This window comes from Meriones unguiculatus (genome assembly GCF_030254825.1).
Source record: "Meriones unguiculatus strain TT.TT164.6M chromosome 13 unlocalized genomic scaffold, Bangor_MerUng_6.1 Chr13_unordered_Scaffold_28, whole genome shotgun sequence".
Taxonomy (NCBI): domain Eukaryota; kingdom Metazoa; phylum Chordata; class Mammalia; order Rodentia; family Muridae; genus Meriones; species Meriones unguiculatus.
In genome coordinates, this window is record NW_026843644.1 from 4,334,127 (window position 1) to 4,406,215 (window position 72,089).

Consider the following 72,089-nt stretch of genomic DNA (forward strand, 5'->3'; position numbering starts at 1 on the left):
TGGGAGAGGTCCTCCACAAGGAGGCCAATTGAGTCAAAAAATATGGGCCCTGGGGGTCCTGTTCCAACCAAGGACCATGCATGAAGAACACCTAGAACCCCTGCTCAGATGTAGCTCATAAGTATCTCAATTTCCATATGAGTTTCCTATTAAGGGTAACAGCATCTGTCTCTGACATGAACTCAGTGGCAGGCTACTTGATCACCTACTCCTGGAAGGTGCAGCCTTGCCAGGCCACAGAGGAAGAAGGTGCAGCCATTCTTGGTAAGACTTGAGAAGATAGTAGGAAAGGAAGACTTCTCCTATCATTGGACTAGGAGAGGGGCATAGTGGGAGAAGAGGGAGGTAGTTTGTAACTGGAGGAAGATGAAGGAGGGGCTTATAGCCAGAAAACAAAGTGAATAAATTGTAATAATAAAAAAATGAGTTTTTTTTTCCTGAGATGGCTGGACTCAGGCAACTGTCTCTTAAAAACAACTAGAAAGAATAGTATTTCATCTCTACTCATTTTTCTTTTTCCTGTAATACTATATATAATAAATACCCTTGATAAAATTCAGTGGTTTGTCATATATTCCTAGTATTATAATATTGTAAAATATTGCACAAATCAAATTTTGGTATGTTAAGTGTGTAAAAATAGTTTATGAAAAAAAGTAGCTTGAAAAAGAGCAAAACATGATTATTTAAAATTCAGGAGGATGAAAATAGAAGGAAATTAATGGAAGAATAAATAATATAAAATAAATTGATATCTCTTACAAAGTAATTCTAACATTTTGGTTATTGAGATTTAAAAAATATACACAGAATTTTTCTCAAGTAAACAATGTAAGCTATTAGTAATAGCTCTTATCCATGCACCCTGAAGTATTTCTTTATATTATTCCTCTTGTCACTGAAATGTGTTCTTTGACAAGTCATGCCACTCCACCCTGATGTTCAGGCTCTAATACTGACTATTCAACTCTTATTTCAGGGTACTGACTGCTTTTAGCCCAATTAGGACTGAAGTCAGACAATGTTTTATTTCTGTGTCTAGCTCAGGTCAAAATTTTGATGATACATTTGGAGTTCATCCACAATTTCAAAGTAAAATGATTGCCTTTCTTGAAATGTTAAATGTTTTCAGGAATGGCTGCATTGTCATCTGTGGCCTGGTAGGGCTGCTCTCCCCTCAGGGGGAGGTGATCAAAGAATAGGCCTATCAGATTATGTCAGAGGCAGTCCCTCTTCCCATTACTATGGAACCCACTTGGATACTATACTGTCATGGACTACATCTGTGCAGGGGTTCTAGGTTATCTCCATGCATGTTCCTTGGTTGGAATATGAGTCCATGGGGAGACCCCTGTGTTCAAATTTTCTGGTTCTGTTGCTCTCCTTGTGGGGTTCCTGTCCTTTCCAGATCTTACTATTTCCCACTCCTTAAGATTCCCTGCACTTTGCCCATCAGTTGGCCTTAAGTCTCAGCATCTACTTTGATAGTCTGCAGGGCAGAGCCTTTCAGAGGCCCTATGTGGCAGGTTCCTAGGTTGTTTCCTGTTTTCTTCTTCTTCTGATGTCTATCCTCTTTGCCTTTTGGGATGGGGATTGAGAATTTTAGCCAGTGTCTGCTCCCTTGATTAGTTCCTTTAGATGTTCAGGGTTCTAGTAGATTTATCCTATGTTATATGTCTATATGAGTATATACCATGTATGTCTTTCTGCTTCTGGGACAGCTCACTCAGGATGATCCTTTCCAAGTCCCACCATTTACCTGCAAATTTCATGATTTCCTTATTTTTCATTGCAGTGTAATACTCCATCTTGCACACATGCACACACACACACACACATGCATGATACATGTAATAACATTTATTGGTAACAAAAGACTTGAAATTGAAAGAGCCAAAGGAGGGTTGTATAAGAGAATTTGTAGGGAAGACAAATAAACAAGAAATAATGTGATTATATTAAAAATCTCATAAAAATGAAAGTACATGTTTCCATGAATAAAAAAAATTGAATAATATTATATTTTGCACTCATGTGATTCAGGACAATCAAGTCCATTCTATCTTAGCACATGGTAAGCTTTGCTTCAGTAAACATGAGTGTAGATGTGTGCTGGACCAGCCCAAGTCATCTGTTTCATATGGATAATGGTGGAACTCCTCATTCAGTGTGTACAGTAATACTCTCTTTTAAATTGACTCAAGAATTTTAGTATTTGTTTGTGTGAACTGTATAAAATAAAGTTCCTCTAAACTTCTTTTTGGTCGACTTTCTTCTACTGTCTCCTTTCATCCTTTTACACAGAGATGCTGTCCAACCTGGATGATAAAGAGTGTCAGTAGATACAGCAGAAGAATGGACTTGTTGTCTAGTCCATTCTGTTAGTTCCTGTCTTTCTATTGGAGAATTGAACATCCAAGTTGAGAGATTTCAATGAGCAATGTTTATTATTTCCCTTTATTTTGTAGTTATGGTGGGGGTTTTTGCCTTCTGATTTGATGCTTGGGATGATTCATTATTTGTGTTGTCTTGGGTGTGGTTAACACTTTAGAGTGGAGTATTTCATTGATTGGCTTCTGTAGTGAAGTTTTACAGAGATACTGCTCATATTTGGTTTTATTATGCAATATATCTTTATTCCTCATTTATTATTGAAAGTTTACTGGATATAGGAATAAGGGTCCCTCAAAGATTATATATAATCTGACTCAGCCATTCTAGGTTTAGAATCTCTCTTGAGACATCAGGAGTTACTCTAAAGAGCCTGAATTGATATGCAACTTAGGATTTTCAACTTGTAGCTTTTCATATCCCTTCTTTGTTTAATATACTCTTCTTTACATTTAATGTTTTGATTTTATGTGCTGAGCACAATTTCTTTTCGGTACACTTTAATTGTTGCTCTATATATGTTTTGTACTTTTATAGGCTACCCCTTCTTCATTAGGTTAAGGATACATTCTTCTATTATTTTGCTGAAAATATTTTCTAGGATTTTGATGTGAGGTTTTTCTTCTTTTTCTATTTCTATTATTCATAAATTACTTTTTTTTTACTTTTTAGATTTTCTGGATCTTTTGTGCATGGCTCTTTAACATTTCTTCTGACACAATTTTTGTTTTCTTCTTCTTCTTCTTCTTCATTTTCTTCTTCCTCCAACTCTTCCTTCTTCTTTTTCTTTCTTTTCATCCTCCTCCTTTATTTCTTTTAAAAATAGTCACTTTATATATATATTCATCTGGATTAAAGTTTTTCCTTTCTCTAATCTCCTCCTGCTTTTCTTCTTTCTCCAATTCTTCCTTCTTCTTTTTTTTCTCTTCATCCTCCTCCTTCTCCTTTTTTTTCTTTTAAAAATAGTCACTTTACTTATATATTCATCCGGATTAAAGTTTTCCCTTCCTCTAATCCTGGCAACTCTTTCCCATCTCCCCTTCTATCCTGTCTAAATTTACCTTCATATTAAACAAGGAGGGCCATAATGTTGAATAAGAAAATAAAATAACAAAAAGAAAAAAGCAAACACATCTGAGTAGGAAAAAAAAAAGTAAATGAGCCCAAATTGGGAAATGATGCAGACTTGTTCATACATGCAGGAATCTCATAAAATATTAAACTTGAAACAATGGTATACACACAGAGGATATGTAGCTTTAAAAATAGAAAACAATCTTCAGCAAATTAAAATGAGAACTATGATAAAAAAATTTTTAAATGAATGCCAGAATTCTAGGACATGAGAATCCAAACTTGCCAGTGAGGGAAATTTTTGGCCATCTATCTTTTGGAATGTACTCTTAAAAATAAAATTAAGAGTAGTCCCTTGGATAAAATGAGTGTCCCTTGGAGAAAAGTACATTTTCATTTGGAAGCACTGATCAATTAGAGATAGGGCTAGGGACAGAACACTAAAGGCCTTGTGCATGCTGCCTCAGTCTCTCACAGTTTATCTATTCTTCAGTCCTCTTAATTTGTAGTGCTTTGTTCTTTGATATCCTCTATCTTTTCTAGCTCTTACCCTCTTCTGGCTGAATTACTGAAGAGCCTGAAGAGCATATTCTGAGGTCTCTCACTGACTGTCTATTTTCTCTATGGGCCTCTGAATTTGTCTCCAGCAGATGCAGGATGACACTTTTTTGATGATGGCTGAACAAGATACTGGTCTATGAGTATAGCAGAATGGTGGCAAGGGTCATTTAATTACTTTTAGTAGAGCATAGTATTTGGTTTTTCCCTAGAACCATGGGCTATGTAATTTCTTTTTCTTGATCAATAAACCAGTGTCAGGTGTGGATTGCATCATGTGAAGTGTGCCTTAAGTCAAACTATAGATTGGTTATTTACTCCTACAACTGTTGCACTAATATTGTCTTACAGGTAGGACTTTATTATAGTTCAAAAGTTTGGTAGCTGGGTTAGTGTTTATATTTCTTTTCTTGTAGTTACAGAATACTTCCCATATCAAAGTTGCTAGAATGTAGGTGTGGAGGTTCTATGTAGGCACAAGCTCTATTTATCTATGTTCAATGATCTGTGTAAGTGTTGTCTCAAGCAATAGGATATTCCAGTCATTTTGTGGAGAGCAACCTATAGTCTTGACAAAAGCATGTATTGTTTTGGCATTACAATCACACTACTTTGGCCAATACCTCAGTTAAATATAAACCATTACCAGTACTGGATGCTTAATTTAGTGACAAGAGATTTCCAGTTGGGACTTTCTTCTTGTGTGGTGATTTCATTTATATTGGCTTCTTATATGTATATATTTTAGAAAGTATCTATTGCATTAGGTTTTCACTGCACCAAACAAATGACCCTTAATTTTACCTGTCTTTCCTCATGTTACCTTTTCATTGCCCTCTTCCTTTCCCAATCCCCTTCAATTCTATCTTTTTAGCCCACCTTCCATTTGTTCCAAGTATTTATTTCCCTTTCCTATGGAGAAATTTCTGCCTCCCCTAACCTCCAGTTCTTAATCTGTATGTATCCCCTGCAATATTATGTTCAGTTGCTTGCATATCATACATCTTGCAACTAATATATACGTAAAAAAAATACATACCCTATTTCTCTTTTGAGGTCTAGGTTCTCTCACTCTCAGTTACCTGCAAATGTACATTTACCTTCATGTTTCATGATTTGATTTTTTAAATGTCTGAGTAATATTTGATTATGTAAATGCACTAGTACTATAACAAAACATAGAAATACACACTGGAAAGCTAGAAATACACTGGAAAAACAGATAAAATCTTCATAAATGGTGCTGACCAAACTAGATGTATATATGTAGAAACATAGAAATAGGAGCTTATTTTCACTGAAAGTCACCTCCAAATGGATTAAAACCTCGCCAAAGTTCATATACAGTTAAAGCCATGAAGTCAGCACAGCTATTTGACAAAGATCCAGCATAGCTGAGTTGCATGTTACAATAGCCTTCATGCTATCTTTCAGGCTTGGTCTTGATCTCCACTTGCTACATGCTTCGAGGGTTTTCAATACATGTACAACCTGAAGACATTGGAGCAATGGAAATTTTTTTAATGAATCATTTATGCCTTCACCCTGGAGTACTGCTTCTAAGCTTCCCTAGAAAAATCCTGAGCATACTGCTACTCTAATTTTTAGGGGGAATATCAATTATCTGGCCCTACATGAATGTCTTCCTCATGGAAGTTGTAACTCACATAAAAATGGCAGAAAACTCCTTATGAGACTTCAGCTCCAAGATAGTCTTGCAAAATCTACCCTTGTGCTTTCTCAAGAAGAAAATAATCAGAACAACATACTCTTAAAATGGCAAAAAAAGTTTCTAGAGCTAGGAGAATTGATAGTATTTGAGATTAAATACATTGTACTTCTGTGTTCACAGATGATTACTTGGCATATAAGAGTTATATATGTTAGGAGTTATATATGGTATGTTCTCAATGACTAGATAAAGATGTAAATGAATGGCTGGAGATATTTTCACATTACACTAGGGTCTTTAATGATGGACAAAGAATATTTTATAAAAATCATTTTTAAAGTGAGGTATTAGGGCCTCCTTTTCCCAGAAATATCAGCTTTCACAGTATCACTGTGGTGTTGTATGACCAAAATAATGAAAGAATACCTAGATTTAGCACATAAGTAAATTCTACAAAGATATGAGGTATAGACAATGCATTATGCCAGGAATTGAATAATAACTGTTGCTGCTTTGGCGTAAATTGTTTTTCTTGAGGCTGTCCATTAAAATATGATAATATACTTCTTGGGACAAAGCAATATGCCAAAGCTGGCTTGAAGATATTCTATCTACTGCCATTGAATCTGATAATGCTTCCAACCTGAGAATGGGCTTTCAGGCTATGGCAAATATGCCTTCAGATTCTCAAAAATATCAGGTTATGGGACTGATGAAGAAAAATGATAGTAAAAGATAAAGTTTATCAATGATGACTAAATTTATGACCAAGAGACAGTTAAATCACCTGTCTGGGGACAAAAAGAATATAATCTATGTTTTAGAACATTGTGAATCTATCTTTTATTATTAAAGCTATATAAATAAAGAAGTACTCTGACTACCAGTGAGTCGAGAGTCTAAGTTTCTTTGGACAACCATGTCTGACTCATTTCTGCCCCACCTTATCCTTCCCTCCTCTATGGAAACTATCTACTGCTGGGGTTGGCCCCCAATCTTTCACAACAATCTTTCTTTTCTTTCACAGTAGGGTGAATACTCACAACTGAAGATCTAGAGCTACATGCTTCATAGTAGATAGGACATGTGATATCTGTTTTCTGGATCTGAGTTACCTAAATCAATATCATCATTTATATTTCTATATACTTATGTGCATACCATTTCACTTATCTATATCAGCTGAAGGATATTTAGGCGTTCCCATTTTGTACCTATTGTGAACAGAACAGCAATGAGCAGCATGGTTGAGAAAATATTTTTGAAGGAATATGTTGAGTCCATTGTGCATATGTCAAGGAGAGTTATAAGTTGTTCATATGGCAGATTTATTTTTATCATTTTGATAATTCTACACACTGATTTCTGCTGTGGATGTACAATTTTGCAAGCTCCCTTTGCCAGAGATCCAGGTTTTTGCCTGTCCAACAGAAGATGTCAACTGTCAACCTAATTCCTGTTTCCTCCAGAAAAATAAAATACTAAGGGAAAATATATATAGTACCTGTATTATTCATCACAATTACTATTATGTAATTAAAATTTGAATATTTATATTGCCCACAAATTAAAAAGTAACATGTATAACCTACTAAAATGTGTATTCTTTTATTTTTTAATTTTTTATTTAAATTTTATTAATTATACTTTATTCATTTTGTATCCCCCCGTAAGCCCCTCCCTCCTCCCCTCCTGATCCCACCCTCCCTCCCCTTTCTGCATGCATGCCCCTCCCCAAGTCCACTGATAGGGGAGGTCCTCCTCTCCTTTCTGATCTTAGTCTATTAGTTCTCATCAAAAGTGGCTGCATTGTCCTCTTCTGTGGCCTGGTAAGGCTGCTCCACCCTCAGGGGGAGGTGATCAAAGAGCAGGCCAAACAGATTATGTCAGAGGCAGCCCCTCTTCCCATTACTATGTAACCCACTTGGACACCATGGGCTACATCTGTGCAGGAGTTCTAGGTTATCTCCATGAATAGTCCTTGGTTGGAGTATGAGTCTCTGGGAGGTTCCATGTGTTCAAATGTTCTTGTTCTGTTGCTCTCTTTGTGGAGACCCTGTCCTCTCCAGCTCTTACTATTTCACACTGCTTACATAATATTCCCTGCACTATGCCCGACAGTTGGCCATCAGGCTCAGCATCTGCTTTGATAGTCTGCAGGGCAGAGGCTTTCAGAGGCCCTCAGTGGTAGGTTCCTAGTTTGTTTCCTGTTTTCTTCTTCTGGCTTTCAGAGGCCCTCTGTAGCAGGATCCTAGGTTGTTTCCTGATTTATTCTTTTTCTGATGTCCATCCTCTTTGCCTTTCAGGATGGGGATTGAGTGTATTAGTTAGGGTCCTCTCTCTTGCTTAGTTTCTTTAGATGTACAGATTTTAGTGGGTTTCTCCTATGTTGTATGTCTATATGAGTGACTATATACCGTGTGTGTCTTTTTGCTTCTGGGACAACTCATTCAGGATGATCCAACCATTTACCTGCAAATTTCATGATTTCCTTATTTTTCATTGCTGAGTAATATTCCATTGTATAGATGTACCACCATTTCTGCATCCATTCTTCAGTTAAGGGGCATCTGGGCTGTTTCCAGCTTCTGACTATTACAAATAAAGCTGCTACAAACATGGTTGAGCAAATGTCCTTTTTGTGTACTTGAGCCTCTTTTGGATATATGCCAAGGAGCAGTATGGCTGGATCTTAAGAAAGCACTATTCCTAGTTGTCTGAGAAAGTGCCAGATTGATTTCCAGAGTGGTTGTACAAGTTTACATTCCCACCAGCAGTGGAGAAGGGTTCCCCTTTCTCCACAACCTCTCCAGCATGTGTTGTCATTTGAGTTTTTGATCTTGGCCATTCTGATGGGTGTAAGGTGAAATCTCAGGGTTGTTTTGATTTGCATTTCCCTAATGGCTAATGAGGTTGAACATTTCTTTAAATGCTTCTCTGCCATTCGATATTCCTCTACAGAGAGTTCTCTATTTAGCTCTGTTCCCCATATTTTAAGTGGGTTACTTGGTTTGCTGCTTTTCAGCTTCTTTAGTTCTTTATATATACTGGATATGAGTCCTCTGTCAGATAAAGGGTTGGTGAAGATTCTTTCCCAATCTGTAGGAGGTCGCTTTGTTATGATGATGGTGTCCTTTGCTTTGCAGAAGCTTTTCAGTTTCATGAGGTCCCATTTATTGATTGTTGCTCTTAGACCCTATGCTGTTGGTGTTTTGTTCAGGAAATTGTCTCCTGTGCCAATGAGTTCTAGGGTATTCCCCACTTTTTTTTTCTAGCCGATTTAATATCTCTGGTTTTATGTTGAGGTCTTTGATCCACTTGGACTTCAGTTTTGTGCAGGGTGATAAGTTTGGATCTATTTTCATTTTTCTACATGTAGACATCCAGTTGGACCAGCACCATTTGTTGAAGATGCTATCTTTTTTCCATTGTATGGTTTTGGCATCTTTGTCAAATATCAGTTGTCCATAAGGGTGTGGGTTTATTTCTGGGTCTTCTGTTCAGCTCCATTGATCCACCATTCTGTTTCTATGCCAGTACCATGCAGGTTTTATAACTGTTGCTCTATAGTACAGCTTGAGATCAGGGATGGAGATACCTCCAGAAGATCTTTTATTGTAGAGGATTGTTTTAGCAATTCTGGGTTTATTGTTATTCCATACGAAGTTGAAAATTTTTCTTTCCAGGTCTGTAAAGAATTGTGTTGGCAATTTGATGGGAATTGCATTAAATCTATAGATTCCTTTTGGTAAGATAGCCATTTTTACAATGTTAATCCTGCCAAGCCATGAGCATGGGAGATCTTTCCATCTTCTCATATCTTCTTCTAGTTCTTTCTTCAGAGATTTGAAATTTTTTTCATACAAGTCTTTGACTTCCTTGGTTAGAGTTACTCCAAGGTACCTTATGTCATTTGTGGCTATTGTGAAGGGTGTTGTTTCCCTAATTTCTTTCTCAGCCCTTTTGTCTTTTGTATACAGGAGGGCTACTGATTTTTTTAGTTAATTTTGTATCCGGCCACTTTGCTGAAGGTGTTTATCAGCTGTAGGAGTTCCCTGGTAGAGTTTTTGGGGTCACTCACGTATACTATCATATCATCTGCAAATAGTGATAATTTGACTTCTTCCTTTCCAATTTGTATCCCCTTGATCTCCTTCAACTGTCTTATTGCTCTAGCAAGGACTTCCAGAACTATGTTGAAGAGATATGGAGAGAGTGGGCAGCCTTGCCTTGTCCCTGAATTCAGTGGGAGTGCTTTATGTTTCTCTCCATTTAGCTTGATGTTGGCTATAGGTTTGCTGTATATTGCCTTAACTATGTTTAGATATGTGCCTTGTATCCCTGATCTCTCCAATACCTTAAACATGAATGGATGTTGGATTTTGTCAAAGGCTTTTTCAGCATCTAGGGAGATTATCATGTGGTTTTTTTCTTTCAGTTTGTTAATATGGTGGATCACATTGATGGATTTCCGTATATTGATCCACCCCTGCATACCTGGGATGAAGCCTACTTGGTCATGGTGGATGATATCTTTGATGTGTTCTTGGATTCGGTTTGCGAGTATTTTGTTGAGTATTTTTGCATCAATGTTCATAAGGGAGATTGGCCTGAAGTTCACTTTTTTGGTTAGGTTTTTGTGAGGTTTAGGTACCAAGGTGACTGTGGCTTCATAGAATGAGTTTGGTAATGTTGCTTCTGTTTCGATTTTGTGGAATAGTTTGAAGAGAACTGGAGTTAGCTCTTTTTTGAATGTCTGGTAGAATTCTGGGCTGAAACCATCAGGTCCTGGGCTTTTTTTGGATGGGAGACTTTCGATGACTGCTTCTATTTCCTTGGGGGATATAGGACTATTTAATTGATTTACCTGGTCCTCATTTAGCTTTGGTAAGTGGAATCGATCAAGAAAATTGTCCATTTCATTTAAATTTTCAAGTTTTGTTCCATATAGACTTTTGAAGTAAGTCCTAATGATTGCTTTCATTTCCTCAGTGTCTGTAGTTATGTCCCCCTTTTCATTTCTGCTTTTGTTGATTTGGGTGTTGTCTCTCTTCCTTTTAGTTAGCCTGGCTAAGGGTTTGTCGATCTTGTTGATTTTCTCAAAGAACCAGCTCTTGGTTTCATTGATTCTTTAGTTGTTCTATTTGTTTCCAATTGATTGATTTCAGCCCTGAGTTTGATTATTTCCAGCCGTCTGCTCCTTCTTGGTGTGTCTGCTTCTTTTTTTTCTAGGGTTTTTAAGTGAGCCATTAAGTTGCTTGAATGAGCTGTCTCGAATTTCTTCTTGAAGGCAATTAGTGCTCTGAACTTTCCTCTTAGCACTGCCTTCATTGTGTCTCACAAGTTTGGGTATGTTGTGTCTTCATTTTCATTGATTTTTAGAAAGACTTTAATTTCTTTCTTTATTTCTTCCCTGACCCAGCTGTCATGTAGTAACAAGTTTTTCAGTTTCCATGTGTGTGTAGGGTTTTTGCTATTTCTGTTATTGTTGAGGTCCAGCTTTATTCCATGGTGATCAGACAAGATACAATGGATTATTTCAATCTTCTTGTATCTGTTGAGGCTTGCTTTGTGACCCACTATATGGTCTATTTTGGAGAAGGCTCCATGAGGTGCTGAGAAGAAGGTAAATTCTTTTGTGTTTGGGTGTAAAGTTCTGTGAATGTCTGTTTGGTCCATTTGATTCATGACCTCTGTCAGAGACATTGTTTCTTTGTTTAATTTCTGTTTTGTTGACCTGTCCTTTGTTGACAGTGGGGTGTTGAAGTCTCCCACTATTAATGTGTGGGGATCTATATGTGCTTTAAATTTTATCAATGTTTCTTTAACAAATGTGGGTGCTCTTGTATTTGGGGCATAGATGTTCAGGATTGTGATGTCTTCCTGGTGGAATTTTTTCTTGATGAGTATGAAGTGTCCTTCCCCATTGTTTTTATTAATTTTGGTTGAAAGTCTATTTTATCAGATATTAGAGTGGCTACTCTTGCTTGCTTCTTGGGTCCATTTGCTTGGAAAGTGGTCTTCCAACCCTTTACCCTCAGGTAATGTCTATCTTTGTGCCTTAGGTGTGTTTCTTGTATGCAACAGATTGCTGAGTTTTGTTTACGTATCCAACCTGCCACAGAGGGCCTCTGAAAGCCTCTGCCCTGCAGACTATCAAAGCTGATGCTGAGCCTGATAGCCAACTGTCAGGCTGAGTGAATGGAATTTTATATAAGAAGTGGGAAATAGCAAGAGCTGGAGAGGACAGGAAGGAGAGCAACAGAACAAGAAAATCTGAACACAGGGAACTTCCCAGAGACTCATACTCCAACCAAGGACTATTCATGGAGATAACCTAGAACCCCTGTACAGATGTAGCCTATGGAAGTTAAGTGTCCAAGTGTGTTACATAGTAATGGGAAGAGGGACTGCCTCTGACACAATCTGATTGGCCTGCCCTTTGATCACCTCCCCCTGAGCGGGGAGCAGCCATACCAGGCCACAGAAGAAGACAATGCAGCCGTTCCTGATGTGATCTGATAGACTAAGATCAGAAGGAAGGAGAGGAGGACCTCCCCTATCAGTGGACTTGGGGAGGAGCATGCATGCAGATAGGGGAGGAAGGGTAGGATCGGGAGGGGAGGAGGGAGGGGCTCATGGGGGATCCAAAATGAATAAAGTGTAATTAATAATAATAATAAAAAAGAAAGAAAAGTGTTCTGTCTATATTTTTAAGATCTCAATAAACAAAATGTTGTAATTTATGTAAGAGATATTAATTTATTTATATATTATTATTTATTCTTCCATCATTTTTTCTTCCAGTTTTTACCCTCTAGAGTTTTAAATAAATACTCTTTGCTCTTTTGAAAATTCAAGCCATTTTTTCATAAACTTTTTATATGCTTAACATGTCAAATTTTGATTTGTAATATGTTATGCTATATTATGATACCAGGAATATAAAACATACCACTGAATTTTATCAGGGGTATTTATTATAAATAGTATTACAGGAAAAGGAAAATGTGTAGAAATGAAATAGTATTCTTTTCAGTTGTTGTTAGGAGACAGTTGCCTAAGTCCACTCATCCCAGGAAAAAAAACACATTTTTATTGATTATTACAATTAATTCACTTTGTATACTGAATGCAGGCCCACCCCTCACCTTCTGCATGTCACAACCTACCTCCTACTTCTCTCCCTATATCCCTTTCCTAGTCCACTTATAGGGGAAGTCCTCCTCCCCTATTATATTATACTAGCCTATGTTATCTAAACTGACTAGGAATGGCTGCACCCGCTTCTTCTATGGCCTGGCAAGGCTGCACCTCTCAGGAGTAGGTGATCAAAGAGCCAGCCCCTGAGTTCATGTCAGAGAAAGCCCTTCCTACCCTTACTAGGAAATCCACATGGAGACTGAGATACTTATGGGCTACATCTGAACAGGGGCTCTAGTTGTTCTCCATGCATGGTCCTTGGTTGGAGCAGGAACCCCAGGGCCCATATTTATTTTTGCTCTTTTGGTCTCCTTGTGGAGTGCCTGGCCTATCCAGATCTTTATCTCCTGAATCTTCCAAATGATTCTGTGCTCTCTACCCAAAGTTTTGCTATCAGTCTAAGCATCTGCTTCAATACCCTCCTAGGTAGATTCTTTTAGAGGGCCTCTGTGCTAGGTTCCTGCCCTGTTCCCTGTCTTCTCACATTAACAATGTCTATCCCATTTGCCTTTCTGAATGAGGATTAAACATCTTCCCTGTGGTCCTCCCTGTTGGTTAGCTTCCTTAGGACTATAGATTTTCATATGCTTCATTCTATATTACATGACTAATATCCACTTAGAAGTGAGTATATACCATGTGTGTCTTTCTGAGTCTGATACCTCACTGAAGATGATCTTTCCTAGTTTTATCCATTTGCCTGCTGATTTCCTTGTTATTAAATACCGAGTAGTACTGCCCTGTGTAAATGTGCCACAATTTCTGTATCCACTCCTCAGTTGTGGGACATCATCTAGGTTGTTTCCAGATTCTGGCTATTATGAACAAAGCTGCTATGAGAATAGTTGAGCAAATGTCCTTGTTGTATGGTTCAGAATCTTCTGAATGTATGCCCAGGGGTTGTATAGCTGAATCTTGAAGTAGCATTATTCATAATTTTCTGAGAAAGCACCAGTCTGATTTCCAAAGTGGTTGTACAAGTTTACATTTCCATCAGCAATGGAGGAGGGTTCCCTTTTCTCCATATCCAATCCAGCATGTGTTGCAGATGATGTGATAGTAGAAATGAATAACCCTAAAAATTCAACCAGGGAACTCCTACAACTGATAAACACCTTCAGTACGGTGGCTGGATACAAAATTAAATAAAAATATATCTGAAGCCTTCCTGTATACAAAAGACAAAATTTTAAGGAAGATATCAGAAGATGGAAAGATCTCCCATGCTCCAAGATTGGTGGGATTAACATAGTAAAACATGGCCACTCTACCAAAAGAAATCTCCAGACTCAATGGAATTACAATCAAAATACCAACACAACTCTTTACAGACCTTGAAAGAACAATTCTCAGTTTCATATGGAAAACAAAAAACCCAGAATTGATAAAAAAACATGCCTGTACAATAAGAGATTTCCTGGTGGTAATTTCATCATGGATCTCAAGTAGTACTATAGAGCAACAGTAATAAAAAGTGGCATGGCACTGGCACCTGTACTTTAAATCTTAAAGGGGTGTACATCTACTCATTAATTGTTTTTATTAAATCATCAAGAATCTGAGGGGAAAAAACAAATATAGGGGAATCTCAGTTTTAGAGATTCTCAGTTTTAGACCCAGTTTGAGAGTGCCCAGGCTGCCAATGCTACGTTGGACTATTGTTTCAGCTCATCAACCTTAAAACATCCCTGGCTTTACTATTAATAGTGTAGTTTTATTAACTGAAAATTGTTCTCTAAGATTTTTACACCAGAGACATCAGCAAAAACATCTTCCCTGACCTTGTTAAACAATCTATTTTTCCAAAATCTTTCTAAGTATAATGGTGATTGCTAACAATCTATATCCATGGTTCCTTTCAAAGGCAGTGGTTAATTCACTAATCTGCTCTAGTAAACATGTGAAAAGAGATCAAGCATTGTTAATTTTAAATGCCAGTGATATTGCCCAGTGAAGGGCGAGAAGCCTCCTTATAGTTTTCATACACCTCATGTTTTGAGGAATATGGGCATCATAAGGACAACAAGCAGAGATATGCTACATAAGAACTCAAAGTCCTCAGGAAAGGCAGTTCTTGGGATTATGCTTCTCTAAGACAAACTCATCATGACTATGCTAACAGGAGAGCCATATTCCATGAATTCTACAGCTGTTCTGCTGTTGCTCCTGCATGACTCTTGACAGGACCACGTAGCCAAAATAGTTTGCCTATATATGGGTGAGGGGGGAGTAAGGTTAGCTCAGGCCCTGGGAAGGAGAATTCAGGGTATTGCATGGGCTGTACTAGCCTGGATAACCAGATAACATGGAAGAAGTGAAGGATTGCTGGGAGAAAATGGCAGGTAGATGTGATTTGATGTGTTAACTAGGAACCTCTGCCATTAGTTCCAGGTTTGAATCTTACTTCTATGGTAACATAAACTTCATAGAGAAAAGCATAGTCTCCATTGGATAGTGATCTTCAAGTGAGCCCACAGAGAAGAAAAGTGACAAAGACAAAGATTCTGTTTTTCTTTTCTTTCTATATATCTTCTTTATTCTCTTTGAGGGAGGGCGGCTACCCAAACTAGACTCAAATTTTTGCTTTTTTGTTTTGTTTTACTTGCTATATTTTATTTTATTAATTGTTTTTATTTTTCACAATTTATTCATTATATATGCTGACTGAGGGTCATTCCCTCTACTTCTACTGGTCCCATCCTCCCTCCATATTCCCCCATTCCCTTTCTCTAGACCACTCAAAAGGGGAGTTTCTCTCCTCTGCCATCCACCCATACATTATCAGAACAGTATTCAGCTATTAAAAACAGAGAAATTAAATTTTCTGCTCTTATTTCTTTTCCATGGGCCACTGTACTCACCTCAGAAGATTTCATACCATGAAGCTTGCCTGCAACCTTACCTTGAACTAAACACTAAGTATAACTCATTTTAATGAGTCCCATCCCAAGATACTGTTTGATTGACCATCTCAAATCCAGAAACATGTGAAATTTGAAATGCTATGCAGTCTTAAATATTTTATCACAGGCATTTCAGAGAATGTGATTCTCTTGCTGCCTGGAGGGCTGTTTCCCACCAGCCCAGGAAGGCATGAGGGGCAGAAGATGAGTAGTATAAAGCTTGGGAAGCTCACGAGCATAACAGTGGTCAGCCACTCTGGGAGCCACCTCAGAAAGTAAGTTCTTCTTTAATTCCAGAAAACAGAACACAGTGGCTTATATTCCTTGGGGAGTACCTGGGATGCTCCAAGCATAGGTGTAGATAATTGTTTAATACTAGGAAATTCAAGAATGCTAGATTTGCATTAAACAGCACATTCCTATTATATGAATAAGAAGAACAAGAACACAGAACCAAATTATCCTATATTTGAAGGGAGGGGAGAGTTATCAGGGATCTGTGTCAAAGGCCATCTATCAAATTTGATTGGTGGTTTCTGTGTCTAAAGATACTCTCCAGATGAAGTCAGGCAGAGAAAACGCACCATTGACATGGTTACCCATCTAGGCCAGAAGCAGAGTCATACATGGAAAAGAAAGCCTCCTCCCTCATATCTCAAAATTCAGTGTGGGTTGTGATGATTTTCAATAGAACCCCTGGAACAATAGGTATGTGTACACAAAGAACATCTACAGGCTACCACTGTTGTGTTACTCTCAGAGAACTTCCTGGCTGGTGTTAGTTCACCATTCCCTACATATTCATCCACTGGACTAAAAGTTTTTTGTGTAAAGTGAGGCAATTGAAAACAGTAAATGTTGAGAATCAGGATTATCAATAAGTCTTCCATAAACACTTTATTATATAATACTGTTGCATTTAATTGATATTTACCATTCATTGTATTCTTTTTAAAAATAAGTTTATTTACTTTAAATTCCAATCATAGTCCCCCTCCCTTCTCTCCCCCAGAACTACCCTCCTTTCCTATCGCCCTTATTCCCTTTCCCGTCCAGAAATGGGAGGTCATTTCCATTGAGCTAGTTTTTCAGTTCTGTTGGATCTCATTGTACCAAAGAACACAAAGGTCTTTCTACATTGCTTATAGTCACAGAATTCCTCTCCAGTAAGGTAATTTTGATGATGATGATGACTCTAGATTTGTGCAAGGCCTCACCATTTTAACACATTCATAAGTTCTCCCCAGTATGAATCCTTTCATGAAGATGAAAATTATACAAATGTGGAATAGTTTCGCCTTGTTAAAAGCACTCATAGGCTTTTTGTCCATTAGGATTTCTTTCATGAGTTTGAAATTGATTATGAAGTGCAAAAGTTTATTCACATTGATTGCAGTCAGACAGCTTCTTTCCAGTATGTGTTCTTTTATTTATTAGGAGAAGTTATGTTCAAAGGCTTTGCCACATAGTTATATTCATATGGTTTCCCTCCACAATGTGTTGTTGTCTTAGGAGATGAATATTACATGCAAAGGCTTTATCACACTAATTACCCTCACCAGGCTTCTCTCCACTGTGTGTCTTTTCTTGTTTGTGGATACCACTCTGCTGTTCAAAGGCTTTATCATACTGGGTATATTCATAAGGTTTCTTTATAATATCTGTTCTTTTATGGCTTATGACATGACTTTTTTGTGGAAAGGCTTTACTGCACTGGTTACATTCATAAGGTTTCTCTCCAGTGTGTGTTCTTTTATGTCTTAAGAAAGTACTGTTTTCTGCAAAGGCTTTACCACACTGGTTACATTCATAAGGTTTCTCTCCAGTGTGTGTTTTTTTATGTCTTAAGAGAGTACTGTTTTCTGCAAAGGCTTTACCACACTGGTTACATTCATAAGGTTTCTCTCCAGTATGTGTTCTTTTATGGCTTATGAGATGACTTTTTTGTGCAAAGGCTTTACCACACTTGTCACATTCATAAGGTTTCTCTCCAGTGTGTGTTCTTTTATGTCTTATGAGATGACTGCTTTTTGCAAAGGCTTTACCACACTGGTTACATTCATAAGGTTTCTCTCCAGTGTGTGTTCTTTTATGGCTTAAGAGAGTACTGTTTTCTGCAAAGGCTTTACCACACTGGTTACATTTATAAGGTTTCTCTCCAGTGTGTGTTCTTTTATGGCTTAAGAGAGTACTGTTTTCTGCAAAGGCTTTACCACACTGGTTACATTCATAAGGTTTCTCTCCAGTATGTGTTCTTCTATGGCTTATGAGATGACTCTTTTGTGCAAACACTTTACCACATTGATTACATTTGAAAGGCTTCTCTCCAGTGTGTGCTCTTTTATGCCTTATGAGATCACTGGTATAGGAGAAGACTTTACCACATACAGTGCATTTAGAAGGTTTCTCTCCAGTACGACTGCATGCATGCCTGCACAGATAATTACCAAATGTGAAAGATTTACCACAATCAGTGCTTTACACTAATAAATATATTTATCTATATTAATTAATTTCATAATTTGATCTAATCGTAAAGGAGAATCAAATTTTAAAGTTTTATCATGTTATTTACATTAATGGTTTTTCCCTTTATTATGGGTATTTTTGAAGATCTCTGTGATGGTAAGAGCATTTGTTACGTGGTTCACTTTTATAGCTTCATTTTTCTATAAGAGTTTTATATATATATATATATATATATATATATATATATATATATACATACATATATATATTATTGAAAGAATACAGACCTTTACCACAGCAATCCCATTTGCATTGTTTTTACTGTATGAATGACACTTCCTTTGCAAAGTGAGCCATGAGAAGCAGAAGAAGTTCCAAATTCTTAGTATTCATAGGTATTTTCAGCAGTATTAGTTGCTGATGAATTCTCAGTGAAGTTGCAAAACCAATTAATAGTAACCGTTTATCACATTCAGAAAATCTACTCAAAGTGGGGACTACTACAAAATTAATTGTTCTTGGAGAAAGACAGGTACACTGCTTCTTTCAATATTCCTCTGCTCATGTGCCTTACAAACATTGTGACATATGATATACCTATTTAAATTACAAGAATAATAAAGGATTCCCTCACTGAATTAACACAGTTTGTTTTTTGTTCATCATAGACATGTCATATAGGGATTAAGGTTTCTCCACAACAATATTCTTGACTCTCATAAGCTGCTCCTTTCACTAAACTTTACAATATGACTGCATGAATATGAGTAACAGTGGTTGTTATTAGAAAGTTTTGGACACATACTGATCACCTATTCAATATGTATACCTCTTACAATATCTGAGTAGATAAAATGAGACTAAACAGATTCGCAGTTCAACTCAGTAGCTGTAATGTCTATATGATTTAAATGGTATTTTCTGTTACAACATTATTTTATTTTCTTCTATCTTAAGGAATGCCTTGCAAACACAAATCAGATACCTGACATTGAGGTAAATGGAATTGTGAGATCATAATGATGATCAGTATACTTAAAGCAGTGCTGTTTTTACACTGTTGCTTTTCTTTAAAACCTACAGGACACAGCCAGGTGTGCTGCTACGTGCCTTTAATCCATGCATTAGTGGAGGCAGGAACAGGCAGATATGTGTGATTTCGAGGTCAGGCTGGTCGAACAAGCAAGTCTAAGAAAGTCACAGATACCCAGAAAAAAAATTCTATTTCAAAAACAGAAAATAAAAAGCAGCCAATAAACAAACAAACAAACAAAAAAACACCAAACTTCCAGGACACATTAAAATTTAAGATTTATATCTGTATCAACATGCACATAAAGTTACCTTTTATTACTTGTAGAACTTTGAAAATGTTCTTCAATATTATGGTCATCCCAATTGTAGCCTAAAATATAGTACCAGAAAATATATATTATTGGAAATATCATGTTATTATTAAGGCAAAACTTAAATCACTATCTTCTGTGACCCTTAGAACCATGCCTGTTTTATTTACCTCATTCCTCCTCATTCTCAATTGGAATTAAAGAAGAGGATCAATAACAAAGTAAGAGTTGTCTCCTTATTTTAAAAGTGAAAGAAAAATTGCAGTCTTACCTATAGCAGTGAGGTTTTCACAGGTCTCTAGCATCACAACTTTGTAGAGTTGCTTCTGGGAAGGTTCCAGCAAGGCCCACTCTTCTTGGCTGAATTTCACATGGACATCATTAAAGGTCACTGAATTCTAAAATATACCATACATTTGTAAAAAAGAAAGACTGGCAACAATATAAATTTATATTTCATTGGCAATATAATCATATAATTCTAATGCTTCTTCCATTTATTTTCTGACACAGAAGTGCTAGTGTTAGACAGTTGGGTGCTGTGCATCAGGTGAAGGATGGGAGAAGAAAAAGCCTAAAGGTTAGATTGTAAAGGAAAAAAAGGCTTGCTTTGAAAACCTGTGTTAAAGGTTTTGTATTGGTTTGTAAGACATTAATATGAAGTAGCCATTAGTTGGGTTCTTGAGTGATCTATGAATCATTTTCAGTTACTTGGGTGAGTAGGTCAGGACACTTTCATGATACAGGTGGAAGGAAAAAACAGGCATATTTTATCTAGCAACAAATGATATGTGGCTATCAGGTGACAGTGAACAGGTGGGTGGTGTCAGTCAAAAGACAACATGGCACTGGATATCATGTTTTGACCAGGGATCAGAGATGTGGCATACCAGTATATGAAAATGGGGGCTCATATATTTGTGGAAGGGAAATTGTACTACAGTGAACAGATGGATAAAAATAATGTGAGTGGCAAGCAACAATAATCATAGCTGATAACATCATATTTCTGAGTTCCCAGACAAAAGAAAAGGCATAGAACACATGATTATTCTTTGATCATTGTTTTGTTTATTCTCCTTACTAAATCATGTATAGTCTATAGTTTAAAAATAAAGATTAAAACTTTTCTATTAAAACATAAGTGTTAATGTTATTACTAAGTCATTTTAGAAGAAAACTGAATAATGAAGTTTAACTATGTCATATCTGAACTCTTTTGAATAGGACATAGCTTTTGAATAGTCATGGTAATTAATGTGGACAAAGACAGAGAGAAGAGAGAGAAATAGAAAGAGAGAGACAGAGACACACAGAGAAATTAAGAGATGAGCAGTACTAAGTACACATCAGAGAAATTTATGAACAGTTACTAACTACAAAAATTATGGACAAGCTGGGTGTATTCTATTATGCCTTAATTCCATCACTCAGGAGGCAGACGCAAGTGTATCTTATTGAATTGGATGCCAGCATTATCTATGCAAAAAGTTCCAGGACAGCTAGACCTATATAGTAAGACAGAGCCTCCCCTAAAATTCAATCAAACAAACATAAAAGATTGAAAGAACTCAGAAGTCTTAACTGAAGCTTGTACAAGAAATTACACATCCACTCCAGTTGTGCATTCCTTTTCCAGAAATCTGCACTGCCCCAGCTTAAACTTTAACTCTAATAACATCTTACTAAAAGGGAATGCATGTTTAAACAGCTAAAAATAGAAAAATGAAAATATTAGCAATGTCAATGCTGATCATAAATAAGCAACATAAGGTAGAAGAGATGGCTCAGCAGTGAGGAGCTCTTGCTACTCCTCCAAATAAGTGGGCTCAATTGTCATTGTTTACCTGGAACCCACTACTATCAGTTCATGAGTTCTGAACACATCTTCAAACTATAGTGAAGATCAGGCACACAAGAGATGCATATTCCTGCATACATTCAAAATACTCATATTCAGTAAAAATTAAAAACAGATCCCAGCTGGAAGGGCTGAACTCACACTGTGTCTGATCAGCAGGGTAGCAGAGACTGCACAGTGACCAATAGTTGGAACTGTGGGCCTCCAAACACCACTGACTGTATTTACCAGGTGAAATGAGAAAAGCAATTGGGTTCAACCTCAGAGCACTCAGCTAATCCCTTGAAAATTTCTTGGGATGTTTTAGCAGGAATAAGGTTTTCCAGCAAATAGACCCAAGAAGCAAGCAGGAGTAACCATTCTAATATCTAATAAAACAGACTTTCACCAAAAATTAATTGAAAGAGATGAGAAAGGGGTAATCCAAGATGGCGGTGCTGGGATGACACTGTCTGAGGAGCAGGGCAGCAATATTGGTACAGTGACTAAGAGGCTGAACTCTAGACCCTAAAACAAAAGCAATTGTGTTTCCCAGGTGAGAGGAAACTCCACAGAGTGGGAATAAGTCGGGTCTACTCTCAGGTCACCCAGCAAGAACCCAGAAGAAACCCCAGGTCACACAGTCACTGGGTCACTTGACCAGAAGCACACTCTTGCATATCCTGATCACCTTCCCAGGCTGAACTGTGCACCCCAGGGCACAAGAGACTGGGAGTCCCAGTCTTGAGAAAACCCCAGAGAAGGAAGCAAGTAGGGCTGACCTCAGGTCAACCAGTCTATCCCTGGAAAAGTTCCTGCAGACCTGCAGGCACAAAGCAGCCAGCCCTGAGTGGGGCTCCAGCTGCCCACCCTACAACTAACTCTCCATCACAGACAGAACTGTGTACCCCAGGGCACTAGAGGCTGGGTTTTCCTGTTGGGAGAAAACCCCACAGGGAGGGAAACAGCAGGTCCCAGCTTAGAGTACTCAGCTGACCCCCCACCACCACTAACACCACACATACGGGAATGTTCTCAGAAAAAGTTCTCAGGTTCCTGTCCAGTCACCAGCTTGGAGCCACCACTCGCAAGCAAGTGCCTACTCACTCCACACGCCCCCTCCCTAACAGTACAGACTGGCTTTTTCTGTTGAGAAAAAAACCCAAAGGTGGCAGAAATATCTGGCCCTACCTCAGGACACCTAGCTCTAGAAAAGTTTCTGTTTATCCACAGGCTCCAGGCTCTAGCCTCCTGCTGCACACATGAGAGTAGTGCTCACATACCACTGATTACCACTTGGGTACTGGGGCAGAGAGCCCCAAACTCAGACCTCCAGAAGCCTGGGTTCCCTAAGATCAACCCCCAAATACTGCTCCAAGGGAAAATGAGTTTTCCCTAATTAAACTGACCAAACCACAAGGCACCCAGGTTACAGCAGCAGCTCACTAAATTTACAGCAAGAGGGAAGCTCTCTCCAGGACTTCTCTGGATGAGAGGGTAGTTCCCTTTACTAATGAATACCACAATTACTACTCAGGTCTGCATGCCTGAGATGAGCTGTGGCAATTCCTGAAAAACACCTGCCATTCAGTGACCATACCTAAAAAATGGAGGAGAGCTCCTTTGGGAAAAAATCATCTTCCTGCCAAGGTGATTCCACCCACCACAGGATCCCAGGAAGTACCAGAAACTAACCCCCAACACCTAAGATAGCCTAATGGGTAGAGGCTAGCATAAAAGCTCAACCAACAAAAGACAGAGCAATATTGCATCCCTAGAACAAGTTATCCAGGAGCAAGCATCCCTGGAGCAAGCAGCCCTGGATAACCCAGCGTAAATGAAATTCAAGAAGATGACCTTACATCTGTGCTTATGAACAGGATAATAGAGGAAACAAATAAACTTCGTAAAGACCTAGATGCAGATAAAGTCAAACAGAATATTGCCATTTGCAAAGAAATAGAAGATGATAAAGACAAAGTGATTGTGGCTATCCTTAAAGAAATACAGGAAGTTGCAGCCAAACAATTTGTGGCCTTTAGAGAGGAAATACTTAAATCCCTGAAAGAAATTAAAGAAACAGAGGATTGTTCAAACAAACAGCTGAAGGAATTGAAGGAAAATAGTCAGAGAGGTGAAGGAAATCAATAAAATGGCTCAAGATCTGATGATAGAATTGGAAAAATTAAAGAAAACACAAATGGAGGAGATTGTGGAGAGAAAGAACTTAGGGAAGAAAACAGGAACTACAGAGTTAAGCATAATGAATAGACTATGAGAGGGAAGAAAGAAACTCAGGTGTGGAAGACACAAATGGAAGAAATAGATGTAGCTATCAAAGAAAATGTTAAATCTAAAAAATTCCTGACATAGACCATCCAAGACAACATGAAAAGCAAAACCTAAAAATAATAGGAATAGAGGAAAAAGAAGATTCCCTCCTCCAAGGCCCAGAAAATATTTTCAACAAAATCATAGAAGAAAATTTCCCCAACTTAAAAGAGAGGTCTATAAGAATATAAGAGGCCTACAGAACACCCAATAAATTAGACCAGAATAGAAAATCCTCCCACCACATAATAAACGGTAAGTATACAGAACAAAGAAAAAATACTAAAAGCTGCAAAGGAAAAAGGCCAAGTAACATATAATGGCAAACCCATTAGAATCACACCTGATTTCTCAACAGAGACTATGAAAGCCAGAAGGGCCTGAACAGATATCATGCAGACCCCAAGAGAACACAGTTGACCGCCCAGGCTACTATACCCAGCAAAAGTCTCAGTCATCATAGATGGAGCAAACAAGATATTTAATGACAAAAACAAATTTAAACAATACCTACGCACAAATCCAGAGGTACAGAAGCTCCTAGAAGGAAACCTACAACCCAGGAAAGCTAACTACATTCAGGAAAACACAGGAAATAAATAATGTCACTACAGCAAAACTAAAAGTAACCAAGCACACAAACACACTACCACAAGCAACATCAAAATAAATGGATCTAACAGCCTCAACATCAATGGACTTAACACTCCAATAAAGACACAGACTAACAGAATGGATATGTAAACAAGACCCAACAATCTGTTGCATACAAGAAACACATCTAAGTCACAAAGATAGACATTGCCTGAGAGTAAAGAGCTGGAAGGAGGGTCCAAGCAAATGGACCCAAGAAACATGCAGGAGTTGCCATTCTAATGTCTAATAAAATAGACTTTAAGTATATGGAATCCATCAATGTAATCCACCATATAAACAAATTGAAAAAAAAAATCAACCACAGAGGATCATTTTCTTAAATGGTGAAAAAACATTTGACAATATCCAACAGTTATTCTTGTTTAAAGTCTTGGAGAGACTGGGGACAAAGGCACATATCTAAAAATAGTAAAGACAGTGTAAAGAAACCCCATAGCTAACATCAAACTAAATGAAAAGAAAGTTAAATCAATTCCACTGAACTCAGGGACAAGACACGGCTACACACTCTCTCTCAATCTCTTCAATACAGTACTCAAAGTCCTATCTAGGACAATAAGACAACTAAAGGAGATCAAGGGGACACAAATTGTTAAGGAAGAAATCAAATATCACTATTCACAGATGATATGACAGTATACAAAAATGACCCCAAAAATTCTACTGTAGTGAACTCCTACAGTTGAAAAACACTTCAGCAAAGTGGCTGGATATAAAGTTAACTCAGAAAAAAATCAGTAGCACTCCTGTATCCAAATGACAAATGGATTGATAAAGAATTAGGAAAATAACACCCTTCACAATAGCCAGGAAAAAAATATATTTTGATGTTATCCTCAACAAGCCAGTGAAAAACCTCTATGAAAAACAAAACAAAACAAAACAAAACAAAACAAAACAACTTCAAGTCTGTGAAGAAAGAAACTGAAAAAGATACCAGAAGATAGAAATATCTCTCATGCTCATGGATTAGTAGGATCAACATAGTAAAAATTGCCATCCTATCAAAAACAATCTACAGATTCAATGATATTCCCATCAAAATATCAACACAATTCCTTAAGGAACTTGAAAAAACAATTCTCAGCTTCATATGGAAAAATAAACAAGCCAGAATAGCTAAAACAATCCTGTACAATAGGAGATCTTCAGTAGGTATAACCATCCCTGATCTCAAGCTCTACTATAAATTAATAGTAATAAAAACTGCACGGTACTGGAAAAAAAATAGAATGGTGGGTCAATGGAATTGAAGTGAAAACCCAGAAATAAACCCATACACCTATGGACACTTGATATTTGACAAAGAAGTCAAAACCATGCAATGGAAAAAGGACAGCATCTTCAACAAATGGTGCTGTTCTAACTGGATGTCTACATCTGGAAAAATGAAACTAGATCCATATTTATCACCCTGCACTAAACTGCAGTCCAAGTTGTTCGAAGACCTCAACATAAAACCAGATACACTAAATCTCTTAGAAGAAAAAGTGGGAAAGATCCTCGATGTCATTGGCATAGAAGGTAATTTCCTCAACAGAACACCAAGAACACTTGCTCTAAGATCAAGAATTAATGAATAGGATCTCGTGAAACAAAAAGCTTCTATGAAGCAAAGAACTCTGTCAATAGAACAAATGACAGCCTACAGCCTGACAAAAGATCTTCACCAACCTTACATACAACAGAGAGGGCTAATAAACAGGATATATAAAAAGATCAAGAAATTTAACTCCAGCAATCCAAATAATCCACTTTAAATCTGGGGTACAGAACTAAACAGAGAATTCTCCACAGAGGAATATCAAATGGTGGAGATTAAATGCTCAATATCTGTAGTCATCATAGAAATGCAAATGACATTCCATCTTAATCCCATCATGGATAATGTCAAAAGCTGAAGTGAGAGCAAGCTAGTGAGAATGTGGAGAAAGAGGAACACTCCTGCATTGCTAGTAGGAGTGCAAACTTATACAACCACTTTAGAAATCAATCTGATGCTTTCTCAGACAATTGAAAATAGTGTTACTTCAAGACCCAGCTCTACCATTCCTGGGAGTATATCAAAAAGATGCTCCACCATTCAACAAAGATATTTGCTCAACTATGTTCATAGCATCTATATTTATAATAGCCAGAATAGTGAAACAAACTATATGTCTCTCAACTGAACCACTGTTTTACAGAAATTGTGGTGCTTTTACACAATGGAATGCTATTTGGGTATTTTAAAAAAAGGAAACCATGAAATTTTCAGGCAAATGTATGGAACTACAAATGATCATCTTAAGTGAGTTATTCCAAAACCAGAAAGACATGCATGGTATGTACTCATTCATAAGTGGATAATGGCCATAATATAGGATAAACATACTACAATCCACAGACCTAAAGGAGCTAAATAAAAAGGAAGACCCTATGGAGGATGGTCGATTCATATTCAAAAGGGCAAATAGTACCTACACCAGAAGTGACTGAGGAGAGGGAACAGGATGAGAGCCTAACATACATATCCTTCAAAAGACTACCCAGCAGGGGATCAAAGCAGAGGCTAATACTCACAGCCAAACTTTGGGTAAAACACAAAGAATCATAGAAAAGACTAGGGGGTAGAAAGTAGAAAGAGCCAGATATGGCAGGACTGCCATAAGAAGACCAACAAGGACAACAAATCTGGGCTCATGGGGACTTGCAGAGATTGATGGACCCACCAAAGACCATTCATGAAGAGGAACCAGACCCCTGCTCAGTTATAGCTGATAGGCAGCTCAGTCTCATGTGGGATCCATAGTAAGAAGAGTAGGGGCTGGCTCTGACATGGACTCTGTTACCTGCTCTTTGATCACTCCCCCCTGGTAGAGGGGGCATTGCTACACCACAAAGGAAGAGAATGCAGGCAGTCTTAGTGAGCCTTGATAGGCTGGGGTCAGATGGTAGGAGAGGAGGGCTCCCCCTATCTGAGAATTGGAAATGGGATCAGGGTGAAAGAGGAACAGAGGGGTGAAACCAAGAAGAGACTAGGGAGGGGGCTAAAATTGGGATGTTAAGTGGATAAATTATTTTTAAATTTTATTTATTTATTTATTTATTACAGTTTATTCACTTTGTATACCCACTGTAGCCCCCTCCACCATCTCCTCCCTGTCCCAGCCATTCTCTTTCTCACCCTATGCCCCGTACATATTCTCCTGATAGCGGAGGAACTCGTCCTCTTCTGTCTGAACCTAGCTTATCAGGTCTCATCAAGGATGGCTGTAGTATATTCCTCTGTGGCCACACAAGAGTGCACCCCCCAGCAGGAGGTGTTCAAAGAGCTGAGTTCATGTCAGAGAATAAATTATAGAAAAACAAATTTAAATTAAAATGAGTTAAGTTTGAATAAAATAAATAAATAAATAAATAAAGTCTTAAAACACGAACACAACAGGTAGAAATAATGTCATACACATGAAATTCAATAACTCAGAAAGCTCAGACACTGTTAGTGTCATGAATACATGCCATCCTAAGAAATTAAATACTGTCTGCCAAATTTCAAATGCAAGATGTGGATGAAGATCAGCACAGCAACCTATGCTTACATATACAAAACAAAAGAAACAAACAAAAAACCCAAAATGCTACATCCCAGGCTCAGCAGCCAATGTTGATGTTGATGTTGATGCCAGGCATGTTGTTCTAAATTTAAGCCCAACACTAAACTGGAGTTAGATCTGTAAGTTCAAAACCTTTTTGGTCTACATACCAACTTTCAGGACAGCCAAGGCTACAAAGAAACTCTCTTCAGTGTTAAAAACAGAAACATGATCTTCTCTGGGAGATTTTTTGATTCAATCAAATAAGTTCTGACCAAGTTTATTATAGGCTTATTGTCATCCCATGATGAAAATGTAGTCTAACTTCAATGATCTTAAAATTCTGCAATAGCTCATACACTGTTCAAATAAAAGTTCACAGTCTCTTCTAACACACAAGATAATCTCTTGGGTACCACATCTTGTAACATCAGAAGCAAGTTACATAATTCCAACATAGATGCACAGAATACCCCTTTCCCATTCTTGTAGAGAGGAATGTGTACATATTTTAGGAAGACTGGACCAAGGAAAGAAGATCAGCAAGGAAAACAATAAATCCTGATGCTGTTTGAAAGGCTTAGATGGTCCTATCCCTGAAACCTCTCATACATCCCCAAGATTGCTTAATTCCACTCCCTATAGGCAGCACTATATGGTAGGTGTCTCCTAACTTAAGTTTCTCAACATCTTGTAGTGTTAAGGTGCAACTCAGTCTTCACCCTCACTGTTTCATGCAATGAAACTTTACAGTATCTTCACTGGTAATCTGACTCTGCTAAACACTGATGGCTGGCACCGGGCTGAACTGAAGCTACAAAGAAAGAATCTATTACCTTAAATTTTGCATCTTTCTTGTTTCTAGAACCAGCACAACATGGGTGAGCCTGTCAAGTTGGATTCTACATTGGGGTGGACAAATTGGGATGGACGGTGCCACATTTGGACCACTTTTGGAGCAGGTTTTATATGAAGTTCCTTCCTGGCACTAGGAAACACTTTGCCTACCCCTTCCATTAATAGAAGAATTAGCAGTGGGGAGTATTACTGTATGGACACCATCTTAGGCTTCAAATCCAGAACTAGGACCTTCTCTTTGATGATGATAACCTCCTTGAAATTTACTGTCTGTTTCAGCACGTGACTGCCATCTGAAACTACCTAATGATGCTTTTCTCAACAAACCAAAAACTATGTTTATTTCTGCTCCACTTGTCTCTTTCTTTCACTGTGGTCCTGAATGTCTCGCTAACAATAACCATTTAACAGATTTAGTATTCCAAGTAAGAAATGAAGCCTGATATTTTTTTAATTCTAACTTACTCAATTGCTCAGGGCTTGGGCAGCATAAGTATGATTTTAAGGCAAAATATCACACAAATGTCCTCTAGCTTAATTTTTCATGGAGTCTATTGTCCACTGAAATCCTCCAACCTGAAATTACTCTTTCTGCATTACTCTCAACACTCTGTTCTACTAGGTCCTACCAGAACAGTTGATGAAGCTCTGTATACAGCTTTCTAAAGCTTTTGCCATCTTAAATCCTGATGTTTTCCACATTCCTTAAAAAGAGAACACTCCTGATGCTCTTTAGGTGGATGACACCTAAATGAACATCAGTGCAAAGTCCCAATTTATTTCTAATATCAGAGATTAGACCTCTACTCTTGCCTGATGCGTCTAAAACAAAAAGGGGGAACTGTAGAGAGCTGTGTAATGCTGCGCCTTAAAGATGGAGCTGGTTTCCACCTTCCACCTTCCCGGTCAGTGCTCTCTGTCACGAACAATTCCACATTTGGCTAAGGCTGAGGATCTGGCTTGCTTCCATGTATGTGGACCTATCGGCATTGCCCACGTGGCATGCTGGAGTTGGCTACCCAGAGGCTATTTAAGCTGTGGGCTGGCTTTCCCCAGGGTCAGATGATTGTTCAAGGTTCCTGACTAAACTGCATTGAAAAAAAAAAGAGAGAGAACATTCCAAGGTTTTGTCCAGCAGTGAAATCACTCTTCCCATATATATTTGTTCTAATTTCCTACTTTGTTCTGTGACTACATCCCCTAACCAAAAGACTGTCAGGTCATGAATGTGTTTATTCATTGAGTCTGGTACTGTCAGATCACAGTCCATCATTTTGGGAGCTTAGCATGGAAAGTCAAGCTTGAAGAAAATTAAGGCAAAAGCCATGGGCAAATGTTTTCTGGGTTGGTCTCTTGTTTAATCATTGTCTCATGCTCAGGTAGTTATCTTATGTAGGCCAGGCCTACTTGCTTAGAAATATTGCATCTCTCAGTAGAAGAGCCTTCCCACATCAACCATCTGTCAACACAACCTCTCAAAGATATAGCACCCAGCTTCTCTGATGAGGGCATGCTGTTAATTGAGGCTCCCTAAGATGACTGTAGGCTTTGAAATCTTGACTATTGAAGCTAATAAGGATAAAGAGACAATATATGAGGAAGTTTTAAAAACTCAAAAGCAATGTGTTAATACTATCAGTCACTTACGTAGCAAAAATTGAGACATTGATGAGTGCAACTTGAAAACACAGATACACCAAGAAATGAGGAGAGGCAAGTCTTTAAGATCAATAAGAGTGAAGTAAAACTGTTTCTCTAAATTAAGTCTCCAAATCAACAAAAATTCAAGGAATTAAAACATAATATAAATTTTCAGAAGGCAAAAATATGTGAAAGTCTATGACTTTTGAGAGAAACATTATAGTTAGATTATAACTAATAAAATCACACAATATACATAGCATCCCTGCCAAAAGGAAACACAAAGATAGGCCTATAAATATAACACAGTCCTATAAGCAAATACAATAGGATTATAGTCAAAACCAAAATCAAAGAACTCACTGGCCATCACTCAACTTCTGCATTCCGGTTCTTTCCTTTGCCAACTATAAAAATGCATTGGAGGTTTAGGGATGTTCCAATTGAAGAGATTCCATTAAAGCATACAAATGTTTCAACATTAGAAAAACTAATTTTGACTACTAAAATTAACTCATATTTTTATGATAAAGAAAATGATGTCTGCTAGGATCACTCAGAAACCATATTGTATTCTATGACTCATGATTGGGTATATGTCTGCATCAGTGTGAGAATATATAACCTTTTAAAAGCCAAGTAGAAGAAAGCAGATTTTTAAAGAAACAGTGTGTTTGTATTATACACTTAAACACCACCTTTTGCACCAGTTGCTGTAATGACCAATATCATCTTCATGTACTTTGTTTCGAGATCTTTTTCTTGTGTTTTCAGCTATGTTTGTATATTCAGGATGTGCTGTGGTATATGGTATGAATAAATTCCATAAAAAATCCAGGCAAATAATAATCAAACAATTGGAGGAAACCAATAAATTCCTTAAATAAAGCCATGAAACAACAAACATTTGAGGGATATGAGGCTTTGCTGGATTAGGGTGAAGTCTGACATCTCTGGATAGCCACTTATTTCCATTCAGTCTGTGATGGTGAACTCTGTTTTCTCAGTGAAGGGCCTAAAAATCTGCCTCCAGATCTATATGACCATGGGTCATATAAAGAGCCTCACAGAGCCCTCAGGGTAGATTATTAGGCAAACCCTTTTCTGTGAAGAAAACTGCTCGAACAAACATCTGGGAATTCCTAGAAATGGATCATCCTGCTAAGGATCTTTGTCTTCAGCAGTGACTTTCAACTGTACTCAGAGATTTTTTTCCCACATATAGGATAATTGAGTACTGTGTTCTCCTTCTTGTGACAGGACCTTGCTACTTCATGGAAAATGAGGCATGGTAGCACTATATGTAAGTCAAGTATCCTTGACCCCTAAACCCCAGCAAATCATATATTTATCCTCAAAATCCTTCCCTTTGCACAAAGTTTATAAGTCCCTGACTTCAAATAAACAAGTTGCAGGTGCATGCATGCTGACTGGTTGTATGCCACCTGATACCATCAGCCTTCCATCATTGCCCCTGATATTCATCATTTATTCCCCTCTGGGCCTGCTCTCTGACCCACTGGGCCTAGGCCTCACTGGATCTGGGTCTCACTAGGCCTATGTCTTGGTTGCAAGTCAACCAAACATGGACTTTCACCTGTAACTCTGAGGTGAAAGTCTTCAGAGCAAGGCACAGCAGCTTAACTGAGAATGGTAAGACTTTGGTATGGTCATAGGTTCTGGAACACCTGAATTTCCACTACCACTACTACAGGATAGCTGCCTGTAACAGTCAATAGAAATTTCATTCCTCACTCTGGCTTAGTGAACATGAGTGTTGCCCTAAAGTGGTCTAGCTGCACTTGAGAGAAATGGAACCACCATTCTCCATCTGGAAGCTGATCTCCAGGCCTCTCCCAAATGGAGAATGACAGAATGAAACACATTCTGGAAATATGGAAATAGAAGCAATAAAGAAAGCACAAACAAGCTGGCCATGATGGTGCACACCATTGATCCCAGCACTTGAGTAGGCAGAGGCAGATAGATCTCTGTGACATTGAAGTGGGCCTGGGCTAAAAAGCAAGTCCACCAGAGCCAATACTACACGGAGAATTCCAACTTCAAAAAAAAAGAAATTTATTAAAAAAAAAACAGAAAGTTAGGGAATCCTGGAAATGAAAAATTTAAAGACTACAACAAGGAACTACAGAGGCAAGGTTCACACTCAAAACAGAGATCAAGAGAGAAATATATGCAGTGAAAACAAATAGAAGAAATGGAAGACAGCTGTGTTTGTACACTCCTTTAATACCAGAACTCAGGTAGGCAGAAACCAATGCACTGTTGGGAGTTCAAGGCCAGCCTGGTCTACAAAGTGACAGCAAAGGCTATAAAAACAAACCTGTCTGAAAATAAAATAAAACGACAGTAAAAAAGAATAGAAAAAAGACGAAATAGATACATGTGTCAAAGAAAATGTGAAATGTAAAAGTTCTCTACCACAAAATATCTAGGAACTCTGGGATATTATGAAAAGACAAAACATGCTCATGGTCAGATTAGCAGAAGAAGGATGAGATCGAAGGTAAAGAAGATATTTTCAGCAAAACCATACAAGAAAAAAAATTAACCTAAAGAAGAAGATGCCTATCAAGGCACAAGCAGCATACAAAACACCAAAGAGACCAGAAAAGAAAGTCCTCTTACCAGAATAATCAAAACTCTAAACATACAGCACAAGGAAAGAATATGAAAAGCTGCAACAGAAAAAAAAAATAAAACAGACCACACTAACCAAACAATCAAACAGACAAACCAAAACAAACAAAAAACAACCAAGAAATAAATAAAGGCAGATCTTTGAAATTAATCCTGTGTTCTCAGTAAAGATGCTAGAAGTTGAAGGGCTTAGACAGTGTGCTTCTGACTCTTAAAAAACTACAGAAGCCAAGACAAATTACTAACCATGCCCAGAAACTTTCAATCAGCAAATGGAGAAAATAAGATGTTTCATAAGGTCAAATTTAAACATATGTATCTATGAATGTAGCCCAACACAGGGTGCTAAAACAACCACCACCACCACCAAAATACCAGGATTTACAATCACTGTTTGTTGATATCTCTTAATACCATTGACCCAAATTCACCAATAAAGAGACACAGGCTCACAAAATGGATGATAAACAGAATCCACCCTTCATCTAAACACATCAAACACAGCTTCACATCAAGATAGACATTATCTCAAGGTAAAGTGTTGGAAAAGATATCCCAAATAAATGGACTAGAGTATAAAGCTCATATAGCAATTTTAATATCTAACAAAACAGACTTCAAAAGCAACTAATCAAAAGATGGCAAAGGAAATGACATTTTAACAAAAATCTAGCAATATAACATTTCAATACTTAACATCTATGGCCCAAACCTAAGATCACCTAAGTTATAAAAGAAACCCTTATGCAGCTTGCATCACATCCTGGCCCTCATGAGCCAATAGGGGAAGACTTCAATATATCACTTTCACCAATGGACAGGTCCTCCTGACCAAACGGAACAGAGAAATGTTCCAGATAACTAACATCAAAAAACTAAATATACCCAAATGATGTTTACAGAACATCCACCCAAGCACGAAACATTATTCCCTCTTCTGAGCAACTCATATACTATGCTCCAAAATTGATGAAATACTTGAACAGTGGAAGTCTCAAAAGATATAAGAAAATTGCAATAAGTTCATGAAATGAATACATAACATATCAAAACTCGTAGTACACAACAGAAGTGTCGGCCAGAGAACAGTTCATAGCACTAAGTACATTCAGAAAAAAAAAATCAGAGAGATCTCTACCCAGCAACTTAACAGCACACCTAAATACTGTAGAACAAAAAGAAGTAAACACAACTAAAAGGAGTAGATAGTGAGAAACTGTTGAACTGTGTCTTCATTGGTAAAACTGAATGTTTCTACAGGAAAAGAATGGTGGATCCTATCAAAATTGATAATGATTATATTTGAATAGTAGAGATCACCTGAATAAGCAGAGGTAACTTTTCATCAGACAGCTTGGTTATTGAGTCCAACCAAACTTATGAAGACTAGTGTTTTCTTCTTAAATAAAAAATATACTTTTGTTGTTTCATATTAAAAACAGTTAAGGGGTTTAAAATGTTTTAAGTAAATTCAAAGGTATAAACTTGTTTGCGTTGGAATACTTTGGAGTGAATATAAAATTTTTGAGCAGTGTGGGGATAGACAGTGCCTTTAATCCCAGCAGAGACAAGCAGTTATCTATTAATTAGTTGTTTTCTAAACTCAGAAGTTACAATGACAGGGTGTTGGTGGTTCATAGCCTTAATCCCAGCATTTTGGAGGCACATGCCCTTTACATACCACCTGTGAGGCAGAGGCAGGCACATAGGATTTAAAGTGATTTTATTTAAAAGCTGCTTGTAATAGGCAGGCTGAAAATTAAAGTGAATGCCCTTTATTATCTAGAAATAAATACACTTTAAGGTATATTTGTAAACTTTCAAAGGTATTTTTTTAACTTTAATTGAGATACTATACTTTTTCTATTTTCAAAAAATCATTTGCCCTATAAAAGATATAACATGCCTAAAAAGGTACAACCCTCACCCCCAAATTAGGGATGGGGTATGGTTTTGATTTAATCTTCTCAGGAGAATAAAATCATCCAACTAAAGAATATGGAGACCACTGGATACATGAAACTTCTGAAGAAAATGACAGATCACCAAAAGAAAATGTCAAAAGCGAAGGAGTAAACTGGCCAACTGGTATCACTCACCTTCATGTTGTCTCTTCTGCCTTCTACAGACATAGTGCAAATTGTCTTTATGTGATTGCTAAAGAACAATCTAAAATCTCTATCTCATATCAGAAAAGCCACCTGGTAAGAAACAGAGGAAAACAGAAAAATAAGGGATGATTCTATTGTCATGAATCTCATAATCTTCTGGCATGATGTGACTTCTGTACTTACCACAAACTTCAATAATCAAGAATGTGTACAGTGTTTATGAAAGAATGAGGGGGTGAGAAAAAAAGTCAAAAACATAAGCCTAAAATAGAGACAAGTTTACATGAAAAGACCTAAGGAAACTCTAACATGAAAAATGTGCACTGCACCAGAGATACCTTTGATTTTCTAATTAATAAAAATTAAATAAACACAGATTTCACAACTGCTACAAGACAAACACAAAGTGACACCTAAATCTTTATATTTCTGACCCTCCAGCTACTACTAACCTCCTTTACAGAGAGTCCTTTTGCTCTGGAAGTCTCTTAGAAAATGGAGGTGATCTTAAGCTGGGCTATGGCTTGCAGTCCCTCATGTCCCCTTGTGGGTTCAGGCACAGCCCAGCCCTTGCCAACAATCATACACAAAAAAATGATGGAGAATAATTTAGTTTCTGTTTCCTGCTGCATGATTTATGTCACAATATGTGTATCTTTCCTATCCACTTATTTAAAACCAGGCACACCTGACAAAATTCTGCATCTCAGAAATTCCTTTTGTACCGTGGATTTGAATTTCCCTAAATCATGCCATTGTGACTGGTGGTAGTTGAAAGGTTAAAAAAAATGTAATCAAGTATTGCTGAAAGATGACCACCACCCCTCTTTTCTTCCAGGTTCAAAACGAGTTGTAAAATTTGTTATGCAAATCTCTATGTGGAATACAACATTAATCATTTCTAGAAATGAGACCTTCAGTTTTCCAATCTGTCTACTGCAAAACTTATGCTTGCGTGTGTACACTAGATAGTGATATTATAAGCACCACAATTTTCTACTGCCCAGGCGGCAAAGTCCTCACTTCTCTGGACAATCAACACTCAGGAAGGGTCAGAGGCCAAGGGTCTCTGTCAAGATCACCACATGGAGACCAACAGAACCACAGCCTGAACCACAGTCCATCTCATTCAAAGCAGATCAGGCTGTGATAGCTCAGGAGCCTGCTATTCCTGGCCTGGGGACAATGGCCCCACACTCAGCATGACATGGCCTCTGGTCTCACTCACAGCTCTTTAGAGCTATATCAGAGGAAAATCCCAAAACAAACCCATAAATTACCTCCCACTATTGCTCCTGACTGCTAGGCCTACCCAGAATCCCTCATTAGCTTGAACAATACAGCTGAGTCTTAGGACAGTAGTAGCTCCTCTACCAGTGGATCAAAGATCAAATGATGCTGATAGCAGAGGCATTCTAGCTTTGCCCTAACCCCTATGGGCACACAGAATGCTAATGTTGTTATAAAAGAATGAAAATTCCAATTATTCTATTTTAAAACCTTCCAGTGAAGAGAGGCAGAGAAAGCACCCATCTGACCATCCTACTCACCTCAACTCCAAGAGTAAAAAGCCCCAAAAGCTCACCAGTTCAGATGACAGATCAGGGGAGATAGGCCAAAGGAACCCAAGGCCAAAGGCTTTCTAGCTCAAAGCTCAAAAAGCCCAAAATCTACTATGTTAAAACTCCTTCCACTTTTACACTCTTTCTTAAATACATTTCAGCTGAAAGTTCCACTTACTCTTTAATCCCTGTCAGCTGGCTTCTTGCTTTGCCTCTTGATCTAGGGTTAACATTATTAAATCCTGTGCACAGAGAGCTTTTGAATTAAAGGTATGTTCCAGGGCTGACGGAACCATACCATAATCACCTCTTTAGAATAAACAGAAAGTTGTTGGAATTAAGGTTTGTGTTAGGGCTCAACCATACCAAACAAAGCACAGGTTTTTACTGTTCACAATCTATGGGATCACACTTGGATCAAATATCCTGCAACATCCTCATCTTGGAAATGTTTTAAAATAAAATCTTCTACTTTCCCAGGGCACCTGCTCATCTTCCAAGATACAGGTCATTTATGTTGCACATTCCATTACATGATCAGTGTCCAACGCAGTCATCTCTACCTCATATTTGGGAAGTCCTTCAGCCAAACTTTAGTCAAAGCCAAATAGTAACAACCATTAAAGAAACAAATGGCCATGAATTTGAAAGAAAGGAGTAGGTAATGAGAGCTCAATGAAAATGAGAAATAAAACAAAAAGGATATGGCTGTACCTAGGAATGTTGAAATAGAAAGTTTATTATAGATATATGAGAGAACATAGTCAGACACAGGAACATCTGGGACAGTCTAGGATTGACATGAACTTGAGCCATGTGAGAGGAGAAGAGAGCCAGATGAAAAGGGTGGGAAGGTAAATGATAAATGAAATAGACCAGGTAACCAAAATGGTTGGAATACATGAGGAATGAGAGCTGGGAGGAGGGCAGCTCAACTTCTGAGGTAGAGATCTGTGTATGACACCCATACCTTGTAACAGGAAAAGATTGAGGGATGCTGGGAGAACCTGACAGCCAGGTCTGCTTTGATTGTTAAGTAGCCTCCTTAAAGATTCATCCCAGCATTTGAGATGTAAGAGCAGAGAGGAATGAAAAGGTTGAAATGATTTCATTATAACCTTAAAATTATTTTTAAAAGTTGAAAATGGCCTTATGGTCCAATATTCTTCAGAGACTTTGAATATGTATTAGAGAACACCAAGTATTACTCACAACTTCTTTTCTCAGGTTGTGCATTTTCAAATGTGGGGAGGGGAAACATCCCTGTTAGTCACTACCACAGCATTTTATCCAGAACTTCTGTTTTGTTTGAACTCATGCAACTATAGAAATTTGCTTCCCAGAAACAAGCTCAGCAACTAATCCATATTCTTGATTCCCTTTGTGTATGACTCCCCCCAAATGTACAGTTTTCACTTTTATTGACCATCTAAAATTGATTACATGACTCATTACCATCTTCCCTTCTCCCCCTCCCTTTCTGTGTTGTGACTACACCAGCTTCAAAGTAGGTTAGTGAACTCAATTCTTACACAGGTCCCTCTTTATTTGTAATTGCCCACCTCTAAATATTTAGGGTCTTCAGGGGACATTAATTCACTGTTCTATTTTACTTCACACTCACTAGTCAGGGCCCACCTAAAAAGAGCTGCAGGACTATGTTCTAGGCACTAGGCAGTAGGGGCAGCATTCAGTGTTCCAATAAAGTGTAAACTACATAGCATGTGAAAGGCTGATCTACAGGAGACATTGCTTTAACAAAAACAAATATCAAAGCACTAGGGGAAAAGGAATGAAATTCTTAATGACTGGATTATCAAAGAATATTATCTAATAAGAGACTAGAGCAGTAATGCATCAACAAAATAAAATTTAATAATACCAACAACTGACTTATTTATTTATTTATTCATATATTTATTTATTATTGATACAGTGTTCTGCATGCATCTACACTTGCATGCCAGAAAAGAGCACCATATCTCATTATAGATGTTGTAAGCCACCATGTGGTTGGTGGGAATTGAACTCCTGACCTCTGGAAGAGCAGCCAGTGCTCTTAAACTCAGAGTTGAAAAAAAAAACACATAGCATACTGACTTTGAAAAACACAGGCCATTCTCTTGTAGAGGGAAAGCCATTAATAAGATACTGTTCGATGTTATCCCTGTGTACAATATTAGCTGCTGAGACCTGTAACCTGACAGACACAGCTTAAGCCCATAGCCTGTGTCTCAAATTTGAACTGACAGAACTGTGTCAATGAGGATTGTACATATGGGCATAGGACAGTCCCTTAATTTGAAATTCAATATTTACTGGAGCAAGATACCTGACCCAAATTGTACACCCACCAATCTTGTCTGCTTTCATTTGCATTCATGAATTAATAAATACACATTGGGAATTTACAAATTAAAAAGACATAACCCTGACACATTTCTACACAATCCTGGTGAGCAAACATGTGTATCCCGGGATCCTAATCTCTAACAGGTCTGGTTAGCATACTGCGTATCTGTGGAGTGTTTTACAGGCAGTCTTCCCTCAGCTAAATTCTAACTGGTACCACTAGTTTCTCAGCGATAGTAAATCCTTTACATCATCAGTTCTACTCTTCTATATCACAGCTTAATATTTGAGTGCTCTCTGACACAGGACATATAATTTATAACCCCCACAAAATCCAAATGGATCTTTTAGAATGGAGAGACATCTTCAAAGGTCACCAGGAACTAGGCCTAAAAAAGGGCACTTAAATTTCACCAGAATAGTGACTCTATTATAAAGCCACCAGGAATTGGACCATGGGTCACCAATTCCAAATACAAGGTCGTAAGATTCCTTACCCAAGGAACAGCCTGAGGATAACAAGAATGGGAAGGTATCTTATCTCAAAGTGGGGCATTTGTGCTGAGCAGTCTACCAACTTTGTAGTAGAACCTTCAGTGACAAAGAAAATACCCAACATTCCTGAGGCCTAGAGATAGCTCCGTCAATGTTAGTTATGTTAGCTAGCCAATCACTTTGTAAAAAGCTTGCCCTTGCTGAATGTCAACCAATCCTGTAACTATTAAACCAGAACTTCCTGGTCCTTCCTAAAACCCCAATCAAAACCCTGCCATGCACCTGCTCAGGGCTCTCTCTGATCCACTGTGTTTGTAAAAATGGAGAGACCCAGCATAAGCCCAAATAAAGCTCTTTGCTCTTGCATATGTGGTCTGGCTCCTGATGATCTTTGGTCACCCTAAGATCTGGCCATAACATATGGGTTCTTATATTGGATCCCCAAGTCTCCCAAGCACCCCAGGCACATGGAGCTGAACAACAGCCAGTAAATGAGCACTCTGTCTGTATCTGTCTGTGTCTTTCTTGGTGTTTCTCTAGTTTGTTTTTTTGGGACTCAAGGCAAAATGTGTAATATGTGTCATCAGAAAGGTTAGAGCTGATGCTCTGGACAGCTGTGGGCCACAGGGGGTCTGGAAGACTTTCCAGATCCCCCCAAAAGGGCACATCTGTAAAGGGAGTTGAGCACCAAGTTTTCTTTGATCTCTGGATCTTTGGACAAGGACAATGCAGGTAGCTCCTGCAGCAGAGATTCACTGATATCCTACTTTCCTTTTCCACTGCAGGAGTGGTGGGATCTGCTGTCTGGCTCTGTGTATTTTTCTGCTGCACAAGCAATGGGATCTAGTCTGTGTCTTGTTTAACTGTTTTGACTCTCGCTGTCATTTTTTGTCTCTGGGACTGACTGAGGACATGGGACAAAATCCTTCTATCCCCCTAGACCTGATTTTTTTCCCATTTCAGGAGGCTTGAGCCATGCTTCACAGTCTCCAGTGAGAGTGGCAAGAATGTGGCAAGGGATTGATACAGTATGTGGAGCTCAGGATTGGCACCTCTGCCAATGTTCTCTGGTCTCTGGTCTGGCAGATCTTATCCACTACTCTGGCCTCGGGTCTGGCAGAGTGTGTCCCCTGCTCTGGCCTCTGATCTGGCAGAAATTTGCTGCTGCTGTGGTCTCTGGTCTGGCAGAGTTTGGCTGGTGCTTTGGGCTCTGGTCTGGTAGACAGAGATCAACAAATATGTTGCTGCTCCATTCTCTGGTCTGGCTGAATGCAGGTCATCATTCCAAACTCGGGTGTAGTTGGATGGAGCCTGATTTGGGGGTAGGTCACCACTAATGGAATAGGATAGAGGGCCCATAGAGAGACAGGCCACTGTTCTGAGTTTTTGGTATTTTTTCTTCCATTCTCTTCGAGCGCATTATACCCAGTACATTTTTTTTTTCCTTTGTTGTACTTTTGTGATTTTGTTTGCTTGTGATGGTCTCAGTGGGCTGGTGATCAAACAGCTGTGCTCCATTGTGACTTTGCCTTCCCCATGCTCCCAACACTACAAGCTGGGGCACCTCTGGTCATCAGTGGAAACACATATTTCCACATATTTGGCGAGGAAGGCTCGGTTGGAGAGGGGTCTGTGTGCAGATAGTCTTTCTGGACTTGACCTTGTTTCCTCCTTGCTATCTCTATGAGGAAGTTCGGTGACCTGAGGTTAGCTCTAGCTTGGAACAATGACCACCAAATAATGCTCTTAGTTGAAAGGTATTGTAGTTATTACTATTATTATTATTTGGTTAGGGTCCCCTGTAGCCCAGCCCGGCCTTAAACTAAACAGCTATAAGATGACCTTGAATTTCTGATCCTTCTGCTCCACCTCGTATCAAGTGAGGTACACTCCCAATCCCACAAACTTCTTTTTTTTAGCCATAGGTGGCTTCAACAAGGAAGTGAACCAAACTCAAATAGGGAAGGCTTGGCTCCACTGAGTTCCTGGGTCTGAGCCTGTGTACTGGCACTGTACACAGAATACCCACCTGAGCATCTTGATATGTCACTTATTATCATGGCTGTACTTATGAGATTGTCACCTGAGAATGAAAACAATTCTTTTTTAGTTAAGGTCTCATACTGGCAACTAAAAGAATTTTATTAGAAAATCTTAGAAAGCACATGTATGATTGTGGTTTGAATGGGTGGGGAACCTCTGTCAATGTGCTCCCCAAAGTGCTAAAGGTCGTAAGCATGGGGAATGGGGAGGAGTAGATGAGGAATTCACCATGTCTGAGTATCTACCCCTACCCCCCAGAAAATGAGTTGCTTTAATTAATCAAAAATGCAAGAAAAAAAATAGCTAGAATGCATTTGAGGTTCAAGGTTTAGAAGTGAGGCTGCAGGGGTCCTTTTGGCAATGCTTTGAAGAACTGCATCCATTCAAGTGCAATGTTTGTAAATTCACACTGAGCAAGGAAGGCAGGGAAGGGAAGGGGAGGGAGGAGAATAAAAAGGAGGACAGGGGAGAAACATGTTCAAACTTTTCCTGTCAAGAAAACGAAAAGAAAAAAAAATCTTAATGAAGTCCCACTTTTTGTATGTGTGCCCAAGAATTTTTTTATCATTATTTATTTAATTATTTGTGTCAAATATTTTTTTTAAATTTTTAAACTTTTATTAATTACACTTTATTCACTTTGTATCCCCCCATAAGCCCCTCCTTCCTCCCCTTCTAACCCCACCTACTTTTCCCTTTCTTCATGAATGATCCTCCCCAAGTCCACTGATAGGGGAGGTCTCCCTTTCCTTCCTTCTGATCTTAGTCTGTTAGGTCTCATGAGGAGTGGCTGCATTGTCTTCCTCTGTGGCCTGAGATCAAAGAGCAGGCCAATCAGTTTATGTTACAGGCAGTCCCTCTTCCCATTACTATGTAACCCACTTGGACACTAACTGTCATGGGCTACATCTATGCAGGGGTTCTAGGTTATCTCCATGCATGGTACTTGGTTGGAGTATGAGTCTCTGGAAAGACCTTGGTGTTCAAATTTTCTCATTCTGTTGCTCTCCTTGTGGAGTTTCTGTCCTCTCCAGATCTTACTATTTCCCACTTCTTTCATAAGATTCCATGTACTCTGCCCAACACTTGGCCATAAGTCTCAGCATCTGCTTTGATAGTCTGCAGGGCAGAGCCTTTTAGAGGGCCTCTGTGGCAGGTTCCGAACTTGTTTCCTGTTTTCTTCTTCTTCTGATGTCCATCCTCTTTGCCTTACAGGATAGGGATTGAGCGTTTTAGTCAGGATCCTCCCTCTTGATTAGTTTCTTTGGATGTACAGATTTTAGTAGGTTTATCCTATATTATATGTCTATATGAGTGAGTATATACCGTGTGCCAAGAATTTTTAAGTTGTGTTTATGTGTACATTCCTTTCATCATATTTACATATATACTCTAAACGTTTGCTGAATAATGGTGTTTCAATGTCGTTCCCACATTTCAACTGAATTATTTTTGGGCACTAAATCTAAACCTAATTCTTATCAATATTTGGAGGTTTTACTTGTTTTGAATGTGTGGTTTTATTTTCTTAGTTAACAGTGTGTACACAGTCCCTTACACCAGGGTCATCATATTTGTGTCTCTAACAAAGTAATGAAAAACATTAAATAGTACTAATAATGTTAATGACTAAAATGAAAATAACTGAGTGCATTGTACAATGATCTCAGATGCTCTTTTCAGACAGGACATTTTATGATGAAATTTTTTTCATGAGGCACAAAATGCCTGCTAAGCTTAAGGCTTGTTTACAACATTCTCTTGAAAACAAGGTTCAAGATGAATCCTGAAGTCATAACATCAAATGATGTACAGAGAGGACATAATCACCTTTGCAGATATGGGCTCCTAGGGATAAGTATGGTAGGATTCAAAGCTCAGGACACTTTCTGAGAATATGACTTCTCATAAAACCTAATGAAAAAATTGATTCATCCCAGAAAATGAACATATACATAAAACCAAATACATATAAAGCAGGTAAATGTCAGGAGAAGGACCAGGTTAAAAACTAACACCAAATAAGTATCAATGTTGCTGTATCTGGAATTTCTACCTTATTTGGAATGCAGAGACAAGAAGACTGTTAACTCCTGTATTGAAGGAAGTGCATCTGCATAAAGAAAAGCAATGTTTCAATTCTCCTGTTCTTTTTTTCTTCTCCCCTTCCTCCTCCTTCCTTACCTCCTATATATGAAGCAAATGTTCTACCTCTTAGTTGTATTCCTGCCTTCTGTACAAAACAGGCAGAAACAGATAATCTTTGGATATAATGAAGCCAGATGCTAAATCTCACTAAAGCTTAAAGGAAGTAACTTGTTATGGGATAAATTAAAGAGAACACAGAGAAGGCAACAGGCATAGAGTAGGGTGTCCTAGTAACAGCAGTAACAGAACAAGATAAAAAGACTCCAGGAAAAATTTTTTACAGATGGCACAATGGCTGGCATTAACAAATAAAATGCTACATGCTCCCATCCTTTAGGTGAGAATTCTGTTTTACTATCAGATTATGAAGACTTTGTTAAAGGAATTTACTTTTTAAAAGGTTATTTGTCCTTTCACAGAGAGTTATTGTGAATTAGGTACCCAATACTCTGCTAAGTCCTGAACACACAAAAATGATTGATGTAAACACCACTTTCTCTATAAGCTTACAGTCTTGTGGGGTAATCCACCATAAACAAACCCATAGACCATGCATAGAAATGTATACATCACTATAAATTCCACTATGAAACCTAAAGGAAAGCAAGAGGTACCTAACACCCCAGAAAAGATAAAGAACATACATATTCAAAGGCTGAGAGATGAGAACATTTTAGTTCAGTAGGTGAAATGAAAGAAGGTGAATTTGTTTTCAGTATACTAGGGAAGAAGAATGGAATGATGATGATGATGATGATGATGATGATGATGATGATGATGATGATGATGATGATAATAATAAAAAGATTAAAGAAGGATGGTAGCCATCCCTCTCTGCTGCTGCTGTTTTTTTCATCCTTGCAACCCTCTCATGTGACTCTATGCCCTCTAGTGGTGACGGGAGGCAACTTCTCCATCATTTCTCTCTGGAACTGTTGATGGTTTGTTTAATCAGCAGAGCCTGCAGGGCTGGTGGCCTCCAGGGAGAACCCATGAACTGGAGGCTCTGGCAGGGTGACTCCAGGAAGTGACCATGCTTCCTCAGCCCGGTTCTGGATGGAACTCGGAACCCTGGTTGCCAGGTAACGGGAGGCCAGCAGCAGCAACAGCAGCCTGGACAGACCAGCCGGTCCAGAGGAGCTGGAGAGATGAGTCTTTTCTGCTTCCAGACCTCCACGGGCTCAGGTCTCAGAGAAGACAGCGGTGGTCGCCTGTGCCGCTGCTGGAGACATGTGGTGCGCTCCATGACACATTCCTGGCCTTTTCCCCACTGGGAGACCAAGGTAACCAGGGCTGTCCTGCAGCAGGGAAGCTTTCTGGTCCACCCCACCCCCCATCCACCGCGATCGCAGCCTGGAAGAGTGTTCCTTTGGGACACTGAGGAACGCTTTTCATGCCTGTTTCCCGCTTAGGTGTAGGGAAAGTGGTCATTGGTGCCCCTCGGGGTTTGCACACTTAAAGCATCCCTCCTTCCCTGGTCCTTCCTCATAGCGAAAGGTAGTGAGCCTTACTGCATGGCATCCTCATGCTCAGCAATGATCGCATGGACTATGTGAAGCAGATGATTCCCTATTTGCCCACCTTCTGGCCCTTTATCCAAAGATTGCCACCATCTGGTTGGTTCTGGACCTGATGCTGAAAAGGCAGGAGAGTGGTTCCACCGGGGATCTAGCCAGCTCTCAGATCTTCTCCTGCTGTTTCCCAGGGCCAGTGCCCTGTGCCCTCACAGAACCGGACGTGTGAGTCCCAGCAGCCTGAGTCCCAGGCCAGACCCCTTAAAGTGACATGGCCAAACATGGGTGATTGTGGCAGGGTGGGGCTCTCACAGGTGCCATTCACCTTCCCCAGGGAATCTCACACACCACCATTTCTCATGCCCTGAGTGACCTTTCCCCGTTTGTGTAAAGGATTCTGGACCCCATTTGCACTGTTTGTTATGGATGGAGCCCCTAGCACCCCCACACCCATCCCTGGGAAGATTCTAACAGTTCCTTCTAGATGTCTGGGTGGCTTGGGGACACGGGGCAGTAGGGGTATCACCCCCATGAACTGTCACAGGTATAGATCCTTCAGGCGGAAAAGCAGACAAAGACATGAGTAGGCTTGGGGTGGAGGGGGAGGTGAGCAGGAAGGGGCGTTTAAGGCCAGGGTGGAGGGCCAATTTTGGCCAGGAGCCTCACCTTTGGGGTTCTCTACCTAGGGACTGTCCTCACGACCTAACCTGCTGGTAGAGGATAGAGGTTTCCCACTGGGCTCCTAGGTTTTGAGCAGCAGAGGGAGAGACAAAAAAGGAAAGGCCCTGGGGGATACCAATGCCCCCCCGCAGTTCCAAAGAGAGGCCAGACTCCCGACACAGTGTCCCTTTGCCCTGCTCTCACCCACAGTGCCATCTTCTCGTTCTTGTCCCAGTGGCTGCAGAAATTCCCCCAGGATTTTTCTGGGCCCCCGGACCTGGCCATCGTGAGACGGCTGCTGGACTATGCAAGGATCCATGTGCCCACTGCAGAGTCGGACTGCCAATCTGGGGAGATCCTCCGGGCAATGGATAAGCCCTAGATAAGCTTAAGCCTGAGAAGGAGGAGGAGAATTAGGAGGAGGATGAGGACCCGAGGGAGGCACCTAGTGAGGTAGCAGCTGATTCCAACCACGTGTCCCACAGGGGAAGTGTCCTGAAGCTCTGGCCAAGGAAGCAGAGGAGGAAGACTGTCAAATCGACTGTCCTGCGGGTAGGAGAGGGGACTGTGCCTTCCCTGGCATGGAGAGGCCATCTTGGGTTAGCTCACCCCATTCTGCGTGCCTTCAGGCTGCTCCCTTATCCCAGATGACGGCTCACCCCTTTCTTTGCCCAGATCCGGGGCTACTTGGGGCCTCAACTGCAGAGCTGTCCATGCAAGACACCTTGGTGGCACAGGAGAAATGGAGCCTGGTTTTGGAGGCAGATGCTAAGCCCAAAGAGGATGCTGAGATCCTGGATCCCATGGCTGCAGGATCCCCAGTCTTGCCAGAAGCTGGACCAGTGCAACCTCTGGCTTTAGCATCAGAGGACGCACAGGCCCTTGTGGACTTGGCGGATGAGCTACTGTTTCTCTCCACTGTAGTGCACTTGGGGGCACCCATTCCCCTGTCCCCGCTGCCCGAGGTAGACATACAGTTCGTACAATTGCCGGCTGAGCTGCATCCAGCGCCTGCTCCCCTTAGAGAAAAGATTCCCTTAATTTTGTATATTTTTAAATTGCTGTTTTTCACTCTTGTGTTATTGTTGTTGGTTTCATATTATTATTATTTAAAACGTGTTGCTTACTCAACTTACGTGATGTATTCAGAGATGGGGCCTCCCCATCGGCCCACATTGGGTGGCTTAGCCAAGGGGTATGGAGCCTGTTTTTGTTGAGAGTTTCCTGCGAGTTGGGCATGTGCATCCATCTATAGACGATGATGCCAGGTGTGTAGTTGGTGCGCAGGGGGTCTACTGGGATAGATTGAGCCCCAGAAAAAAAAGCCCAACAGGGCCAGTGCTTGACAGCAGAATTTTGGGGCCACAGCTGGGCCAAGAGCTAGGCTCTGAGGACCAGGACCAGGACCAGGACCAGGAACAGTACCAGGACCCAGCTCTGTGGACACTATCCCTGAGGGGAAAAAAACCCTATAATTTGAGATACAGAGTACATTTTGGGGGATCATTTAAATACATGATATTTCTACATAGCCATGCCTGTTTTAGAACTCAGTCTTTGGAGCTGGGCATGGTGGCACACACCTGTAATCCCAGCACTCAGAGAAGAAGAGACTTGAATTTGAGGCAAGCCAGGTCTACAAAGTAAGTCTAGGACAGCCAAGACTACACAAGGAAATTCTGTCTAAAAAACAAACAAATAAATGAACGAACAAACACAAAAGAGAGCTCACTGTGTGGACCAAGCTGACCATAATCTCAGAAAGATTAGGTTGCCATGGACTACCAGGTCTAGGATGACAGGGATGCACTTCTGAGCAAAGCTAAGATATTTTTAATGACTTATTCTTGAATCAAGAAATGAAAGGATAAAATAAGATGTACAAAGGTAACATTTTTTCTTCTAATGAACAAACAGTAATAAGTCTTCAAATTCTATATTTATTTACAATTGCAAAATCATTTCTGATGTTGTCAGTAAGTGGGTTTTCTCCTTTGCTTTAATTTCATCCATTGAAAAATGTTTGAGTATGTATGTGCCATGAGAGGACAACTTATTGCTGTTTACTATCTGTTTACATCCCATATATGAGTTTTTGACATGAAACCCAAAGAATGTTTTGGCCAGTGAAAAAACTGGCCCTTATTTAGGTTTAAAAATTATTTATGTATGTACTAGTGTGTGAATTTATATATATAAAGGCCCAAGTATAGAAATATTAGAAAAATTCTATAGGAGTAATATTAGCTATCTAGAAATTGAGCTCAAATCATCAGGCTTAGAAACAACCAACTATTCCCACTGAGACAATTCTCTGACATTCACTTGTAGATCTGAGACAGTGTTATGAGCAAGTCCTTACTCCTAAGAATGAACTAACACATCCCAAAAAAATGACAGTATTATATCATTTTAATTTGTACATAGTAATTATTATTATTATTATTATTAATTTCATGTTTTTCCATCCTTATATGACAACAGGTTTATAATCTGGATAGAAGACAATATTTTACTGATGTAATATTTCAATTAAGTTTATTTGAGTATCAATGAACTTAGTGGGGAATGTCTGTGGTAAGCAAAACTGGCAACATGACTTTGAACATCATATAACAATGACCAAAATAAACCCCACAAAGCTGTCACCAAGTCTTCAAACATCTGTCATGGCCTAAGAACCCATACTAACATTACACACCCATGACATGCCTTTTTGAAATAAATATCATGTCTGTTACATTATTTAGCACCCCTAGATAATTCTCCAGAAGGCAGTACTTCAACATTATGTGTCATATAGTAACTAATGGGAATATAGGAAGAATGGAACTTCAACCAATATATAAATTGTTCAATATATATATTGAAGTTACATACATACATACACACATATACACTATTAAGCATTTTAACATTAATGTTGGTAAAAACAGAACACATTGGGGGAACATCTTCCACTCTTGGATGTGTACTCAGAAGGCTGACACATGAGAATCAATACTTCAAATGCAGCTTTGCATAATTACTGACATCCAAGTCAGGCTTGAAAACAAACATTTTATAGGAATTTGTGAAAATGAAAAAAAAATTCCACACTTTCTCAGAGACCCTTCATTGAAAATCACATTGAAGATCACACACTGCCTGATATAAATAAGCAATGGAACGAACATATTGATGATGGGTATCTCATTCTATACTTTTCAGCAGAAAAATACCTATCACCGAGTGGAAATGCATTAGATCAACAGCAGCCACAGAAAGAATATCAGAATGACCTAATAAACTTCTGTGTTTGGATTTGATACACATACAGCTACAATATTTACTCGAATGTGTACAAATACAGAACACAACCATAACTGGTGATCTCCTCCATTACATTATAAGTGAACATGTAAATAATTTATTTCCTCAAATGTTATGATGAAACACAGATTAAAAATGTTTCTTTTCATGATTAGCTTTCTGGGTGTACAGATTTTAGTATGTTTATCCTATATTATATGTCTAATACCCACTTATCATTGAGTTTATACTCTGTGTGTCTTTCTGATTCTGGGATACCTCACTCAGGATGATCTTTTCTAGATCCCCCCATTGGCCAGCCAATTTCATGATTTCCTTATTTTTAAATGCTGAGTAGTATTCCCTTGTGCAAATGTACCACAATTTCTGTATCCATTACTCAACTGAGTGGCACCTGGGTTGTTTCCAGCTTCTGGTTATTACAAATAAAGCAGCTACAAACATGGTTGAGCAAATGTCCTTGTTGTATACTTGATCATATTTTGGACATATGCCTAGGAGTGGTATAGCTGGATCTTGAGGTAGCACTATTCCTAATTTTCTGAGAAAGGGCCATATTGATTTCCAAAGTGGTTGTACAAGTTTACATTACCATCAGTAGTGGAGGAGGATTCCCCTTTCTCCAAATCCTCTCTAGCATGTGTTGTCACTTGAGTTTTTGATCTTAGCCATTTTGATGGGTGTAAGGTGAAATCTCAGGGTCATTTTGATTTGCATTTCCCTGATGACTAAAGAAGACTTGGAAGGGATAGGAGGTCCACAAGGAGAGCAACAGATAAAAAAAAATACTGGGCACAGGGGTCTTTTCTGAGACTGATGCTCCAACCAAGGAACATGCATGGAGATATCCTAGAATTCCTACAACCCCTGCCAGATGTAGTCCACGGCAGTTCAGTCTCCAAGTGAGTTCCCTAGTAATCAGAACAGGAACTGTCTCTGACATTAACTCAATGGCTGACTCTTTGATCACCTCCCCCTGAGGGGGCAGCAGGATACAGAGGAGGATAATGCAGCCAGTCCTGATGAGACCTGATAGGCTCTGGGAAGATAGAAGTGGAGGAGGACCTCCCTATCAGTGGACTTGCAGAGAGAAATAAGAGGATGTTTAGAGGGAGGGTAAAGGAGGGGATGAAGGATGGGACTACAGCATGGATACAATGTGAATAAACTGTAATTTATAAAAAATATAAATGATATTTTTAAAGTGAAAAAACAGAAATGATCTTCTGTTATTAGTTTTTTTTTTTTTTTTTTTTTTTTTTTTTTTACATTCCAGGACGTTGTTTTTGGAAAAAGAGATTCTCTGTATGGCCTTGACTGACCTGTTGTGCTTTCTAGACCAGGTAAGCCTTGAACTAACACAGATAGAGCTCCCTCTGCCAGTCATAGTGCTGTTATTAGAGGCATTTGCCAACAGTGCACACTTTGATTTTTTAATTTAATATTTAAGTTAATTTAATGTGTTTGGTTTTTGAGACATGGTGTCTCAGTGCATCATTGCAGGCCAGGACTCTCTTTGTAACCAGGCTGACCTTGAATTTACAGAGACCCACCTTCATCTGCCTCCCAAGTGCTGGGACTAAGGATGTGTGCCACCGTGCCTGGCAAGACTTTCTTATTGTCTAGTTGAAGTCACACTATGTGATTTCAGACATATCTTGTCATGTGGGTGTGAAGGAGCCTGTTTTTTTAGACAAAGTTTCTCTCTGTATCCGTGTATGTCCTGGACTTGCTTTGTGTCTGGCTCAGATTTTCTATTTTAATTACATATATATGATTAAAACATATCTATAATATATATGTGATTAAAATATATTTCATTTAAATCATATGATATATGATTATAAGAAGTATAATATATAATATTATAATATATATTATAATTATATTGTATGTAATATTTATGTATAATATATAATATATAATCATATATATCAAAAGATTATATATATCATACAATCATATATTATATATATCTGATTAAACAAAATCATATGTATATCAAAATGATATATAATATGATTATATATGACTAAAACAAAATGTATATAATATATTAAACATATATTAATATAATATATATTTATTAAATATATGAGTTAATATTACTATATTAATAAGTATATATTATATATATATTAATGATTTGGTATTTTGAGACAGGATTTCTCCTTTTAGCCCTGGGTATTTTAAACTAGACGTGTAAACCAACCTGACCTTGAACTCAAAGAGAATAGCTATGCTTTTTCCTGGCAGAGTGCTGGGATTAAAGGTCTGTTCCACCAAACCCGGCTTACATTTTTTGTTTTAATCTTATTTTTTTTTTAAATCGGGTTTCATTGTGTATACCTGTCTATCCTGGACTCTCTTTGTCAACAAGGCACACACTGAACTCACTGAGACTGGCCTGTGCCTGCCTCTTATGTGCCTGGATTAAAGGCTTGTGCAAGCACATCTGGCAGGACCTTAGACTTTTAAGGATTTGTTTAAGGGAGGGACTCATATATCCTAATCTTTTTATAAGGTTCTGAGTCGGTGGATGAGGGGACCTCTGATTATTATCAGTGTGTGTGTGTCTGTGGGTGAATAGATGTTAAATCAGTCATTGCTTCCTTTCTCACAGTCCTTCTCAGAGCAGAGCTTTTATTCCCATGACTAAGAAATTTTATTTTATATCTTTAGAAAAATATCTCTTAGCTTTCCTGGGTGTGTGAGGGTGTGATATAACCTGGATCTGGATTCACAGATAGTGGTAGGTGTTGGGAATTGCACCTAGGTCCATCTGGAAGAGTAGACACTGCTTTAACCACTGTTCGTTATGTAATTTTAAAAATATAGTATTAATCACTGTCAAACAAAATGGTACAGTTCATCAGATAGTGAAATTTTTGGGGTGAATAAAACTCAAGAGATGCCACTCCCACTGCCTATAGGAATGCTGGGACAACAGGCATGTTTTTGACTCATCCATCTTTTTTTATTATTTGAAAGAGAATTATTATCTGTGTCTGACTGCCAATAATGTAATTAAAGGAGACCCAAGGACTCCTCCATCCACCAGGAACTGGGCCTTTTTTACTGTAGTAGCAGGAGCAGCAGAAGCAAAAACAGCAGCTATGTGTGTTAACTTCCGGGACAGAGGGCGGGGCGGTGACATCACAAAGCTTCTGACCCATCGTGATGCCAAGGTCAGTATGGTTTGGCAGGTAGATTTACATACACCCTGACCAGGGTAAAGGCTGTGTGGGCTCTGAGGACGACGTTGTGCCACAGTGGCCATGAGCACGGTGAAGAGGCTTACTGGGCCTACTGCCAGGCTACTGGCCTAACAACCGGAGAGTTAAGCCCAGGAACGCCAACATGTGCTGGTGCGTACGGCACGCGTGGTGTTCTGGGATTTGTAGGCGGTACCCTGGCAAGGTGTATGCGGGAGAAGAGAGAGGCCAATGCTTGACTGCAAGATATCCCGGTAGGCATCTCGCGGACCAGATGCCATTTTTTTAGTTCTCAGATGCAATCCCAGAAGTCCTTGCTCCGAAGCCATGTATGTAGTTCCCAGGCAGGTGGGCCTCTGCCGCAGTGCATCTTGGGACTGTTGTTACTTCACTGACCAGCAAGCACTCCCAAGCAGGAAACCAACGATAATGATCGGTCTGTGACTAGAAACTTTGTGTTTACATGTATGTCCGAGGCCAGGGAGATGGTGGGAAGTGTAAAGGGAAGTGGGGGAGGAGAGCCTCAGAGGCTCCAAGTCCTTAAGTCCCTGCTTTCTGCAGGGCAGATTCGGAATCAAAGCCGGAAGGGACAGGACTTCCGCAATAGGAGCACCAGTACCTTTGCGGGTTTTTCCAGGTCAGCATTCTTCCTATTCAAGCTCTTCGCCAGTTTATGATCATCCGAGGGGAGGTTGCGGGCGTTTCCCCGTCCACTGCTCATCTGCCTGCCCAGCGGCTTGTGCGTGGGGCTGACCACAGGCAGGGGGATGGCAGGAAGAGAGAGGCATAGGCCTCCTCTCCCACTCCGCCTGCGTGCATCCTGGAGAAATGGGTTAACCCTTCCCATGACTGAGGTTGTGCACGACCTTGTACTGGGCGCCCTCTGCTGGCCGACAGATTCACGAGCAGACAGGTCAGTATAAATTACGGTTAGAGGGTAAGGCACTGAACAGGTAAGTTGTACTGTGCTTAGTGGTTAGGGTGCTGGGGACACAGTACATAAGGATCCTGCCACATCTACTGACCTCAAGGCATACACACATGGGCAAACAGAAAAAGGAGGAGGTAGAGGAGGAAGGAAGGAACATGAATCAATCTGTCATTTCTTTCAGAAAAAATTTTTGAAACTTGGGTATTATTTGGTGTTGATTTGCTGAACTCGAACCAAACACAGGCAAATGTGCACATACTCTCTAATTGTATAAATAAATGATGTTTTTCAGCGTGGCAAATAAAATATTTTCAACTAGAAGGAAGGTGTGGAACATGGCAACGCAGCACATTATATTTAGAGTCTATCAAATAAGAATGACTTGATGAACTTTTTCAGAGAAAGCTTCTCATATTCAAAGATAAGAACCATCCCTTGCTTAAAGCATTTTTCTCAAGGCACCTACACTCACCCAGTACCCAGGAGATTCTTACTTCCATAAATTCTGAATTGACAATTTTAATTCCTCGCATCCTGCTTTGCTGTGTAGAAATTGTAAGCCATACCTAGCACGTATTTCTATGAAGACTAATCCAGAAGAAATTGCTGTAATGACCAATTCTGAGCCCAGCTATTCTATCTGGAATGTAGTGTATGCAGTGGCATATACTATCTGTAAAATGCTGTTGAAGAAACCTGAAATAGGATCTAAACAAGACAAAAATCAAAGGTAGATTTCTACCATGGCAGGTAAGCCTCACTCAGAAGCAAGGGAAGCGCTAGGATCTTACATTATTGGTAAGTTATTTACTGTGGTCAAGCCAATAAAACATTTTCATCTTATAATTAAAAGTATAAGTTAAAATGGAAAAGGAAACTATTACAATGTATGCATATATGTCTATAATTATCTTACATGATTTTGAGACTGAAAGCACCAATTTGAAGACATTAAATTTGAATATATTTCAAAAAGTGTTTTCCTAATGTGAGATAAAATTCTGTAAGTTGTAAGTGTAATCATTGCAAAAATATAGCAAGTTCAGTAACATTTTTTTTTATAATTCATGGAATATGTCCAACACCATCAGATATAAACAAGAGGATCATATCCAAAGTAGCCATTTCACCAAAAGTACAATCTATATTTATGACACAAGACCATAAGAAGATCCCTTTGTGGACAATAAATACCCTGTCCTAGAGTCAACAGTAACTGAAAAGTAATTTGCTTTCAATTTTTAATTTAGTATTTAGTATTATTTAGTATTAGTAAAGTAAGATGAAGGTAAAACCAAAACTGCTTCCATTATGAAATTTTAGAATACAGAAAATGCTCTTGAGCCTGGGACATATCTCAATGTATTGGTGATAAATGTAATGTGAGGGTTTTAAACAAACAATATGTAAACTTAGGACTCATTTACACTTAACAAGCCTTGGAGATCACCTTCAAATAGGGTATCATCAAGAATATTGTTGAGCAAGTCTCTTCAAGATCTCTTCATTCAGTCAATGATAGGTAAATGCAAGATGAACTCTGAATCTTTATTGTACTATGTAAGTTAGTGTTATGGGAATAAGTAATATTTGACAAAGATATTGACATAGACTATAATCATGTCTTCTAGTCATAATATGTTCACTAAGTTAGTATGTCTCTTGTTCAGATAACTGTATACCTATACAGAAGTTCTTTAATAACATTAGTTATTAATTAGTTATCACAGTATTAGGTTGAGTTATTAATTTTCAGGAGTTGACTTTTTGTTATCAAGATAATACCGGTGTCTTAACAAAATATAGAAGTGTTTCTTCCTTTTCCCTTCTGTGGAATACTTTAAGGAGTATTGCAGTGAGTTCTTTGAGACTTTTGTAGAATTCATGCTGAATCTAAACCTATGCTTGCTTTCTTTTATTTTTTTTTAATTGAAAGATTACTTTTTCTATTTTGGTTGTTATGTTTCTGTTTAAATAATCTACTTCATCTTGATTTAATCTTGTTAGATTTTATACACGTAGAAGTCTACCAATTTATATTTTACATTTGAATGTTTAGTTGAATGAAGAGTTAAAATATGGACCTATGTTTTCCTCAATGCATGCTGTATTGTCTGTTATATCAAAATTGATGCAGTTGACATGGAATTAATAGAGAGAAGGCAGGCATTTCCAGGAGCAGGATTTTTCTCACAGTCAGTTTTTAAGCAAGCATTTTCCAGCCTGATTTTTTTTCTTTGTTATTGTTTCTAATGCTATGCTCAAAAACTGTGTGTGTTTGTTTGTGTGTGTGTGTGTGCCTGTGTAATAACAATGAAAAATGACACCACAACTTTGCAAAAGAAAAATGAGGAGTGTATGAGAGTGTTTCAAAGGAGGAATGAGGGGGGTAATGATGAAAGTACATTATGCTTGAAATAACATTGTAATTGAAAAAATTAAAAAAATAATAAAAACAACAAATAAATTCACTGTCATTGATGTATTAAACTTCTTTGAATGCAGCAAAAATTCTAATTGTTTTGTCTAAATATTTTGTCTAACAATCTTTGCCACTTTGTTGTAGGATTGGGTCTCTTACTACTGAGGTTTTACTGAAAGGTGTTTATAAATTCCCATTATTTTGTTCATTCTGGTGTTTCCTTAGTTTTTTAAAATTGATTATCATTGGTTACGTTCATTCGTCTATTTAACTATAATTTAAATACAATCATTTAGAACATTTAGTTTTCTTATAAAAAGAAATGTTGTTCATCCTTGAAAACATACTTATAGTTAGCATTGTAAAAAATAAGCAGTTTATGTTTCAAAATACATGTATATATCACACATGAAGTAACCTTTGATTTGAAGGTGAGTATGTGTGTGTGTGTGAGGGGTATGTGGGAAGGCCTGGAGGGAGAAAAAAAGGAAGAAAGAAATTTTGTGATGAAACTATAGACTCAAAATAATTGATAAATTTTAATATCCAGAAGTGAATACTGAGGGTGAAAAGACTGTGGCACATGAATTCAGGGTCAGAGACTAATATTTGTATCTTTCTGTATACCTAAACTTAGTTTGAGCATCTTGATGAGGAAGTCAAAAGTAGTTTTATTTAGGTATTAACCCCCAGTCTCCTTACTTAGAGCCTGGTGCTTTACCATTTGAGCCACTTAAGGCTTTTTGCTCTCCCACCAAAATTACTCTTTTCCTAATGTTGTTATTACTTAACAACAGGTGGTCTTAATTAGACTGACAAAGTTCTCCAGGCTTGTTTACTCAGACACTTTCTTCAGGCCACTATGGGCTGACTGGCCATCCTCTGTCCTCTTTCTGAGGCAGGCTCCCAGGGCTGGTAGACATTTAGGGTCCCATTGCCCTCTGTGAATGAATGAGAAATGGAGAGAAAAGAGGTCTCAGGCATACACACTCACTGAAACAAATTTTTCAAACAAATTCCCATAAGCTTACATATGATGATGATGATCATGTTGGTTTTAGCTAGCATTCCCTCTGCATAAACTGCAGTAAATTCAGGCTGCCTTTGGGAAAACATCTTCCCTGTCCACCAGTTATGGCTGGTTCCCACATACAAAGACATAGACAAATGATCAGATATATAAACCTGTGCATATTTATATACATATTCCATGGATGATGCAAAAGGAGCACCTTACAGGCAGCAACTGACATGCACTCATGTAACGTGTACAAAAACAGACATATTTCATGCAAACACATCAATACACATATTTACATAATTACAACTCATGGATGAAGTAACTTCCAGTGGGCTTCAGTCCTGCTTATGGTCTGGTCTTACCTTTTTTATTTCTGAGACAAAGGAGTAAATTCATAGTCAAAAAGGTAATTGATTACAGAGAAAAAGGAATTAAAAAATGTAACAGGTTACATGTATTTTCATTAAAACTAAACATTTTGTATTTGTGTATCCATAATAGTTCATGCAAGTTCAGAATGACAAAGGTTGACAGGGGTTGAAGGTTAACAGGATCCAAGAGATTACAAGAAGATATATGTCTGATCAATTAGGACTGACCTGGCTACACATTCTCCAGCTATCTCTTAGTTTGTAGTGAGATCAGGACCAAAATTTTATCTGTCTTTCATTCCAAGATACAAAGTGAATTTAGACTGACAGTATTTTATGCCATAAGCTGACAAGGCATAAGGAATTACAGTGAAACAATTTGTATATATGGACGTCAAGTTTTGTATTTAATTTAGTCATTTCTTGGTTGCCCCATTATAATTTGCATTTTTGGAAGAGTAAACTTGCCTATATTTTAACTGTATACAAGAGTGAATGGAGCTATTCCTAGACTGAGATTATCTGAAGCCACAATCTATCTCAAGCCCTTCTCTTAGTGAGGCTTATGGAGAACCACAGAAGTATTTATTGCAGCCATAAAACTGTAAAATTATTTTAGAAGTTCTAAGCAAGTTAACTTCTAAATTTGTTTGAATCAAATCAGGAATTAGATAATCAGGAATTCATTCATCTGAATAGCAGCACATCTTCCTAAAGATCCCATGAGAATTTTATTCAATCAGAATGGGTAAAAACACAGAAAGTGAGTGTTCATTCCAAGCCTGAATTTTTTTAATTAAATTTTATTTAATTAATTACACTTTATTCACTTTGTATCCTCCCATAAGTCCCTCTCTCCTCCCCTCCCAGTCCCACCCTCCCTCCTTCTTCACCCATATCCCTCCCCAAGTCCACTGATAGGGGAGGTCCTCCTCTCCTTCCTTCTGATCTTAGTCTATCAGATCACATCAGGAGTGGCTGCATTGTCAACTTCTGTGGCCTAGTAAGGATGCTTCCCCCTCAGGGGGAGGTGATCAAGGTGCAGGCCAATCAGATTATGTCAGAGGCAGTCCCTCTTCACATTACTATGTAACCCACTTGGACACTAAACTGCCCTGGGCTACATCTGTGCAGGGGTTCTAGGTTATCTCCATGTCTGGTACTTGGGGTATGAGTCTCTGGGGAGACCCCTGTGTTCAAATTTTCTGGTTCTGTTGCTCTCCTTGTGGGGTTCCTGTCCTCTCCAGGTCTTACTATTTCCCACTTCTTACATAAGATTCCATGCACTCTTCCCAACAGTTGGCTATAAGGCTCAGCATCTGCTTTGATAGTCTACAGGCCAGAGCCTTTCAGAGGCCCTCTGTGGCAGGTTTCTAGGTTGTTTCATGTTTTCTTCTTCTGACGTCCATCCTCTTTGCCTTTCAGGATGGGGATTGAGCATTTTAGTCAGGATCCTTTCTCTTAATTAGTTTCTTTAGATGTACAGATTTTAGTAGGTTTATCCTGTTATAAGTATATACGAGTGAATATATACCAGGTGTGTCTTTCTACTTCTGGGACAGCTCATTCAGGATGATCCTTTCCAAGTCCCACCATTTACCTGCAAATTTCATGATTTCCTTATTTTTCATTGCACAGTAATACTCCATTGTGTAGAAATACCACAATTTCTGCATCCATTCTTCAGTTGAGGGGCATCTGGGATGTTTTCAGCTTCTGCCTATTACAAATAAAGCTGCTACAAACATGGTTGAGAAAATGTCCTTTTTGTGTACTTGAGCCTCTTTTGGATATATGCCCAGGAGTGGTATAGCTGGATCTTGAGGAATCGCTATTCCTAGTTGTCTGAGAAAGTGCCAGATTGATTTCCAGAGTGGTTGTACAAGTTTACATTCCCACCAGCAGTGGAGAAGGGTTCCCCTTTCTCCACAACCTCTCCAGCATGTGTTGTCACTTTAGTTTTTCATCTCTGCCATTCTGATGGGTGTAAGATAAAATCTCAGGGTCATTTTGATTTGCATTTTTCTAATGGCTAATGACGTTGAACATTTCTTTAAGTGTTTCTCTGCCATTTGATATTCCTCTACAGAGAATTCTCTGTTTAGCTCTGTTCCCCATTTTTTAACTGGATTACTTGGTTTGCTGCTTTTCAGCTTATTTAGTTATTTATATATACTGGATATTAGCCCTCTGTCATATAAAGGGTTGGTGAAGATTCTTTCCCAATCTGTCTCCTAACATGACCTTGCCTCTCCACTCAACTCCCATTTTTCCTCATAGTTGAACCAACTGCGTTGATTGTTCCTGGTAGTTGAGGATGACATAGGAGGTTCTGATTGGGCTTTCAGTCATTTACAGGCTGTTACAATGGATAATAAAGTTAGATCTGCCCCTTTTAGTCTTGTCTCTGGTGTTTGGTTCCCAGGATTCTGCATGGCTCTGTTGCCACTCATTCCAGTTCCCTATGGTTCCTGATTTCCAAATTTATGTAAGTAATGGCAATCAGGACTTGTTATTTGCAAGACCAGCAAAACCGCTTCACTGCTGAGCCAAATCTCATGCCCTATGTTGCCTATTTTTGATCAACATTTACATTGATGATGCTTTCATCTGTTATTTGTAACTGTTTAAATATATATTTCATTTTAGGAAGATCATATCAATGTTACAATTTAAAGTGAGGCACTTCAAGTTTCTAGAAGATATGTACATAACTAGAGGGAATGAATAGCTCTGTGTAGAAACTTGAGCAAAGAGCTGTCAGTTCTTTGTATCTATTGTTTGTTTGATTAATTTTTGGAGAGTATTTTGTGCCCCTGACTGTTCTGGAACTCATTGCATAGACCAGGCTACCATCCAGCTCTATGAGATATACCTGCCTCTGCCTCCTGAGGGTTGTTGGAATTAAAGGCATGATAAAATACACCCAGCTTGCCCACTCTTTTTATATTTAGGAACTGTTCATACAATTTCTCTGAGGTGGGCTAAGCACAGTTGATCTGTTTACTTGTCTCCCCCTCTTTATGTCTGTTAAGTAACATCTTACAAGGCTACATGTTTTTTTATTTTTATTAATTACAGTTTATTCACTTTATATCCCCCTTGTAGTTCTCTCCCTCCCACCTTCCCTCCCAATCCTACCGTCCCTCCCTCTTCCCCTACCAGTACCCCTCCCCCAATCCACTTATAAAGGAGATCCTCCTCCCAGTCCCTTTGATCCTAGTCTATAAAGACTCATCAGGATTGGCTGCATTGTCTTCCTCTGTGGCCTGATAAAGCTAGGTGTGGGGAACAAACCTGCAGGGTAAGCACTCAGGAGGCAGAGGTAGGGGGATCATGTTTCCAAAACTTTTTAAAGAATTATTTATTATTTATACAACATTCTGCCTGCACATTAGATCTCAGTATAGATGGTTGTGAGATACCATGTGGTTGCTGGAAATTGAACTCATAACCTTTGGAAGGATAGCGAGTAGTGCCCTTAACCTCGGAGCCACCACTTCAGCCTCATCCAAGAACATTAAGAAGGAATTTAAGGTATTAATTTGTTCGTGATCTTTTCTTTCCTTCTTTCTTCTAATTTATTGATTTATTGGTTTATTTATTCATTTATTTTACAGTGTTCTGCCTGCATGTACCACTGCAAGCCATACGAGGGCATGAGATCTTACTATAGATGGTTGTGAGCCACCATGTGGTTACTGAGAATTAAACTTAGGACCTTTACAAGAACAGCCAATGCTCTTAACATCTGAGCTACCTCTCTAGCCCTCGTCCCACTTTTCTTTACTTCATGTTACTTAAATTTTCTAAAATATAAATGAATGTGTTATGAACATCTGTAGAATGAGGCATTGTTTTTCAAGGAAGAAAATGAAAAGATTATTAACAAATGTCTTAATGATTCTTTACTATGGTCACACATAAGTTTGAATGAATACTGTCGAGTATATCTCAACAGTTTATGTCACCATGTGGTGAATGAAATTTATCATTGTGTTTTCAGGATGTTTCTTACTCATGACCACTGGGAGGCTGTATGCTGCCTTAGCTGAGCTAATTGGATGGGTGAGTAAATTGCACCTTTTCATGGGGAGGTGGGGAGGCCAGCCTTGGACTTGTGATCCTCCTGTGTCAGCCTTCTGAATGCTGGGGTTCAAAGCTTGGGCCGCTAAAATGAGAATACTGAAGCAGATGGTTCATTTATCTGTTTGCGAGGATTATCACCTTTTAAGAATTCCAAACTTGGTATGTTTAATGTATCTCACACATTTAATAAGATATTAAAATGTATAGATGTCAGGCAACCCCGAATCAACTGTAATTCCAACTTTAAGGGATCCACTATCCTCTTCTATCATCCATGGACACACACACATACACACACACACAACATATGTGTCTTTTAAAAAGTAAATGTGCAATCACAACTAGAAAAGCACACTTTGAAGCAATGTGCAACTGAGAAGCACCGTGATGATATGACCTTGATGTGCAGAACATTTCCTCAAGTGTTTCACGCAATTCATCTTTAGAAGGATCTTAAATGTTCTCTATACAAAATAAAAATAGAACCCTGTGTCTCCCCCTAGCCCTTGCCATGGGTCTTCTGTAGTTTCTCCTGCCATCTTTGACTTCTTTCATTTTCAACCCATTAAGAATTTCTTGTAATGGAGATTTAGAAATTGAAATGAAATGAAGATCTAAATCTTTCTTCCATTCACTATTTTTTTTCTATAAACTACTATGAGCCTTCCTTGTGAAAGGAACCCTGCAAACTGCCAGCAGGTGTGGCTCTGATGTTTGGTTTATTATTATTATTATTATTGACTTCTTTTAGACAGGGTTTTTCTGTGTAGCCCTGGCTGTCTTGGACTTGCTGTGAAGGCCAGGCTGGCCTCAAAGTCAAAGAGATCCTCCTGCCTTTTCCTCTCCAGTGCTGGGATTAAAAGTCTGCCACCATGCTTGGCAGGATGTTCTTATAGCTCAGTTGAAGTCATACTATGTAACTTAGGACATGTCCAGACATGTGAGTGTGAAGAGCTGGCAGGGGGTGCAAACCCTTGTTTTTGGAGACAGGGTTTCTCTGTGTGACCTTGTGTGTCCTGCACTCACTTTGCAAACCTGGATGATTTGAAACTGACACCTGCCTCTGCTTGCCCCACTGATGGTCACAGGTGTGTGATGCCATACCTGGCTTTTTTTTTAATAATCTTTAAAATGATTTATAATTTCTGTGTATGTGTCTGCCTTCCTGAGACCAGCCCTGTTTTGACTAGGAGAGTTGGCACTCACTAAAAGAAAGGAGTCAAGTCCACCTACCCTAAGCACGAGGTACTCTACTCTCAACTGCTGAATCATTGAGGGTGTGGGCCAAAGCTATAGCTTGTAATAAAAAGATCCTCATGTGTTCTGCAACAGCTCGACTCCTGGTGATCTTTTGTGGTCTCACAAACTGGGCACAACAGAGGCAGTCCCATGAAGGATTTATACTTTCAGAACAGCCATAAATGCTCTTTAGTTAGACCTTAGAATAAAGGGTTATGGGAAAGCATAGAGAACTCAGCTATGGGCCTCCAGTGCCATCAGGTGAAATTCTTAACATCAGGCTTGGCAGAGGCTTGTGTTCTAGTTATCATGATCCTAAAGGTATTCTTAGTCCTAGTACACTAGGTCCAACAAAGAGGCTAGCAAGGAATGACTAATAGGTACTAAAGATGGCCCAAGACAAATTGTTATTAGGCTCTGGACACACAAACATCTCCACATCACTTCAGTTCTGCTCAGTCAGTCAGATTCTGTCGACACCACTCCTCTGTGGAAGTGCTCATTCCCATGATGAGGTGGGCAGTCAGGGTCAGGGTGTGCAAATCTGTCAACATGGGAGAGACCTTCCCACCAAACTCCACAGAGAACAAGTCGAATCCAATCACAAATGATGACAGACAGGCGACTGATACCAGCAAACATGTCAGTGTTTCTGAATTATAGCAATATCCACACACACACATATAGCAATATTCTCTCTCTGTCTCTGTCTGTCTGTCTCTGTCTCTCTGTCTCCCTTTCTTTCTCTCTCTCTCTCAAACATATGCACCCCAAATGACTCATGAACAGAGCCTCAGAAAGGCTTGCTGGGTGACACAGATGACTGTGCTGTGGTGGCCAATGAAGAATAAATAGTAGAGGAAGCAGTAGCAGCAGACAACCAGGAGATGGCTTAGAATTCTGGGATTGCCCTTGACAATGGCCAGGACAAGCTTAATACTTCACAAATTGACCCAAAACCACAGCAGTGATAGCAAAGAAGGACAGAGATGCACCAAACCCATGACCAGAAAACCCTAAATGGCAGACCAGATTATTAGTTTGGGGAGGTGGATTTATGTCACAGGCACACACTTTCATATTTCATAAAGAGGAAATTGTCAGGCTCCAATCTTCCAGAAATCAATAATACCGCTGAGGTGTCTAATGTTATTAATAAAAAGAGCAAAGAAAATTCATGAGGGAAACGTGGGTGCAGAGGTACAGATATTCGCTCACACAGAAATACCATGAAAGCATGAAACCAGAAGCCATATGCATACAAAAGAACTGAATATATATTGTAGCCTTGACAACTCACAAATATGCCCTTGAGTTATTTCTGTTGCCATCTGTTGCTGCTCATGGGGCTAACCAGTTAGTCTGGTTTGTGGCCCCTTGAAGAAAACTAACTTTAAAATTTTTATTATTATTATTATTATTATTATTATTATTATTATTATTATTATTATTTAAAGAGGTAGTGAGTGTTCTATTTGGAGGGAAGGGAACTTTATTGGTGATCCATGGTACATTTCTTATTTTCTTTGAAAATTTATTATTTGTAGAGTATTCTGTCTGCATACCAGAAAAAAAGAGCCAGATCTCACTATAGATGGTTGTGAGCCACCACGAGGATGCTGGAAATCGAACTCCAGATCTTTGGAAGAAAAGCCTGCACTCTTAAGCTCTGTGTCGTCTCTCCAGCCCCATCGTTTATTATTATTTTATTTTTTAAATTTTTATTGATACATTTTACATCCCTATTGTAGACTCCTCCCTCCTCTCCTCCTGGTCCTACTCTCCCTGTTTCCCCTATCACCCCTCACCTGGCTCCTCAGAGAAGGGGATCACCCCTACCCTATGTCCACCATATCAAGTTGCATGAGGACTCAGTGCATCCTCTTCTCCTGTGGCATGGCAAGGTAGCCACAACAGGGGAATGTGATAGAAAGCTAGCTTGTGGGTGAGGGTGCATTCATATGTGTGTTGGTCCTGCTGTGTTTAAAAGACCTTGTTACCCTCGTGTCCTTCATCCCCTCTGGTGCTTACACTCTGCACAGAGTTCCTTGAGCCCTTAGGGGAGGGAATTGCTGGAGACATCTCATTTAGGGTGGAATGGTCCAAGGCCTCTCACTGTCTGCAAATCAACTGGATGTGGGTCTCTGTATTTGTTCCCGTCTGCTGCAGGAAGAAGTTTTCTATGATGGCTGAGTAAGGCATCGATCTGTGATTATGGCTGTGCTCCTTTAGCGCAACTATAGCATTTACATTTCTCTGATGTCCCTGGTCTGTGTAGACTCAGGCTCCTGGCCACCCAAGTCATGTTGGATCAAGGTTCCTTTTCATGGAGTGGGCCTCCTGAAACTCAACCAAATATTAATTGGTCACTTCCATGAAATTTGTTCCAGAAGCACACCAGCAAATCTTGTAGGCAAGTTACCATTGAAGAGTAAAAGGTGTATGGCTGGATTGGTGTGTACATTCCTCTTTAGGTGGACTATGGTGAATGTTAAGGGAAACACGAGCACCCACAAGCATGCATGCCATGTCTTCAATGTCTTATGTATTGTTGAAAAAGCAGGCACTTGAGAATAACTATAAAGTTATGCTCCAAGAATCTGACACTTGGTGGAAATTAAACTTTCAGGAGTTAGCATGGCTCCTCTTCATTTTCCTACTTCCTCCTGTATCATGTTATTTTCAGGTATTGCAGACCGAACAAAAAAACATCTTTTCAGGCTGGAAATGGACTGTAGTTTTCAGGTTAGATGGCAGTAGCATAAAATTTGGTCAGTGGTGAACTATACTTATCTGTGTGCATTATTGAAAATATCTAGATTGCAACATGTTTATATTCATGAATGGACTTACATGTATTATAGGGATTTTATGTAGATAATTCACAGTATGATTGCTTAAAACTCTTTCAAAAATTTACTGTTATTTCACCCACTTCCTTTTTTTTATATTTATCCTCCTTCATAATTATAGTACCTCCCCTGGTTTATTTCAATCGGATCAATTGTATCTGCCATTGTATTGCTTACCCACCATGCCTTCTTGTTTCTATAGTTATTCCATGATGAATACTCACAAATCAACATTTGGAGCTAGATGCCCCAGAGTAGAGAATGAAATATATTTGTCTTCTGGATATGGGTTACTTAAATTATGGTTGTTTTTTTTTTTACTTACATCTATTTATATGTATGATATTTATCATGATAAACGTATTTATGAGTTTCCATTTCTACCTATTGTGAACAGAATAGCAACGAAGGTGACTGAACAAGTATTTGTAGAGTGGGATGTCGAGTCATTTTTACGTATGTCAAGGAAAAGAGAGCAGAGTCAGGCAGCAGATTTATAATTTCTGTTTAGAAAATTCTCTACTCTGATTTCTGGAATGGCTCAACTGTTTAAAAGACACACCACCAACCCCTTTCCAGAAATTGATTTTCATGCTTGGTCTATAAAAGAATCTCAGATATCACCCAAAGCCCTGTATACTCCCTAAAATAACAAAGAAAACAAGTATTTGTTCATGTACTGTTTATCTCAATTACTTTCATGTAACTACATTTTGAATATGTATATTTTCCAAAAATTAATAAATAACATGCATAACTTACTAAAATGTGTTTTCAGCAGCAGCTTTTATTCTAAAATAGAATGTCTGTGACTGTTCGACAAAGTGAGGGGCTCTTATGTTTGTTTAAATATACATTTAAGAAAAAGTTACTTAAAAGTGGGTAAATAATTTAATTTTAGTATACTAATGGGTTTTATTAGAAAAAAGAAAAGTAATACATCAAAATGATCATTTTTTATTTGCTATTTTTTGTTTTTAATAAATCTCAAAGAGTTTTTATCAGGTCTTAAGAGAATAATGTAGCACTTAGGGAAGAAGATGCACCCCAGCAGCCCTGCACTAGAGGCCAATATGGAGAAGACCTCCACAGCCACGACGGCTTTGCCCTTGGTGCTCTGGTAGACAGGGATGAAGATGACCCAGACACTGAGGAAGACCAGCATGCTGAATGTCAGGAACTTGGCCTCATTGAATGTGTCAGGCAGGTTCCTTACCAGGAAAGCCACAGTGAAGCTGCCTAAAGCCATGGTCCCTAAGTAAGCCAGCACACAATAGAAAGCAGTAACTGAGCCCTTGTTGCATAAAATGATGACATGAGCATGTTCAGAGTGTTCATCTGAGTCAATGTAGGGAGGCGAGATTCCCAGCCAGACTCCAGAAAGAATAAGTTGGATCAGGACACAGATGGGAATGAGAGTATTATAGACGCCTGAGACAAACAACCTTCTCATTGTTCTTCCTGGCTTCATGACCTTAAAAGCCAGAATTACAGTTATAGTTTTTGCCAAAACAGTGGAAAGAGCCAAGGTGAACACAAGTGCAAATGTTATTTGTTGCAGTATGCAGGAGACTATGTTTGGGCGTCCAATGAAGAAAAAGGAGCAGAAGAAGCAGAGGAGGATGGAGATGAGCAGGATGTAGCTGAGAGTCCGGTTATTGGCCTTAACAATTGCTGATTCTCGGTGTTTGAGAAAGATCCCCAGAACTGCAAGTGTGCTGATAGAGAAGCACAGAGCTGTGCAGGCCAGAGCAATGCCCAGAGGATCCTCAAAGGAAAGGAAGGTCACTGCCTTGGGCAGGCAGTGGTTTCTCTCAGGGTTTGGGTACTCTTGACTTGGGCAAGGGATGCACTCCTGCTGATCTGTGTGGAGAAATTGGATCAACATTTCACCTTATACAAGTATCTATTCATTGCACATTTAATTCATTAAAGTGCTTTCGAATGATGTGTGTACCCTGGTGTATTCTGCATCCTGTTTATTGCCAAGGACACGAACTCTTTACAATTCGCATTCCTATTGTTTATCTTGTTTAATTAACAATAAGATTTCTGCTCAACAGCTTATCACTGTTTCTTTGGGGCACTGAAAACTATTTTATTTATATTCAGATAAAGTAATACTGTTACGTATGCCTTCAAATGATTTTTTTACACTTTGAGTTTCTAAATACGTGTACGTTGTGTTTTGATGACATCAATGTATAAAAATGCACTTCCTTGTTTCCATCATCATGGGTTCTTCTCATTTTTCTTGTTATTCACTGTTTCAGTGGATATTTGTTATCCCACTCCTATAATTTTTCTAAGGTAACATGGGAATAATTTAGGTCCCACCTCCATGACCTATGGAACAGTTTCTGATTTGGCAATAAATATACAACACTTGCATCAACAAACTCCCGCTATAATCTCAGACCAATCTTTACCTATCTCAGCTGTGGAAGTTGCAAATAAATTTCTATAGTCTTTGATATCCTTTGATTCAGGAGAGGACTCTTTGATTTTCATTATTAACTCCAGAATAATCCTGGGAATTGTTCTAATTTTCACTCTTGTTCTTACAGTAATATTCTTAAGACTAAAAAATGACCTACATGTCATAAATACCATAAATCTACAAAATGTTAAATCAGAAAGGGAGAATGACAAAGCCATATTCACTGAAATTGTTGAGAGTCATGAAGCCGGTACAGTTATTGGTGCTATTCCAGCAAAGCTGAGCAGATTGTTACAATCATTGTTCTTCTATTTCTAACTTCTGTTATTTTTTTTTTGTGTGTGTGTGTTTGTGTGTTTTGCATTACTGGGGTATTTCTGCACTAAGATTCAATTTCTGTTTTTTTTTTTTTTTCTACAGAGAAATTATGTCTGAGTCATTTTTTAAATTAGGCATTTTAAATTAATTATAGTTTCTTCACTTTGTATCTTAGCTGTAGCACCCTTGCTCATTCCCTCCACACCTTCCCATGCTCATCTCCTCCCATACCCCTCTCCAAGTCTTCTGATAGGGAGGTCCTCCTCCCCTTCCCACTGACCCTAGCCTATCAGTTCTCATCAGGACTGGCTGCATTGTAAGGGTACCAGGGACTCCCTATGACATAAACTCAGTGGCTGGCTCTTTGATCACCTCTCCTTAACAGGGAGCAGCCTTACCAGGCCATAGAGGAAGACAATGCAGCCAGCCCTAATGAGACCTGAGCCTTATGATAATACTAAACTTAACATTATCTATCCACTGTTTTAAAATCTTTGTGACCTGGAGATTGTTAAGCAGAGTTAAGCAGAGAGAGAGTTGAGGCCATTATTTCAGGAGTTTTTTGGGGTATATGCCCCTAAACAGTATATTGGTACAGGGTAAACAGAGGCAATGTGACTACCCTGAGAGGCCTGGAGATTCATGTATAGGTTTAAGATCCTTTATTATAAGCTTAGAGCTCCTGGAAAATGTAGTTTAATGATAGAAGGTCACAGAGGGTACACTCCTGACAGAATAAAACTTAGTAAATAAGATAGATTGACTTAAATAAACTTTTTCTAGTTTGTAGCATAGATGGTGATACATATAGTAAAGGGAGCTATTTATTTGTATTTGCTGTGCATAAAAAGACCAGTTAAAGTATTTTCTGTTTCTCTGGACTGCACTCATACTGCAAACAATGCCAGCCTAAAAGCACACTTTCACATATTAAATGTGTTTTCTTTGAAGGAGACATTCTTTAGATTATTTAAAGAGTTATAGGGCTAATAATGATAATCAAATATGTTCTGTGTGTACTTTTTAAATTGTAACTGAGCTTTTATTCCTGCATAATAAAAAAAATCAAACACCCATTCTGTACCACTTGTATAATCATTAATCTGTGTTCGCACTGTGAAACTTGTATAAACAAGAAGAGCCTTGTCAACAATAAGTCAGAGACAAAGAAAGGTCTGAATTTTAGACGTCAGCTGCTAGAGTACCCTGAACACTTGAGCTGACTAACTTCCTCTCATTGCTGACCCCTCATCTGCTCTCTGGAGCACCCTGTAGGCAAAGACCTCTCTTTTCCATGCTCAGAATTGCCCCACAGAAAGGCTCCTGGCACAAGCTCACAGAGAATGAACTCCCAACAATAGAGCATGCATGGGACAGATATGGGATCTCTGCACATACATAACAGTTGTGAAGCCTGGTCCTTATGGGGACACATAACAGAAAGACCAAAGCTGTCTCTGACTCTTTTTCTCCTAATTTTACTGCCTTGTGTAGTCTCAATGACAGAAGTTGTGCTGAATCTTATTTCAACTTTATATGCCAAGGCTGATTGATATCCATAGGGGACTTCTTTTTTTTTTAAAGAAAGGGAAGAGGGGCACATTAGGTTGGTAGGTGAGGTGAGAGGGAGGGTCTGAGAGGACAGGTGTGAGCAGATGCTGCGATAGTACACAATAATATAATAAAAAGAAATAATATTGTAATGAAAATGAGTGAAACAGAAACAAAGAAAACAATACATACAATTAACCAAAGGAAGAGCTGGCTCTTTCTGAAGATAAAGAAAATTGACAAACTTATATATCAAGTGAATTAAGGAAAAAATTGAGTACTTAAATTAAAGGGAATTACAGGAAAAAAAACATTACTACAGAATTCAATGAAATTCAGACTATTCTAAGGAAATATTTTTAAAACATACTATATTCTAGTCAGCTTAAAAATGGTCATGAGATGGATGTTTTAGATTTAGTCAAGCAACCATTATTCAAAGATATATTCAACAATAATTCAGCAACCTAAATAGAACTAAACAGACCCAAGTGTAAATTCAAAAGATCAGAAAAGGCTCCCACCCAAAAACGAAAATGATGAAAGATCAAAACAAGGAGACTCCAATATGGTGGAGACCAGTGTGCACCATATCTGAGGGGCAGAGATTCAGAGATTCTGAGACCAGTGTATGGACAGGTGGCTAGATCCAGAGCATCAAATTTGCTGCTTCCTTTTCTAGACAGGTCGTCCAGAAAATGGAGTTGATCTGATCCAGGCTCTCTGTGGCCATCTCACGGAGTCAGGAGTAGCAAAATTTGGGCCACCTGCCCCTTCACATATTCCAGTGAGTTTGGATCCCCATATCCAGGGACAGTTTGCGCTAGCAGCCAGAATTCGGATTCCTCCTGCTCCCTGTAGAGCAGCTTCAGGATTTCTTGGAGAGCATCTAAGCCACCAAGCCACTGTACTACTGGTCATCCTGTGGACACGAGGTGAGCAATAAAATTACAGGGATCCCAGATCCAAGAAGAAAAATCTCAGAGGAATCTGAGTACAGGGAGCACCATTTGGGGCAGGCCTGCAAGTGGCAGCCCAGCTTTATTCTGAGGAATCCAGGGATGCCACTTGAGGCACCTGCACCTTGATAATGATGAGCACCAGTACCTGCACCCCAAAATTCATGGTTCCATTGCATGCACACACTTGTCTTCAATTCACCAGTCCCTACATGTTTATGTGTCCATATGCTGCCATGTGCTTTGCCCTTCAAGGTGCTGGCATCTGAACTGCCAGTATCCATTCTTGAGCCACTGCATATTTGACATCTTCCTGAATACTACTGTAAACTCCAAAGACAGGAAGATCCAGTCTTTGCTGCAGTTTCCAAGAAGAAACAGGTAAGGCTACAGACAACCAGATGGCTAAAGGCCAGCATAGAAATGCAGTCAACAAAAACTGGGACATCCTGGCTCCACCAGAACCCACCCCCAAGAGCAATGAATATTCTAATACAGCTGAAACACAGAAAAAGCACATTAAATATATGTTTATGCAGTTATTAGAGACATATAAAAAGGAAAAGAACAAATGTTTCAAAGAAATACAGGGCAAACAAAGAGAGGCCATCAAAGACAAGAAACCACAATTAAACAGGTGAAGGAAATTATTAAAATTATTCAATTCTTGAAAACAGAATTTGAATCAATAAGGAAACAAACAAAAACCCTGGAGATGGACTATGTAGAGAATAGATCAAGTACCACAGAGATAAGCATCATCCACAAAATATAAGAAATGAAGGAGAGAATCTCAGGCATTGAAGATACAATTGAAGAAACTGATCTATCTCTCAAAGAAAACATACCATCAGAAAAGTTCAAGGACTCCATGAAAATGTGAAACCTAAGAAAAATAGGAATAGACTAAATAGATGATTCCAGGCTCCAAGGTACAGAATATATTTTTAATAAAATCGTAGAAAAAAATTTCTCCAACCTTAAGAAAGAGATAACCTTAAACATACAAGAGGCTTACAGTACACTAAATAGACTAGAACAGAAAATTTTCTTGCCATAAAATAATCAAAGCAATTAATCTACACAACGAAGAAAAGTATGTCAAAAGCACGAACGAAAAAGATCAAGTGACATATAAAGGCAGACTTATCAGAATCACACCTGACTTTCCAACAGAGGCTATGAAACTCAGAAGGGCCTGGGGGATGTCATGTAGATGCGAAGAGACCACAGATGCCAGAGCAGGCTACTGTACTCAGCAAAATTACAATCAACAGAGATGGAGGAATCAAGATATTCCATGAC

General features: G+C 38.9%; 2 protein-coding genes across 2 annotated transcripts in view; both read right to left on the minus strand.

The window, feature by feature from the left end:
* Positions 1 to 17,535: 17,535 nt before the first annotated feature.
* LOC132650711 (zinc finger protein 120-like) lies at positions 17,536 to 52,656 on the minus strand (the record flags this gene model as incomplete). Its single annotated transcript, XM_060376053.1, has 4 exons — positions 52,456 to 52,656; positions 19,888 to 20,014; positions 19,615 to 19,675; positions 17,536 to 18,232 (listed from the first exon to the last, which is right to left on the minus strand). Coding segments are annotated over exons 1-4 (1,086 nt in total), but the record flags the coding sequence as incomplete, so codon positions are not given.
* A 13,836-nt stretch (positions 52,657 to 66,492) lies between these two features.
* LOC132650674 (vomeronasal type-2 receptor 116-like) overlaps positions 66,493 to 72,089 on the minus strand; it is a gene marked incomplete at both ends in the record, with an annotated part of 8,810 nt that continues 3,213 nt past the window's right edge. Inside the window, 2 exons of the mRNA XM_060376014.1 lie at positions 66,493 to 67,379; positions 71,092 to 71,097. Of these exons, the coding sequence (XP_060231997.1) occupies positions 66,493 to 67,379; positions 71,092 to 71,097 (893 nt within the window). The remainder of the gene's footprint in view (positions 67,380 to 71,091; positions 71,098 to 72,089) is intronic.